Raw genomic sequence first — 72,089 nt, 5'->3', positions numbered from 1 at the left:
TCGGAATATCTGAATGTCAGCTATTTCTTTTTCAAGTTGTGACGCTAATTTAGTAGGTAATTTTTTCTCATAGTCGCATATATAGGCTTGCATTCGCAAGGAATTCTCTGTTAACAGATCCTCCCACCCTTTAATGAATTCTGTATCTTCTTGATGCGCATTTGGAGTGATGCGGATGCGCATCCCCCTATATACAATTTTCTGTTGACTATACGTCTCTAGGCTGGTAATCTCCCAGAGAGATCTCACATATCTTCTATAAGATTTATTTATTTCCTTAAACGCCTGGGATATATCCAGGCTATTTAGAGGGAGGTTTTCACTAGAGAATACAATATTGGCTTCAGATTCCAGAAATCCTTTTAAGTTCTGGCACAGGCGCAATACCAAGGTGCAACGATCCAGAATACCGGACCAAATATTGAAAAAAATATATTTCTAAGTCCCGACGCAGGTGTGGAAGAAAGTTGTGATGACGGTAAGAGTCCGACGTCATCAAAGAGCGCCTGATAGGGAAGAGCGAGACATCATAGGACATCGTCATCGGCAATGGACGAGTGACGCGGATGGTGAGCGCCGGAACTAAATGGAGATTGGCTAAAAGAATTGTCACACATATAGGCATCTAACTTAGGGACCGCCCCCTCGAGCCACAACCTGCACGCTATCCCCTGAAGACGACGGCAGTACAGTGAAACATGTAGGGTGTTCTGCTTCGCGCTATTGACTGTTGTATAACGCTAGTCAGACAGCTTAACAATAATTCAGAAGTCAAGAAACGTGAGACATCAGATCTGTTTGTATTCTCTTTTCTGAATAACTTTGTAAAACTACAATATAAACATAAACAAAACATATGTATCAGTACATTACACATAATACAGTAGCCTCACTTCATCAGTGAGAGTACTCACAGACAATTCCACCATTAGTCCAGGAATAAATCAAGAGCTCCTCTGCATGCAGCCTGCAAGATCCAGGAGCAGTGATGAAATGGAGGAAATACAGTTCCAGGTTAAAGGTTACTGCCTCTGGCTCAGAGAACAATACACTTCCTGTAAAGTTCTGGCGAAGAAGAAACTAACTTTGACCACTAGATGGCAGCAACGTCAACATAATATTTCAGTACAATCTTTACAGCACATTATAATGCAAAATGGGCGGAACACTCCCTGTCTGGCATAATTATTATTATGTCACTACCTAAATAACTACTGCTATGCAGAAAAAACATATAAACAGGAAATGGAATCCTAGCTAATCTGAAACTAAAACTATGACATCAGTTATAGGTCTAAGATACATTTTGGAAGTCCCATTCTTTGCAATCTTGACCTCCACCTTCCTAACATTGCCATCCCTGCTTGGTAGAGCATTGACAATAAGTCCTACAGGCCACTCGTTCCTGCTCTCTTGGCTGTCCTTCAACAGAACAACATCACCCACTTTTACATTTGGGCGATCCTCAGTCCATTTCCTACGGCGTTGCAGATTTGACAGATACTCCCTCTTCCATCTTTTCCAAAAGGTGTCTGCCAAGCATTGTACTTGCTTCCATTGTTTAGCATGAACTTGTGTTGTACTTATGGTTCCGGATGGAGCAGACAAAGAGTTCACCTTTTGAGTCAACAACATTGCTGGGGTAAGGAACATAGGTGTATCAGGGTCTGAGGACACAGGAACTATAGGCCTGGCATTCATAATAGCTGTAACCTCTGCCATAAAGGTGCTTAAAGTCTCATGGGTCAAGTGAGCAGTTTTAGTTTGTAGCAACATAGCAACCAAGATTCGCCTGGCAATACCTATAAGTCTCTCCCAGACACCACCCATGTGTGAAGAGTGTGGAGGATTAAAGACCCATGTACATCCTCTGTCTTGGAGAAAGTCTTGCAATTGTGATTCGCTGGCACAAATGTTAAGTTCCTTGCAGGCTCCTACAAAGTTTGTTCCTCTGTCAGAACGGAGCAGTTTTGCTGGGCCACGAATTGAGAAGAATCTCCTCAAAGCATTAATAAAGCTTGATGTTGACATGGTTTCAAGTAGCTCTATGTGTACAGCTCGGGTGGACAAACAAGTGAAAAGGACTGCCCATCGTTTACTGTCTGCGCTGCCTCCTCTAGTGCGGCGGGTTAAGACAGACCACGGACCAAATACATCTAAGCCCACATTGGTGAAAGGTGGTTGAGCAATTACTCTGTCCTCTGGTAGCTCTGCCATCTTTTGACTTTGTAATCTTCCTCGCAGCTTGCGGCAGATGACACATTTGTGTATAACATCTGATACCAAGCGTTTGCCACCAAGAATCCAGAAACCTGCGGATCTAATTGCACCCTCTGTGATGTGTCGCCCTTGGTGAACTACTTGTTCATGATAGTACCTAACAAACAGTGTTGCAATGTGGTGATTATAAGGTATAATGACAGGCTGTTTCTCTTCCTCTGAAAGTTCTGCAAGAGACAAACGTCCACCTACTCTCAACAACCCATTTTTGTCTAAAAAGGGGCTAAGCTTCCTAAGACGGCTTTGTTTTGGGAATGTCTTTTGTTTTTTGATGCAGTCAATTTCCTTCTGGAAATGTTTGCTTTGAACAGAAGAGATTATAACAGACTTTGCCTGAGCAAGTTCTTCTAGATTGACTTGTTCATGGAAACTTTCCCACCTTCTGACCTGATTGCTGCTGGTTTCCCTCTGGAAGGTTTTAGCGACATGGATGAGTCTGTCTAGGGTCTTAACTAATATCTTCCAGCAAGAAAATCTATCAAAGCAATGTGAGTGAAGTGTGGCTTCAGAAGCTCTGGTGCTGGAGCTTGTAATCTCAAATCTGATTTCAGGGTCAGCTTCAGGCTCTATGAGTGGAAAAGCAGTGTCTATATCCTCACAGTGTGGTTGGTACAGAAAGGTTGGGCCTGAGAACCAAATAGAGTTCTGAAGGCATGCTGCTTGAGTAGGCCTAGTGGCATAATCTGCAGGGTTTTGATCTTCTATAGAGAGGGCCTGTTTATCATCATCTTTAGTTTTCTGAAATACTGTTATCCCTAGATTGTCTGTCTCAATGTTGGAATTGACTTCTTCTTTACCATATAGTGTAGAAAAGTCACAGTGTTGTGTTGACCTGCCAAAGCTTTCCTTGACAATGAAGTTGTTGTGACAGGGACTGAGAAGGGATGTGCGTCCATTTGTTAACACAGACGTCTTCAAAGTGCTAACGTTGTCAGGCTGGTGCACTGTCCCCAGGCAAACTTCTCCTACAATGACCCACCCCAGGTCCAGTCTCTGTGCATAAGGGGCATTATAAGGTCCATTGATTTGCTGGCGTACCTTGTGTACCTGAAGGATATCTCTTCCAAGAAGTAGAAGGATAGGAACATCTGGCTCAACAGCTGGGATTAGGTGAGCAATTGAGCGGAGGTGGGGGTGGTGATGAGCTACTTCTGGAGAGGGAATCTCAGTTTTGTCATCGGGTATCATGCCACACTCTATTAGGGTAGGAAGTGGGAACTGCACTTTCTTATTGAAGGATTCAATGGTAAAGTCAGTAGCTCTTCTCCCTGTGGTTTCAATTGTCCCTGCACATGTCCTTAGAGTGTATGGAACTGCACTTGCCTTAAGGTTAAAGATATCAAAGAAATCTGACTTTGCAAGGGATCTGTTACTCTGTTCATCTAGCACTGCATACATTTTCACCGCCCTTTCTCTCTTGCCAGTGGGATACACAGTCACTAGACAGATTTTAGAGCATGATCGTGCACTCTTGCCTTGTCCACATACTTCGGTGCAATTGGACATTACAGAGGAGAGTGAGGTCTCTTGTTGCTCCCTGCCCTGATCTTTCCTGGGTTCTACAGCCTCTAGTGGGGCAGGAGCAGGGCCGGGGTGCAAAGCTGCAATATGTCTCTCACTGCCACATTCTGTACATTCTACTGGTATTTTGCAGTCTTTGGCAATGTGATAAGTAGATCCGCAGCACTTGAAACAGATGCCGTTTTGTTTAAGGAAGGACATCCGCTCTGCGATGGGTTTGCTTCTAAAGCCTTTGCATTTCTTTAGTGGATGTGGTTTTTTGTGTATTGGACAATGTCTATCAGGGTTTTCTATGGTGTGTACCTTGTGGGTGCTTTGGTAGTCTGTGACTTCTGAAGGTACAGCTGTTTTGTGTGTGGATACATAGGTCCTACCGTGAGGTCTGTGAGGTCTCTCTGGTCTGTGTGATTGATTGCCGCTGGTGGTGAAGGCGAAACTGGGATCACTTCGGATTTTCGCTTGCTGTCGGACAAACCTAGAAAACACAGAGAAAGGGGGAAAAGAGACTCCATAATCTTCTTTGAATTTACCTCCCACAGACATCCACTTGTCTTGCAGATTTGAAGGTAGCTTCTCTACTATGGGATTAGTGCCTCTAGCTGTATCTAGATACGAAAGTCCTTGCAAGTAGCCATCCTCTTTGGCATATTCTATCTCTAGTAGAAGATCACTTAGTTCTTGTAGCCGCACGTTGTCTCTGTAGCCCACCTTGGGAAAGACTTCAAGTTTGTTCAACAGTGCTCCTTCTATTACCTCTGGGGATCCATACGTTTCTTCTAGTCTTTTCCAGGTCATGTTGAGTCCTGCTGCAGGGTTGAACAGGTTTGCTCTTCTCATTCTCTTAGCATGCTCTGCTGACTCGGTGCCAAGCCATTTTATCATTAAATTAATCATTTCTGCTGGTGATAAGTTCAGACCTTCAGTGGCATTCAGAAAGGAAGATTTCCATGCCCAATAGTTTTCAGGACAGTCATCAAATTGGAGAAAGCCTGAGCTAACCATTTCTTTGCGGATGAGATATTTGGTGACATCCACTGCACATTGTTGTTCGCGCATGTAATCTGTAGGTTGAGGTGATGGGAACACTTGTTTTTTGTTCTTAGGGGTTTCTGGTGCTTCCTTCTTGGTTTGCTGGCAGTCGCTGACCTCATGAGGTTGATTGGGCCTACTCAGGGGGTATGTTGATCTCGGCCTGAATTCCTTTGCTTCAGGTTTAAGAGACTGTTCCTTTGTATGCGCATCAGTAAGGTTCTGGAGGTACTCATTTGTACGATCTGCAGAGAATAGAGGTTTTTCTGGAACCTCTGAGTCTTTATATGATCTTTCACTTCCTGACCGACTTGTTCCCATGTAGGCAGCGGCCTCTGCTTCAGCAGCAGCAGCTGCAGTCTGTCGCTGCAGGATGAGCAATTTTGATTCTAAAACCGCTTCTTCTTGTGCTATGGCAGCTTCCCTAGCTGCTCTTTCTTGTGCTATGGCAGCTTCCCTAGCTGCTTCCATGGCTGCCTCTTTAGCTCTCTCTTGTGCTATGGCAGCTTTCTTTGCTGCTAACTCCTGCATCATCATGGCTTCTTTTTCTGCGTACTGTAGCTGGACGCGGGCAGCTTCTGCCTTGGCACGAGCTCTAACTGCTGAGGAACTTGCTGAGGACATCTTGCTAGCCCGTGAAGTTCTGGACACATAAGACTTTGCATCGTCTTGCTGGGCACTGGGAATGGTCTCCCTGCCTTGCTGTGTCGGCGGTAACGTGGCATCAGCCTGGTACTTTGTTCCTGATCTTAGACTCATGCTGCAGTAATGGCGTCTCAGTTTATTCCAGACCGCCACGTGGGTTGTCTTTTTACTGTTCTGCTTCGCGCTATTGACTGTTGTATAACGCTAGTCAGACAGCTTAACAATAATTCAGAAGTCAAGAAACGTGAGACATCAGATCTGTTTGTATTCTCTTTTCTGAATAACTTTGTAAAACTACAATATAAACATAAACAAAACATATGTATCAGTACATTACACATAATACAGTAGCCTCACTTCATCAGTGAGAGTACTCACAGACAATTCCACCATTAGTCCAGGAATAAATCAAGAGCTCCTCTGCATGCAGCCTGCAAGATCCAGGAGCAGTGATGAAATGGAGGAAATACAGTTCCAGGTTAAAGGTTACTGCCTCTGGCTCAGAGAACAATACACTTCCTGTAAAGTTCTGGCGAAGAAGAAACTAACTTTGACCACTAGATGGCAGCAACATCAACATAATATTTCAGTACAATCTTTACAGCACATTATAATGCAAAATGGGCGGAACATAGGGATGCAGGCACATTTTTAGTTCGGATTTAGAGAGGCAGGGCCCCCACAGTGGGGAACCACACACAGCTAAATATACAGCTTGTGTTGAGATAATTTTAATCCTTTTGAGTTAGAGTTACAGTGATTTTAAGTGAAAAAAAAAAAAAGCATATGTTTTTTGGAATAAAAGTAAAAAGACAGTCAGAGAGGTGTATCAAGCCACGCTTAGGTCCTAGTGACCCCTGAAATTCACACATTTAATATAAATAGCGTGACCACCTCCTGTAGGACCTATAAGTTTGTCGTTTGTACGATTATGATTATGAGACACAGTTGCCAATAAGTCAACGGCAATTAGTGTTTCAAGAGGTTGATGGTGAGGATGAGACACAGTTGTCAATAAGTGAGGTTTTTGTTAGGTCAACAAGTCAGGAAGATGACCAGAGTGTAGAAAGTGGAAGAGGAGGTGGTGGATGATGAAATCACTGACCCAATCTGGGAAGGTGGCAAGCCGAGCAAGGACAGCAGTACAGAGGGGGAGGGATCCGCAGCACCGCAACAGGCTGGAAGAGGCAGTGGGGTGGCAAAAGGGAGAATGCTGGCCACACCAAACATGCCCGCAATCTCCCTTGCCAAGGGGTAGGTGTTCCGCAGTCTGGAGCTTTTTTGAGGAAAGTGCGGACGATAAAAAAAATTTGCAACCTGTGCCGTACCAAAATGAGCAGGGGCGTGAACACTAGCATAACATGGCATCAAAGCACCCTAATAGGTGGGCCGAACGCCTGTGTCCACAATCAGTGTCTGCAGGTCACACCACTGCCTCCTCCCCCCCGTGTTACGTGTTGGCCAATCCCCTGTCCAAGACGCAGGCCTGGATGCCTGCCGCCCTGCCCCTTCGCAAGCATCCACTTCTGTGTCCCAGTGCAGCGTACAGATGTCTATACCCAACCAACAGACCATAGCACTAAATGCACACTTTTACTAATTGCTGGCCCTGGAAATGTTGCCATTTAGGCTTGTGGACGCTGAGGCTTTCAGCAGCCTGATGGCGGCGGTCCCTCGTTACCCAGTCCCCAGCCGCCACTATTTTTCCCGGTGTGCCTTCCCCACCTTACTCCAGCATGTGTCCCGTAACATTCACCCGTGCCCTGACCAACGCAGTTATTGGAAAGGTCCACTTAACGACTGACACATGGAGAAGTGCTTGTGGTCAGGGATGCTACATTTCCCTGATGGCACACTGGGTGAACATTGTGGAGGCCGGGAGAGAATCGAACCCTGAGTTGGCACAGGTGCTATCGACGCCAAGGATTGCGGGCCCTACTTCCATCAGGATTTCTGCCGCCACCTACATTAGTGGCTGCAACCCCCCCCCCCCTTTTCCTCCTCCACCTCCATTTCCACCTCTGAATTCTCATCTTGCAGCACCAGTCAGCCATCAGTCAGTAGCTGGAAGCAGTGTAGCACTGCAGTGGGGGAAGCGGCAACAGGCCGTGCTGAAACTAATATGTTTAGGTGACAAACCACACACCGCCGCAGAGCTGTGGCAGGGTATAAGGGACCAGACTGAGCTGTGGCTCTCGCCACTCAACCTAGAACCAGGCATGGTTGCGTCTGATAATGGCCTTAACTTGGTAGCGGCTTTGGAGCTCGGCAAGCTCACACACATACCATGTGTAGCCCACGTGTTTCTCAAAACCTACCCCAATTTACCTGAGCTACTGGTGAAGGTGCGTCACGTGTGTGCCCATTTCCGAAAGTCATCTACAGCTGCTGTCGGTCTGGCAACGCTGCTGCAGCAGCGCTTGAAATTGCCAGCACACCGACTGTTGTGCGACGTGAGCACGCGCTGGAACTCCACGTTCCACAAGTTGGCCAGGCTTTGTGAGCAGCAGAGGGCAGTAGTGGAATACCAACTGCAACATGGTCGTCGTCTTTACAGTCAGCTTCCGCTCTTCACAAGCGACGAGTGGGCATGGATGTCTGACCTCTGTGAGGTTTTACGCAACTTTAAGGAATCAACACAGATGGTGAGCGGTGATGAAGCTATTATCAGGTTAACCATCCCACTTCTGTGTATACTGAAACACTCGCTGCTCACAATGAAGGCAGACGTGGAAATGGGGGAATACAGTACACAAGGTGATAGCCAGACCACACTCCGTTCGTCTTCTCAGCGCAAATTGGATGATGAGGAGGAGGAGGAGCAGGAGACGGTTTCCTCCGCTACAGAGGGTAGTATCCACAGCAGGTTTATTCTATCTGTTCAGCGTGGATGGGCCAAAGAGGAGGAAGATGATGAGGAGATTGAGAGTCATCCTCCTGATGAGGACAGCGTCTTGTCTGTTGGGACTCTGTCACACACTGCTGACTTTATGTTATGCTGCCTTTCCCGTGACCCTCGTGTTATATGCATTTTGGCCAACACCGATTTATTGGTTGTTCACCCTTCTCGACCCCTGCTACAAAGAGAACTTTTCATCTCTCATTCCTGTGGTGGAGAGGACTAGCAAAATGGTGCAATACCAGAAGGTCCTTGTGGAAAAATTGCTCCAAAAATTTCCAGCTGGCAGCAGAGTATGTAGTTCCTTGGGCAACTGAGGAGGAGAGACAAGGGGAACACACAGCAGTTCCAACAGAGGCAGGGCAACACTCTCCAAGGCCTGGGACAGTTTCATGAAACCCGCCAGCAACCTCACCCTGATGAGCGGCCTAGTGTCACGAGGAGAGAAAAGTTTTGGAAGATGGTGAAGGAGTACATAGCAGACTGTGTCAGAGTCCTCAATGATCCCTGTGCATTACAACTATTGGGTATCCAAGCTGGACACGTGGCACGAACTGGTGCTTTACGCCTTGAAGGTGCTGGCCTGCCAAGCTGCCGGCGTTTTGTCGGAGAGGGTATTTAGTGCAACATGCTTTTTAGGCTACCCTCGCTCCTAAAGTTTTAGAGTTTCAGGTCAGCAGCAGGCCCACAACCATAATTTATTTCGATGGTCAGCTCAGCAGCAGGCCCTCAATCAGAATTTTTTCGATGGTCAGCTCAGCAGCAGGCCCTCAACCACAACTTTTTCCATGGTCAGATCAGCAGCAGGCCCACAACCATAATTTTTTTCCATAGTCAGATCAGCAGCAGGCACTCGTCCCTAATGTTTTAGAGTCAGCAGACCCTCAACCATAATGTTTTCGATTGTGAGCTAAGCAGCAGGCCCTCAACCATAATTTTTTCCATGGTCAGATCAGCAGCAGGCCCTCAACCATAATTTTTTCCATGGTCAGATCAGCAGCAGGCCCTCAACCATAATTTTTTCCATGGTCAGATCAGCAGCAGGCCCTCGCCCCTAATGTTTCAGAGAGTCAGCTCACCAGCAGACCCTGAACCATAATGTTTTTGATGGTCAGCTTAGCAGCAGACCCTCAACCATAATTTTTTCGATGGCCAGCTCAGCAGCAGGCACTCGCCCCTAATGTTTTAGATGGTCAGATCAGCAGCAGGCCCTCATCCATAATGTTTTTGAGGGTCACCAGCAGGCCACCAATCATAATGTTTCAAGGGTGTGTATGATGTCCTCCTATATGTGTAATAAAGGGTGTATTGGAGTGCCGGTTCCTTGCAATTTTTGGCAGCCCTTTCACTTAGTGCATAGGCTTTATGAGTGTAGGAGTCCCACTACCTGAACAATTGTACCACAATGTGAATGAGGCCCTCCTTTATGTGATATACAGGTTGTATCGGAGTGTCTCTTCCTTGTAATTTTTGGCAGCACTTGCACTTTATATACAAGTAAATATACAGGAAAGAATGTTTCCTAACAATTTTTCCTCTAAAATCGATTTTATCTTCGGTTTGGTGCGTATTATTGTCAGTCTGTAAAAGTGGCGTACTACTCGGACAACATCGTTCCCAGCAGCGACCTGGGAGTCCAAGATGCATCCAGACATCCAACCCATGCTGTTCCCGAACCATTTGAGTGGTGTTTCCTTCAATTTCTGACCTTTTCATGTGAACCAGACACCCTCCCCCCTTCAGAGCAGGGGGATTAAGGCTCAGGCTCTTCCATTGACTTCCATTGTGCTCAATCAACACTAGTGAGTATCATCACCACCACGGGTCAGCCACGTCTGAAGGTCTGATTTAGTTTTGGATAGCCCCTTTAAACACTAAAGCTGACGCAGTACTTGCACAAGAGCAGCTACCCCTTCAGCTGATCGTCGAGGGTGATGGGACTCAGAACTACGCCAATCTGATATTGATGACCTATCATGAAGATAGATCATCAATATCATTACAGGACACAACCCCTGTTATCAATCTCTGGCTAGAGCTTTAGGGTTGTGAAGTGGACAGGGGACATAGTAGCAATTCTGTGGGAGGAGTAGAGGGACCGGAAGAAAGGGTGCAGAGAGAGATGATGAATGCAGGAGAAGTATAGGGAGTAAAGGGAAGAAAGTAGCAGAAACTCAGCAGTGAGGAGCAGGAAAGTATCCTTTTCTCCACTGGTAAGGAGGGTGGAGGAGGTTATTGAAATTTGTTTTAAAGCTGGACAACCACTTTAAATTCATTTGCATAGGATTACAAAAACTTGGCTGCTTTCTTTCAGGAATAGCGCCACCAGCTGTGCATGGGTTTTGTCTGGTCTTGCAGATCAGTTTAATTTAAGTGAATAGTGCTGAGGTACAATACCAAACACAACCTGTGAACAGATGTGCTGCTCCTTTTAGAGGCATTTATATTATTTTTAATCTTGTAAAATCCCTTCAACCCCTTCATGAGTGGGTGTTTTTCCGCTTTTGTTTTTTACTCACAGCTTTCCCAAAGCCATTACTTTTATTTTTCCATTCACATAGCTGTATGTGCTTGTGCCTTGTTTTTTGCGGGACAAGTTGCACTTTCTAATGGCACAATTCATACAATGTACTGAGAAGCGGGGGAAAAAATCCATATGGTGTGGAAAAAACACAGCTCTGTTACAGTTTTATGGCTTTTGTTTTACAGTGTTTCCTATGCGGTAAATATGACCTGTTACTTTCATATTCTGGGTCAGTACGCTTTATAACAATACCACATGTGTATAGTTTTTCTTGCTTTTAATACTGGAAAAAATACTTTGGAATTTTTTTTTCTTTGCATCACTATATTCTGACCCCCATAACTTTTTTTATTTTTAGGTGTACTGAGCTGTGGGGGGGGGGCTAATTTTTTTGTGGGACGATCTGTACTTTTTATGGATACCATTTGGGGTGTGTATGACTTTTCAATCACTTTTTGTTAAATTTTTTGTGGGAGGTGAAGTGTAGAGATGAGCAAATTTTTCCAAAATTCTATTCAGCCGGTTCGCCGAATTTTCAGAAGAAATTTGGTCCAATCCGAATTTCTTGACGTTAAAAAACAGCTATTTCCTGGCTGCTGAGAGCCTTTATAGTGGTGAAGAACACTGTGCCTTGCAGTAACACACATAGGGAGTCAGCTGTGGTAGTGAAACAATACTGTCAGTCAGTATGACATGCAGGTGACAGGCATCGCTATTAGAATCACTGCACACTTCACTTATTTGGGTCAGTCACGGGGCCTAAAATGACCAAATAACTCAAGTATGAACTCAGCCTTACAGGTCGATGTTAGCACCAAGAAGAAGCGCACTCCTTTTACACCGTCGTCAGCAGATTCCACATAGATGTCTACAGAACCTGTTCTATTAAACGCTTATAGGTAAGTATAAGTAGAGCAATAGCCCCCAAAAACAGATCCTGTCTGGGGAACATCTGTATTCACTCGGTCAGCATTTGGTCAGTAATCCATCAGTATTGCTAAAAACTATTTTATGTATTGTGGTATCAAGTTGTAATTCCTATTACCAGACTGTAAGAGTATCATTACATCTATTTGCCCCTAGCTGGTGCTGGCATCACTGATACATACACTCACCTAAAGAATTATTAGGAACACCATACTAATATGGTGTTGCACCCCCTTTTGCCTTCAGAACTGCCTTAATTCTACGTGGCATTGATTCAACAAGGTGCTGATAGCATTCTTTAGAAATGTTGGCCCATATTGATAGGATAGCATCTTGCAGTTGATGGAGATTTGAGGGATGCACATCCAGGGCACGAAGCTCCCGTTCCACCACATCCCAAACATGCTCTCTTGGGTTGAGCTCTGGTTTGTGTGGGGTTCATTTTAGTACAGTGAACTCATTGTCATGTTCAAGAAACCAATTTGAAATGATTCGAGCTTTGTGACATGGTGCATTATCCTGCTGGAAGTAGCCATCAGAGGATGGGTACATGGTGGTCATGAAGGGATGGACATGGTCAGAAACAATGCTCAGGTAGCCCGTGGCATTTAAATGATGGCCAGTTGGCACTAAGGGGCCTAAAGTGTGCCCAGAAAAGATCCCCCACACCATTACACCACCACCACCAGCCTGCAAAGTGGTAACAAGGCATGACGGATACATGTTCTCATTCTGTTTACGCCAAATTCGGACTCTACCATTTGAATGTCTCAACAGAAATCGAGACTCATCAGACCAGGCAACATTTTTCCAGTCTTCAACAGTCCAATTTTGGTGAGCTCGTGCAAATTGTGGCCTCTTTTTCCTATTTGTAGTGGAGATGAGTGGTACCCGGTGGGGTCTTCTGCTGTTGTAGCCCACCTTTCTTTCCCATTCTGACATTCAGTTTGGAGTTCAGGAGATTGTCTTGACCAGGACCACAACCCTACATGCATTGAAGCAACTGCCATGTGATTGGTTGACTAGATAATCGCATTAATGAGAAATAGAAATAGAACAGGTGTTCCTAATAATTCTTTAGGTGAGTGTATATCTGGGGTTTGCTAAGAAGTGGGAGTTAAATGTGTGGAGAAAGTGAGTGTTAGAGGAGCTTAATAGCGGAGCAGAACAGGCCTAGTCGAACAATGTAGCTGCCATTTCAGGCTCTTGGCCCTGATTAAGCTAGGGGGGGCATAGAAAACAGTATTACAGCAGCGCAGCGCAGCACAGCACAGTGAGTCTACGTCTGGATATAGAGAAAGTCTAGTGGAGGTTGGACCTAAGTTAGCCAATGGACTTCACGAGCACCAGTGACCAGGAGGAACCTGAAAGTACCTGGACACCGCCGGATGATTAGTGCACAGAATTTTCCTTTACCACATGCCTCTATGGACATAGTGGACCGTAATTCTTCAGTGAGCATCTTTTGAGAATGCCTGTCGTTAGGGAGCCGCCCTGTGGATTGCTACTGACCAGTAAGAGTTATTATATTAAGCATCTGAGTGCTAGAAAGTGGATCTAGTATAGACAGATATAGAAAGAAGGAAAACTCCTCAAAGTACAATTGCTGAGCCTATTATAAGGAATACAGCTGAGCCAATATTTGGATTATTGCTTTACTATATAAATTAACTGTATTGACTACCTGGAGACAAGTGATTTTAAGTAAAGGTTCTGTTGTTTACTACAAGTGACTCCTCATCTTTTCCACCACCAACCTTTGCACCTAATGGTGCTGGTGTTTCAAACATCCGGGGTCCCAGCTTTAAAAGCACCCTAAACACCTACAGTCATGGCCGTAAATGTTGGCACCCCTGAAATTTTTCAAGAAAATTAAGTATTTCTCACAGAAAAGTATTGCAGTAGCACATGTTTTGCTATACACATGTTTATTACCGTTGTGTGTATTGGAACAAAACCAAAAAAGAGAGGAAAAAAAGCAAATTGGACATGTCACACCAAACTCCAAAAATGGTCTAGACAAAATTATTGGCACCCTTAACTTAATATTTGGTTGCACACCCTTTGGAAAAAATAACTGAAATCAGTTACTTCCTATAACCATCAATAAGCTTCTGACATCTCTCAATAGGAATTTTGGACCACTATTCCTTAGCAAACTGCTCCAGGTCTCTCTTATTCGAAGGGTGCCTTTTCCCAACAGCAATTTTAAGATCTCTTCACAGGTGTTCAATAGGATTTTGATCTGGACTCATTGCTGGCCACTTCAGTACTCTCCAGCGCTTTGTTGCCATCCATTTCTGGGTGCTTTTTGAAGTTTGTTTGGGGTCATTATCCTGCTGGAAGACCCAAGATCTCGGACACAAATCCAGCTTTCTGACACTGGGCTCTACAGTGCAACCCAAAATCCATTGGTAATCCTCAGATTTCATGATGCCTTGCACACATTCAAAGCACCCAGTGCCAGAGGCAAAACAACCCCAAAACATCAACCTCTACCATATTTCACTGTAGGTACTGTGTTCTCTTCTTTGTAGGCCTCATTCCGTTTTCAGTAAACAGTAGAATGATGTGCTTTACTATAAAAAAAAAAAAAGCTCTATCTTGGTCTTATCTGTCCACAAGACGTTTTCCCAGAAGGATTTTGACTTACTCAATTCATTTTTGCAAAATGTAGTCTTGCTTTTTTAGGTCTCTGTGTCAGCAGTGGGGTCCTCCTGGGTCTCCTACCATAGTGTTTCATTTAATTTAAATGTCAATGGATAGTTCGCGCTGACACTGATGCTCCCTGAGCCTGCAGGACAGCTTGAATATCTTTGGAACTTGTTTGGGGCTGCATATCCGCCATCCGGACTATCCTGCATTGACACCTTTCATCAATGTTTCTCTTCCGTCCACGCCCAGGGAGATTAGCTACAGTGCCATGGGTTGCAAACTTCTTGATAATGTTGCACACTGTGGACAAAGGCAAATGTAGATCTCTGGAGATGGATTAGTAACCTTGAGATTGTTGATATTTTTCTACAATATTGGTTCTCAAGTCCTCAGACAGTTCTCTTCTCATCCCATGTTTAGTGTGGCACAAACAGACACACAATGCAAAGACTAAGTGAACTTCTCTCCTTTTTATCTGCTTTCATGCGTGATTTTTATACTTCCCACGCCTGTTACTTGCCCAGGTGAGTTTAAAGGAGCATCACATGCTTGAAACAATCTTATTTATCTACAATTTTGAAAGGGTGTCAATTTTGTCCAGCCCATTTTTGGAGTTTGGTGTGACATTTATGTCCAATTAGCTTTTTTTCCTCCCTTTTTTGGTTTTGTTCCAATACACACAAAGGAAATAAACATGTGTATAGCAAAACATGTGTTACTGCAATACTTTTCTGTGAGAAATACTTCATTTTCTTGAAAAATTTCAGGGGTGCCAACATTTACGGCCATGACTGTATACCATCAAGGGCACCTCGACTACCATCTGGCTGGTGATCCCTGCACTAGAGAATGCCCTGGAGGATTTAGTGCTGTCTTCCCCATCACTGCACGCCGGCCCATGGAGGCTCTGCTAACTGATTAAAAACAACTACTACCCCCATCGGCCCACCAGGCCTTACGTGTTGCCCCTGCGGACCCGGTTGCTTCAGATCTGAAACAGAGATGAAACATGAATGAAATATTTGCATGTCTTTTGTGTTTTGTACCCACTCCTGCTTTTGGCTACCAAATCACAAGCTAATTGTGATGGGACCATACAGGCCTTACAGCTGCTACACAGACAGGATCCATTGTGCATCTAATTTTTCCTTACTTCTGACAGATCAAAAGAAGGGTCAAATAAATGATGATGTCAGCCAGGCCAAAAGGCAAAATAGTGGCCCAGTCATGAAGTGGGGAGGGTGGGAACAGCATGAGAAGTCCACAGAGTGGGCCTATGACATAGTGGTGATGTGGAAGCAGTATGATGAGACCACAAAGTGGCCCAATGACAGAGTGTGGAGGTGGCGGCAGCATCAGGAGGCCACAAAGCAGCACAATGACAGTGTGGAGGTGGCGGCAGCATCAGGAGGCCACAGAGTGGCCCGGTGAGAGTGTGTGGAGATGAGAACAGCATCAGGAATCCACAGAGTGGCAAGGTGACATAGTGTGGAGGTGGTAGCAGCATGAGGAGACCACAGAGTGACCCAGTGACAGAATGTGGAGGTGGCAGCAGCATCAGGAGGCCACAGAGTGGCAAGGTGACAGTGTGGAGGTGGCAGAAGCATCAGGAGACCACAGAGTGTCCCAGTGACATAGTGGGTAGGTGGGTGGCAATAATAGTAACTGCTGACGATGGTGGGGGTAAGAAGGAGCACTTGGCATCAGATGTGTGGCATCATGCGGGTGGCAGCATCAGAATAGTAGCTGAGGCAGGTAGCCAGAAGAAACCGGTCTCTTTTGTCAAAGTGTTGGTGTGACACCATGAATGATCTAGTCTGATGCATCAGGCATTGGAGGGCAGAAATCTGGCTGATCCACGCCTGATTCATCTTGACAAAGGTCAGTCTTTCCACATTTTGGGTGGACAGGTGAGTTCTTCTATGGGTAACTATGGCCCCTGCCGCACTAAACACCCGATTTGATGCCACACTACTGTCCGGACAGTCCAGGGCAAACTCTGCTAGTTGCGGCCACAAATCCAGTTTGGATTCAATGTGGGGTGGCAAGGTACAGTCGTGGCCAAAAGTTTTGAGAATTACATAAATATTGGAAATTGAAAAAGTTGCTGCTTAAGTTTTTATAATAGCAATTTGCATATACTCCAGAATGTTAAGAAGAGTGATCAGATAATTTGCATAGTCCTTCTTTGCCATAAAAATTAACTTAATCCCAAAATAACCTTTCCACTGCATTTCATTGCTGTCATTAAAGGACCTGCTAAGATCATTTCAGTAATCAACTTGTTAACTCAGATGAGAATGTTGACGAGCACAAGGATGGAGATCATTATGTCAGGCTGATTGGGTTAAAATGGCAGACTTGACCTGTTAAAAGGAGGGTGATGCTTGAAATCATTGTTCTTCCATTGTTAACCATGGTGACCTGCAAAGAAACACGTGCAGCTATCATTGCGTTGCATAAAAATGGCTTCACAGGCAAGGATATTGTGGCTACTAAGATTGCATCTCAATCAACAATTTATAGGATCATCAAGAACTTCAAGGAAAGAGGTTCAATTCTTGTTAAGAAGGCTTCAGGGCATCCAAGAAAGTCCAGCAAGCGCCAGGATCGTCTCCTAAAGAGGATTCAGCTGCAGGATCGGAGTGCCACCAGTGCAGAGCTTGCTCAGGAATGGCAGCAGGCAGGTGTGAGCGCATCTGCACGCACAGTGAGGCGAAGACTTTTGGAAGATGGCCTGGTGTCAAGAAGGGCAGCAAAGAAGCCACTTCTCTCCCAAAAAAACATCAGGGACAGATTGATCTTCTGCAGAAAATATGGTTAATGGACTGCTGAGGCCTGGGGCAAAGTCATATTCTCCGATGAAGCCTCTTTCTGATTGTTTGAGGCATCAGGAAAAAGGCTTGTCCGGAGAAGAAAAGGTGAGCGCTACCATCAGTCCTGTGTCATGCCAACAGTAAAGCATCCTGAGACCATTCATGTGTGGAGTTGCTTCTACCAAAACACCCTCCAACAACAACTTCTTCCAACAATCCAACAACAGTTTGGTGAGGAACATTGTATTTTCCAGCACGATGGAGCACCATGCCATAATGCAAAAGAACTAAGTGGCTCGGGGACCAAAACTGACATTTTGTGTCCATGGCCTGGAAACTCCCCAGATCTTAATCCCATTGAGAACTTGTGGTCGATCCTCAAGAGGCGGGTGGACAAACAAAAACCCACTAATTCTGACAAACTTCAAGAAGTGATTATCAAAAAGAATTGGTTTCTATCAGTCAGGAATTGGCCCAGAAGTTGATTGAGAGCATGCCCAGTCGAATTGCAGAGGTCCTGAAGAAGGGCCAACACTGCAAATACTGACTCTTTGCATAAATGTCAGCCTTTGAAACGTTTGAAGTGCATGTAATTATATTTCACTACATCACAGAAACAACTGAAACAAATATCTAAAAGCAGTTTAGCAGCAAACTTTGTGAAAACTAATATTTGTGTCATTCTCAAAACGTTTGGCCACGACTGTACTATCCAAGAATGCCACGACCTGCTGGTTTAGGTCCTGCTCCAGGTCTAGCTGCTCCTGCTGGTCAGTATTTTCTTCACTAGGCGGGTGAAGAAAGCTGCTCATCAGTGACTCTAGACTCAAGTTGCTGCTGATGGAGCTGAAACTGCTACTACCCCCCCACCCTGCCACAGCAGCCATGGCAGAGGAACGTGAGCGAGAGAATGGGTCATGGCGCAGATAGGCAGTGACCAATTCACTACATAGGATGTCTCTATAGTAGTTCACTTTATCCTCCCTCTCAGCGGGTGTAAAAAAAAAACCCATTTTGGACCGGTAGTGAGGGTCTAACAAGGTAGAGAGCCAGAAGTCATTCCTGTGCTGAATGGTGACAATTCGGCTGTCACTACACAAGCAAGTGAGCATGCGTCGGGCCATTTGTGCAAGTGACTTGGAGGGACTCCCTGCCTCCATCTCCACAGCATACTGCCACGGTGTGTCTGGGTCCTCTGCTTCGTCTTCCTCATCGCCCTGTAGCTCCTCTGGCTGCTTCTGCTCCTCCTCTCCTGTAGCCCTTATAGAAAAAACACCCATTTCGCTACACATTGCTTGTGCTCCAATGTCTTCCTCCTCCTCCAGTTCAGCCCCCACAGAGCTCATGTGGCCATGAGATCTAGGTGCCACATCTCCAGTCCCCTGACCAGCCAGATTTACCAGCATCTGTTCCAGGACATGAAGTAGTGGTATAACGTTGTTCCTCCCGTAGTCCTGGCGAATGACAAATAACGTGGCCTCCTCAAAGGGCCTGAGCAAACGGCAGGTGTCATGCTGAGCTGCCACTGGCTGACATCAAAGTTACACAGAGGAGTACTCCTGTCCGCTTGGATCATCAAGAAATCGTTTATGGCGTTTCTCTGTTCGTATAGTCAGTCTAACATAAGGAAGGTGGAATTCGAACAGGTGGAAACATTACATATTAGCTTATGTTGGGGGATGCCGTTCTGCCGCTACAGCTCAAGGAGGGTGTGCTTTGCGTTGAACGAGTGGCTGAAGTGCATGCAAAGTTTCCTGGCTAGTTTTAGGATGTCTTGACCATCCAACACCATGTTCTTTCCGTTGTCGGTCACCATGGTTCAAATTTTGAGTTGTTGCGGAGAAAGACAGGATTCGATTTCTTGATGAAGGACATGGAGCAGTTCCTCCCATGCGACTCTGTTCACCCAGGAAAACGAGGGGCACTGTGAATTGTCCCTACAGTGGAGGCTGAGGAGGCAGAGGCGGACATTGTCGCAGGACCAACGGCGTGAGAACATGGAGGCAGAAGCAGCATCACCTGGCCAAGTTGCTGGTGTGGCTGTGCAGGAACCACATTCACCCAGTGGGCAGTAAAGGACATGTATTGTCCCTGATGGTAGTTACAGCTCCACACGTCTGTGCTGCTGCTCACTTTGGCAGACACCGACAGGCTCAAGGACTGGCCCACCTTCTGTATTACATGTGTGTGCAGGGTTGGTACTGCCTTTTTGGCAAAGAAATGATGGCTTGGGACTCTCCACCTCGGCTCAGCACAAGCCATCAGTTCTCTGAAAGGTGCAGAGTCCACCACTTGGAAAGGGAGGGACTGCAGCATCAGCAACTTGGACAAGAGCACGTTCAGCCTCTGTGCCGTTGGATGAGTGCACTCATACTTTTGTCTCTTGGCAATTGCTTCGGTGATTGATTGCTGATGGAATGACTGACAAGGAGTAGAAGGGCGAGGAGCAGGAGCATCTGGAAAAGCATGTGATGGGAAGGACAGACAGCTCCCTTCTGCTGAGGTGGTAGAGCCTTGACTGCCTAAAATCTGCTGCTCGCCACTGGGTGATGCAGCGGTTGCTGCGGCAGGCTGGACCACCACATCAGAGCCACGGTTCTCCCAGGCCACTTTATGGTGACGCTGCATATGTTGTTGCAGGGCCGTGGTGCCAACATTGACACCCTGGCCACGCTTCACCTTCTGCCCACAGATTCTACATATAGCCATGTTCACCTTCCCCGGAGGCTTAACATAAAACTGCCACACCGCAGAGCAGGTGATTTTACCCACCAACACTATGCACTGACTGACTGCTACCGTCGCTGCCCCTGTGAACCCGTACACCGCCACTTCCCGGGCAGGTAGGCTCCTGCGAACCAGGTGTTCTACACCGGGCACGTTTGGCTCCTGACCTCCCACTGCTGCCACCCTGCTGACTCCTGGCCATGCTAGTGACTTGCTAGTTCTGCTGCTGCCTCAAGGGCAGGCTGACACAGTCTTCTCCTGATGATGATGAAGCCCCTTCGTCACCCGGCTCCCAAGTGCGATCAGCTACATCATCATCATTGAGTACTGTCTGCACATCACTGATGTCCTCCTCAATAGTCTCTGGGTCAGGAACCTGACTGCTCACAACACCAGCTCCCATGCCACTCTCCTCCTCACTACTTGCCCGCCTATTGGAGGAAGCAGCGGATGTCTCCCCCACATCTTGGCTTGCCAGTAGCTGCTGACCGTCTTCTAGTAGCTTGTCCTCACTGTATAGTGGAGCTGAGCCCACAGCATACAATGCAGGTTGAAGACAGGTGAGGGCACAGGGCCTGCTCCCGGGCCATGCCAACTAAGGGTTGTGTTGACGAACCCACTGACTCTTGGCTGGGGGTGTCTGATGTCACTTGCGACGAAGTCGAAGATAGAGAACCACTGGGTTGCTGGTCAAGACACGACCACTAGCTGACACTGGGAGCTCAGGCCTCTCGAAGTGACCCCTGCTGCCACGGCCCATTACTCTGCTGCGACCGAAACATTCAGGCCTCTGCCATTCCCCTGTGCAGGGCCTGGCACTTCTCTGTCTGACATACTGTTAGATCAAATAAATAAATAAAAAAGGAAATTAAAACACCCCAAAAAAGTCTGCAATTTTCTCACTTCACCACACAAAGGCTGATAAGCCCTTTTTTTCACATTAATACACACACAAGGCTTTAGAACATATAACTGCACCGCTGAATGGCAAATATATTTTTATTTTTCAACTTATGCACGCTACAAAAGGCTTTAGAACATATAAATGCACCGCTGAATGGCAAATATATTTTTCTTTTGCCACTAATACACGCCACAAAAGGCAAATGGCAGAATCCAAGATGGCTGAGGCTATTTATAGGGCTGTGACATCACAGGGCTGGCTGCTGATTGGCTGCATGCATGGCATTATGGGTAATCCCGCCTTCCAAGAGTTCATGCTCCATGTCCTCACATGTGCAAGCAGCCATTTTAGGAAAAAATTTGATTTGTTACCAAGAAGCGTGAGGAAATTCGGATTTGGTGCGAATCAAATTTTTCCTGAAATTTTGATCAAATTCCACTTCGTCAGCTTTGATTCGCTCATCTCTAGTGAAGTGACCAAAAAATGGCAAATAGGTCATTTTGACATTTTTCTGTTTCACTGTTTGAATATTTTTATATTTTAATAGTACGGGTGTTTTCGTATGTGTGGATGCCCATGATTTTTTTTATATATAAATATGTGTAATAAAAGAACTGGGCACTCTCAAGGTATTGGAACCATACAGAAATTGATTTCTCTATAAGACAATTGGTAAAACAACAGAAAGGAGGGATTAGGCCCTCCTGTTGGCACTCTATACACTAATCAAATTTACATAAACTATAATCAATAGCACTCAAATATACATAAATACTAAAACCCACATGGCATATTCATCAAATAAAAGGCAGTTATAAATAATTAGATCGATAAATAATTCACATGAAGTTCGCAAAAATAATCGATAGAAATATTCCCAAAAATATTGATTACAAATATGATGCACTGGATATTTGCTGGGAATGCAACAGCTCTGATTGTTCGTCTATTTCACTATTTTGAATCACTCCCAAAATAGAAAGAGTGTCGATAAAGTTCTGCAGCTTCAAAGTGACACTGTTATAGGCACCGTTGGTTGATAGTCCCACAACGACCAAGTTTAGCGGCGTTCCACTGGGCTAATTATGAAAACATCTGGATTATCAGATGCCAGATAAAAAGAATGTCACTGTACATGGGCTGTCTATATTACTTACAGTACAGACCAAAAGTTTGGACACACCTTCTCATTCAAAGAGTTTTCTTTATTTTCATGACTATGAAAATGGTAGATTCACACTGAAGGCATCAAAACTATGAATTAACACATGTGGAATTATATACATAACAAAAAAGTGTGAAACAACTGAAAATATGTCATATTCTAGGTTCTTCAAAGTAGCCACCTTTTGCTTTGATTACTGCTTTGCACACTCTTGGCATTCTCTTGATGAGCTTCAAGAGGTAGTCACCTGAAATGGTTTTCACTTCACAGGTGTGCCCTGTCAGGTTTAATAAGTGGGATTTCTTGCCTTATAAATGGGGTTGGGACCATCAGTTGCGTTGTGGAGAAGTCAGGTGGATACACAGCTGATAGTCCTACTGAATAGACTATTAGAATTTGTATTATGGCAAGAAAAAAGCAGCTAAGTAAAGAAAAACGAGTGGCCATCTTTACTTTAAGAAATGAAGGTCGGTCAGTCAGTCCGAAAAATTGGGAAAACTTTAAAAGTATCCCCAAGTGCAGTCACAAGAACCATCAAGCGCTACAAAGAAACTGGCTCACATGCGGATTGCCCCAGGAAAGGAAGACCAAGAGTCACCTCTGCTGCGGAGGATAAGTTCATCCGAGTCACCAGCCTCAGAAATCGCAGGTTAACAGCAGCTCAGATTAGAGACCAGGTCAATGCTACACAGAGTTCTAGCAGCAGACACATCTCTAGAACAACTGTTAAGAGGAGACTGTGTGAATCAGGCCTTCATGGTAGAATATCTGCTAGGAAACCACTGCTAAGGACAGGCAACAAGCAGAAGAGACTTGTTTGGGCTAAAGAACACAAGGAATGGACATTAGACCAGTGGAAATCTGTTCTTTGGTCTGATGAGTCCAAATTTGAGATCTTTGGTTCCAACCACCGTGTCTTTGTGCGATGCAGAAAAGGTGAACGGATGGACTCTACATGCCTGGTTCCCACCGTGAAGCATGGAGGAGGAGGTGTGATGGTGTGGGGGTGCTTTGCTGGTGACACTGTTGGGGATTTATTCAAAATTGAAGGCATACTGAACCAGCATGGCTACCACAGCATCTTGCAGCAGCATGCTATTCCATCCGGTTTGCGTTTAGTTGGACCATCATTTATTTTTCAACAGGACAATGACCCCAAACACACCTCCAGGCTGTGTAAGGGCTATTTGACCATGAAGGAGAGTGATGGGGTGCTGCGCCAGATGACCTGAACCCAATCGAGATGGTTTGGGGTGAGCTGGACCACAGAGTGAAGGCAAAAGGGCCAACAAGTGCTAAGCATCTCTGGGAACTCCTTCAAGACTGTTGGAAGACCATTTCAGGTGACTACCTCTTGAAGCTCATCAAGAGAATGCCAAGAGTGTGCAAATCAGCAATCAAAGCAAAAGGTGGCTATTTTGAAGAACCTAGAATATGACATATTTTCAGTTGTTTCACACTTTTTTGTTATGTATATAATTTCACATGTGTTAATTCATAGTTGTGATGCCTTCAGTGTGAATCTACCATTTTCATAGTTATGAAAGTAAAGAAAACTCTTTGAATGAGAAGCTGTGTCCAAACTTTTGGTCTGTACTGTATATATGAATATATTTGAAACAGTGTTAGAAAATATTTTATTATATTAATGCTGGAAAATTCGGTTTATTATTGATTACAATATTAATTTTATATATTCTTTAAATGTAATACCAGACTGCCAATGTAAATTTACATTGGCAGTCTTGTATTACATTTAAAGAATATATAAAATTAACATTGTAACCAATAATAAACCGAATTTTCCAGCATTAATATAATAAAAAAAATATTTTCTAACACTGTTTCAAATATATTCATATATACGCAATATAGACAGCACATGTACAGTGACATTCTTTTTATCTGGCATCTGATAATCCAGACGTTTTCATAACCCAAAACTGAACTGCAAAGTATTTTTCCTGTCAAAGGGCTAGATGCAGAAATAACCAATTAGGATATATTGCTATACTTTTCCACAAACACTAAAATTTTAATTATAGGGCACCTACTAGATGCCATTCATGCTGACAAAGTATATGTAAATAATATTCTTATTTTTTACTTAGGCCTCTTTCGCACTACCGTGTTTTTTTTCCGTTTTTCAGGCCGTTTTTTGCGTTCTGTATACGGTCTGTATACGGAACCATTCATTTCAATGGGTCCGCAAAAAAAAATGAATGCATCCGGAAATGCATCCGTATGTCTTCCGTATCCGTTCCTTTTTTTGCGGAACCATCTATTGAAAATGTTATGCCCAGCCCAATTTGTTCTATGTAATTACTGTATACTGTATATGCCATACGGAAAAACGGAACCGAAACGGAAACAAAAAACGGAACAACGGATCCAGGAAAAACGGACCGCTAAACACTGAAATCGCCATACGGTAGTGTGAAAGAGGCCTTATTTTGTGCTTGTGCACTTCGAATGTGCTTACTAATCCCATAATGCACAGGGGTAGGTTCTCTGCAATCTGTCAGGCTGGAATGTTCTTACTCCCAGCGTCTCAGATAAGAGCAGGAATGTGGGAATGGAGGAAACGAAGAACAAAAGGTAAAGCTAATTTTCTACTTTCATGCATTTCTCTCCTGCAGTGTTGTTACCTGTAGATGTTTGACTATATATGCACTGAGATCGGCACATCATGCTCTATGTTATATTAGATATAAGACTTTTTGGTGGCACTTTATTGTGTTTTATTTGCCTGGAACAGGGGGGAAGGGCAATGATATAGCTCTACAAGACAGTTTTTTCTTCTTGAACTTCATACGTCTGAATGGAAATGTGAGGTACTGATCTCATTTCTACAAATCTTGCACTGAATTCGTATTTTATTTTTTTCTGCTTATGTCAACATCAGAATTAATCAAAAAAATTTTTTTTTCTAGTTTTCAATGTTTTTCAGAATTCCATCAAATGTATTTGCATAACTTTTAGAACATATATTGCAGGAAGAGATACCATCTATAGTACTGTATAAATTGGATATGGGCTCTTTAAAACCTCAGTGGCTAATCCAGCTTGTGTAAAACAGCAGGAATTTTAATCCTATTATTGAAGTTTTTTATATTTTTGTTTTCGATTCATTTTCTGTGGATCCTCCTGCAGTACCTCTTTTTAAAGAGAGGAGATCTTGTTCACCATTGATTGATTTGAACCAGTCTCTTCCTTTACAAAGAGAAGATCGGCTGCAGATGAGTTATGTATTATGATGTTATGCAGCAGCAGAGGTATGTACTACCAGGTTCTGCAGTGGCTGAGGTATGTCTTATGATGTGTTACATCATAATGTATTATGAGGTTGAGGTTTGGCGGCATCTTAGGGCATATATCAGGCGGTTTTGCAGCAGATGAGATGTGTATTGTGAGGTTCTGCAGCAGCCGAGATGTGTACTATGAGGTTCTGCAGCAGCTGAGATGTGTATTAGGTTCTGAAGCTGAGGTGTGTATTATGAGGTTCTTCAGCATCTGAAGTAAATATTATAATTAGGGATGAGCGAATCAACTTCGGATGAAACATCCGAAGTCGATTCGCATAAAACTTCGTTCCAATACTGTACGGAGCAGGAGCTCCGTACAGTATTAAAATGTATTGGCTCAGATGAGCCGAAGTTATTGCTTCGCGAAGTCCCGCGAAACTTCGGAAAATAACTTCATAATTCGTCATTTGTACTGTAGAAAACCATTTCCCGAACTCGGGTTCGGGAAAAGTTTTTTAGACTTCGCGAACTAATAACTTTGGCTCATCGGAGCCAACACATTCTAATACTGTATGGAGCGCTCGCTCCGTACAGTATTCAAACTACGGTAAGTATTATGCGAATAGATGTTCTGCAGCAGCTGAGATGTGTATATGAGGTTCTGCAGCAGCTGAGCTTTGTATTATAAGGTTTTGCAGCAGCTGAGATGTGTATTATGATGTTCTGCAGCAGCTGAGGTGTGTTTTCTAAATCTGCAGAATGTGAGCTATGTATTGTGAGGTTCTGCAGTACCTAAGACCCCTTTCACACGAGCGAGTATTCCGCGCAGGTGCAATGCGTGACGTGAACGCATTGCGCCCGCACTGAATCCTGACCCATTCATTTCAATGGGTCTGTGTACATGAGCGTTGTTTTTCACGCATCAGTTCTGCGTTGCTTGAAAAATGCAGCATGTTCTATATTCTGCGTTTTTCATGCCGCCCCATAAAAGTCAGTAGGGCTTTAGTGAATAACGCATTGCATCCGCGAGCAAGTGCAGATGCAATGCGTTTTTCACTGATGCTTGTGAAGAGATGTTGCCTGTAAACCTTCAGTATGAAAAACGCATCAAAAAAAGTTTCAGCTCCGTCTCTGACAGCGTACTCTACTATGCACTGCAACTGAAACTTGTGATTTTTGGCAGACTACTACTGCAGATAGAGATGAGCAGCTCTCCTCTCAGTATGGCTCATGCACACCGCCGCTGCCTGGCCGTGGCCGTATTGCGGCCTGCCATACACGGGCACCTGCCGTGTGCACCCTGCAACATGGATGTGGACCCAATAACATGAATGGGTCCACAATCCGGGAGATGTGGTGTGGAATGGAGGCACGGATCAGAAGCCCATAGAAATACTACGGTTTCCGGACTGTCAGATGCGGACCCCATTCAAGTGAACAGGTCTGCAATCTGCATGCGGTGGCCCCATGGTCAGTGCCCGTGCATTGTGGACCGCAATTTGTGGTCCGCAGCACGGGCCTGGACGGTACACGGACACATGCATGATCCCTAACTACTCATCAGGATTCTCAACATCCACCAGCTTATTCCCATTTCTCCATGATTACTAACCACTAATTGTGTTATAAATTAAATTACCTGACAACGTATATACCTTAAAATTCCAACAGACTTTAAAACTGTATTTAAAAAAAATCAAATAAGAAATAAAAAAATATTTTCTAAGCAAAAAAAATCCATAAATTATCATGTATTGTCCCGTACGGTATTTTTCCAGCTCTGCAAGTCATCATTTTCTAGAACACTGAACCCTCCAGTTATTGCACTGAAATTAGAGCGATTGATAACTGGAATGGATTGCATGAATAGTAAATGGTCACTCCCCGAGTCTGTTAATGATTTAGGAAAAGACAAACGTAAGCAAGAAAGGTTTACTCACTTATGTATCAGTGAGAGGCCTACACGGAAGTATCCGTATGTACAACGCAGCTTTGATGTCTGAATCTAGGTAAGTAAATCTAAATGAAAAGAAATTATAAGAACTTAATTGGCAGAAGTTCAGTATCAGGGTCAGTATAGTGAATGATAACTGGAATATAGTAGAGCGCGAATAGATGAGGGACATGTGGCCGACTGAGGATGCTGCTCAGATCAACAATCTCATGGGTTCATATCAACATCTACTGGGCTTCACTGTCAGGTAGATTGCAATCCACTATTTAGTGATCTGTTCTACAGCCTTATGGACAAGGCAGAGTTGTATATGGAGGTGCAGAGGCTGCATGGGGACAGTGTGGCAGAATAATAACAATACTCCTCTAGAAGCTGCACAGCTGGAGAGCCTCAGGTTGGAGACCACTGCATTATGACCAAAGTGATTACAGTATAGCTGAAAGGTCACATGCAGCTGACATGTGGGCTCTGGCTACCTTAACCTATCCCAAACAAGTGTCCAGTATCAAAAGCATAAAGTACATACCATGCAGACAATCAAGGTGGCTGATATAGGAACTATGAAGGAAGAGTGCCCAAATCAAGTGCCCCATTATTTTTCTCTATGGGATAGTGTGGACCTGCACAAGAACCCCTCTCCAAAGGGGCAGGAGATTGATTATGCATAGATCACTGTTACCAGGACAAAAGACCACAACAGGGTCTGACAGGCCCACCAGAGAATCATTCTCAGGGCCCAAATTCTGAAAAAATAAGAGATTCAAAGGTTCAGCACAATATAAGCCCATTTTCAACTAGCTCTGGAGGCAATTATTTGTCTCAATGTCTATTTCTTGATGATCCACAAAGAACCTATTAATGATGACTTGATGATGTCTTGTAAAGTGATAAAAGCAAAGATACGATGTAAGGTGAGCCCTCAGAATCATCCTCTCTGATAGACCAAAGGAACTATTGTCCTACACTAAGCTCCACATTCAGTATTTTCCTAATTATAGTTTTAACACCAAGCCTGCTATCCTTTCTCTGCTCTCTGGTCAGTTGTAACTTGCGTAACATGACCATTTCTCATATTACAGATGACTGAGCTTCATTTCACATGACTAGCCTGCTCAAACAGTATAGAGATGGAGACTGTTGTAATTGTAGCTATTGGTGTCCTGGCTACTATCTTTCTGGCTTCCTTTGTGGCCTTGGTTGTGGTCTGCAGGCAGCGCTACTGCCGAACGAAAAATCTTCTCACACACTACAACAACAAGTAAGTCGAAAGGAGTTGAAGACCAATAGACAACCACTGCTGAGACAGATTGGGATCTGTGGCCACAGCCATAAATTTTGTTTTTGGGTTTGGTTGTCTGGTGGCAGCTAGATGAATAGGTGTTTCTGTTAGTCCACTCCAGGCTGGATATAGTGAGTAGTATCTATACTGGGATAAGGGACTTTTGCTTATAATAGGAAGCTGCATGCAGAAAAAAATCCATAATAAATATATAATTTTCTATGAAAGGAGATTTAATTTGATCATTCTATTGTGTTTGGACATGACTAGCATTATTCTCCTTAGGGATGACCATTTTGATGACTGAGGTGTACATAAGCCTGTAGCAAGCTTAAAGGGATTGTCTCAACTTGCAATCACTAAGGTGAGATGAGACACAGTTATTACCACCAAACCGGCGCTGTTTCACTAGCTCCAATTGTGGTGCATGGGAGCTACGGAAATGCCGTAGCACAGCAAGCTATACTGTTTTCCAAACTTGGACACATAATAAATTTGCTGTGCTATGCTTTTTCCATAGCTCCCACGCACCGCAATGGGAGCTACTGAAACAGTGAGCGCTGACGCACTCCTATGTTTCCCGGCCGGCTGGTGGTTGGGACTGTATCTCATCTTGGTTTTGTAATGGCAAAATGAGACAACCACTTTAAGTTTAGTGTGGTCACAAAATATATATTACATTTTTGTGTAATATATAAACTATTACATTCCAATATGGTGTCCACTGGCATCATCCTAGCCGAAGAAGTCAGGGACAGTCTATTACTAGTCTTGTGGACATACAGTAACCTAAAGGAGGTTTTCACAGCCCCTTCATTCAGTAATAGATGGGGGTGCCAGGACTCTGGGTCCCCACCAATAACATATTAGTAGGTTATTCTAAATCTAAGTAATCAATACAGTCCCAGAAAGCCCTCTATATTTATGTATGTATTTTTGTATTCTTAAAAGGCCAACTGTGGATTTGATTGGAGCAATGGAAACCCAGTCTGAGCCATCAGACCTGGAACTGGATGATGTTGTGATTACAAACCCACAAATCGAGGCAATTTTGGAAGATGAAGACTGGATTGAAGATGCATCGTACGTTTACAATTTAATCTATCTTAATTGATTTCATTACAGTGAAACATATCTGAAAAGACCTCCTCTTTTAGATAACCGTTATGCCTCTAGATTAGTGTATGTTCACCTCTTCTTTGACAGCACCAACCCCTAGGAACCCATTTTTCAATTTTGATTTTGGGAGGTTGTCTTAAAGAGGCTTTAATGTACTTTACAAAACGGCATCTTGGCCAGAACAAGGACTGCTTCTAAAACTGGAGATCCTCCCAAGACACCTGCTTGTGCTTCCAAATAATCAGATCTTATAATAGAAATTGGATGCCGCCAATTACATGCATACTCTGTAACAACAAAATTATAGCAAAGGTATGACTACTAAGACCATTAACACTCCTCTTTAACTGCACCATCCCCACATATGGACATCTTTACACTATCTATATTGTGGAGGACTGGTGTGGCTGTAATTAGTGGCGGTGGTAGTATTATTTAGGTGCTTTTATGTATAGATTGCATGATACTACCTTGAAGGCATTAGGTACTACTGGAGGCCGGTATTATGTAGACACTACAGGTATTAGGTAGCATGGAAATATTTCTTTCTACTGTCCACCTTCAAGAGATGATGAAAATAACTCTCTAATACATCTTACATATACCATACACATACTGTATATAATGCAATGTTTTATTTCTGTGTTTGCTAAAGAATCACACAAGTGATGTTGATTTTCTTGTTTCCTAGTGGACTTGTGTCTCACTGCATTTCAATTCTAAAGGTATGTATGCAAGGGACATATTACAGTTACCATAATAGATAGTCTATAGTAATTTGCTCCCCAAGAACAGATTTTGGAATTTGTTTTAGGTTTACACAGCTGGTCCCATGATTGTGGTGGCAGAAGCCATGGTCCAGGTCTTAATTACTACAGAAGTATTAAGTTCATATATCTATGTATGCCAACACAGAGAACCCCTTTAATGAGACTTCTTCCTTTATAGATATGCCACACACTCACTGAAAAGCTGGTAGCTATGACTATGGGGTCAGGTGCTAAAATGAAAACTCCATCAAGCTTGAGCGACATCATTGTTGTTGCGAAAAGAATCAGTCCAAGGTAAGAGTAGTATATTGAGTCCACGTGCTATGGCTCCAATATGGTTTTGGCAATATATGGTCCCATCATAAAGCTGTGGTGAAATTCATGTGGTTAGATTATCAGAGACTTTAAATTGTTACTGATGGGCTGTTTATAGATTTGTATGTTTCTTGTTTGACCAATGAAGAGTCTCAAAGTCAATATATTGCCATCACATACTCACAAATACAATCAAATACAGCACCTAGATATAAATGTCAGATTGCTGCACAACTCAGCATGCAGTTGTGTCTCAGGCAGATATGTAAATGATTACATGTGTGGTCTGATTAGACACTCGTTTTTTTTCCGTGAGAGGGCATAAAATTGCCTCCCTCACAGCCCACCCTATAAAAAAGCTCTCAGAGGCTACTTTCGGGTAGTGTACCTCTTAGTGAGAGATCATTGGCTGCTAGACATGCCTCAACAATGCACTTTAAGACTTTTGTCCAGTTAACAGACTTTTATAGGTGGCACATCATTGAACTGAGACAAGCAGGATGTTCATTTCGATGAACTGCTTGCCATCTAGACTGTTCTGATTTAGCTGTTAGGAGTTGTTGGTGGCAGTTGCGTAAGGATATGCACACACAGCAAATAGGGAAGAAAGAACAAATATTAACCAGTGACAGGTTCTTGGGTGCCCAGGGCTCATTGATGCTTGTGGGCAGTGAAGACTAGCCAGTCTAGTCTGATCCAACAGAAGAGGTACTGTAGTACGGTATATACACTAGCTGCTGAAATAATTACTACTGGCTTAGAATTAAAAAAAAGTGTCAGAAACCATAATGCCATGCATCTTACAACGTATTGGGCTGTGTATTAGCAGACTCTGTTAAGGCATAATTTTGGGACGCTTGGTCCCAACAAGCCATTGTTTTTTTGCCAATACAATCTTCTTTGAATTATAAAAAAGCATAATACACGTGACGGTGCATTTGGGGGTGTTGTAAACTCGCTGTTTGTTAGCAACGTAATAATGTGTTTACTAATAGTTACGACTATGTAATTATAAAAAATCAGAGTCCTCGGAGACCTAAGGGTACTTTCACACTAGCGTTTTTCTTTTCCGGCATAGAGTTCCATCCTAGGGGTTCTATACAGGAAAAAAACTGATCAGTTTTATCCCCATGCATTCTGAATAGAGAGCAATCCATTCAGGATGTCTTCAGTTCAGTCTTTTTGACTGTGCAGGACGGAGATAATACAGCGGCATGCTGCAGTTTTATCTCCGGCCAAAAATCTGGAACACTTGCCAGAATGCCGGATCTGGCTTTTTTTTCCATAGGAATGCATTAGTGCCGGATCCGGCATTCAAATACAGCAATGCCAGATCCGTCCTTCTGGTCTGCGCATGCAAAGACCGAAAAAAATGTGAAAAAAATAAATGCCGGATCCGTTTTTCCAGATGACACCGGAAAGACGGATCCGTCATTTCAATGCATTTGTACAAATGCCATCACTTGGCATACTGCATGCCGGATTCCTCTGCCGCAAGTGTGAAAGTACCCTTAGAGTGTCATATACTCAATTTTCAGGCTAACTGGAGCATATTTGAGTCATGTTCGGAAACAAACTGAATTTTAGAAAAATTAGACAAAGCAGACATGAAATGAATTTCAAGAAATTCGCACATTTCTCTGTGGACTATATATTACAATTTAGCCCCATTTACTTTGGCCCACTATAGGGAAATGTTGTGTCACATGGACTACTAAAATCTGGCTTATAAAGGGTCCCACTAAAAGGTCATATAGGCAGAGGTTGTCCTTCAAGACCTTTCAGATGGATTAACATAGATAAGGATGTCTCACACTGTTTGGAATTGTAGTTTTAGCTGGGGGCAATTGCTCAATATGCATGTTACTAGTGCACCTGGCAAAGACTCACAGTGAAGTTGACTATTTGTTGGGCTGTATTAGTGTGCGCGAAAATTTACAATGAAACCACACAATGACTCACAGCAGTGACTTGTAAATGAATAGACTCTATTCTAATGTACAGTGACTGCGCCCACACAATGTCTGCTTCCTATGAAGTCTATTAGGATTTCTAGATAAAAGGCAATCCAACCTACAAGTGTAACACTATACAGCTATTAGGATTTTTATAATGAAGAAGGTAGCAATATGTTGCTCTCCTGCCATGAGGGTACTGGAAGTCTCAGCATGGCTACCTAGCATACTGTGTAGTCACCACTGTTTTAAGGTCACATTCTTTTTTTCCTATTGTTTCAAAAGCAGTGATGTATTGGATTTACAAAGCGTAAATGAGCATATCTTGATGCTGTGAGAAAAAGTGAAAGATGTCAGCGATGGGGCAATGTTGCAGAGCAGTGGCAAATGGTAGATGTAATCTACCAATAGGTCTCACATCGGTGACCAACAGATTTTGACACTGGGGCACCAGGATGTTTTCCTCCAGAATAGGAAACACTGCCTTCTCTTATAGGCTTGAGAGTCTCAACCTGTGTTATTTAAAGGGAGTCTGTCACCAGATTGTGACCTTATAGACCGCTTACATAGCGCTCTAGCATAGCAGTCTATGATTCTAATGGTACCTTTGATGTGTGCTTCTGAAGTTCCCCCAAGGCAAAAACGGACTTTTATTCAAGGGATCGCAAGTGCCCAGGGCGGGGTTCACCTTGTTGGAGCCCAGGCTGTTCTGCCTCTTTTCGCCATATCCCCGCCCCAGCCTCTTCCTTTGCCCTCCCCGCTTTTCCATTGCATCCTCTTTCTCTGCAGCCGGATCCCGTGCCTGCGCTATCCATTGCTTGACCGGGGCATGCGCACTGCGATGCCCATTGTGGGCACGGCATCGCAGTAGCTACTACGCATGCGCCGGCCAACGGCGAGAAACAGCGGCGAGGAGGCGGACCAGATACACCCACAATGGGCATCGCAGTGCGCATGCCCCGGCCAAGCAATGGATAGCGCAGGCGCGGGATTCGGCTGCAGAGAAGGAGGACGCAAAGGAAGAGCGGGGCGGGCAGAGGAAGAGGCTGGGGCGGGGATATGGCGAAAAGAGGCAGAACAGCCTGGGCTCCAACAAGGTGAACCCCGCCCTGGGCACTTGCGATCCCTTGAATAAAAGTCAGTTTTTGCCTTAGGGGAACTTCAGAAGCACACATCAAAGGTACCATTAGAATCATAGACTGCTATGCTAGAGCGCTATGTAAGCGGTCTATAAGGTCACAATCTGGTGACAGACTCCCTTTAAGGGTTAGGCACAATATTATGTAGCACAATTATCTATAAAGAAAGCACAGCTGTGGAGCAAGAGCAATTTTGTCTACAAGCTATCACAATTATAACGGCAAAGAGGTATCTGCAAAAGGAGTGTCTAAATAATTTGTACCACAGTCCTCCAAGTGCCTTATGTGTCTGTCTCTTGTCCTCTGGCAGCAGTGGCCGCCTTTGTTGTAGAAGATAAAAACTGCAACAAGACCACTGTGATTGGGAGTGCGCAGGCTATACTAAAAATATAGAGTAAATAGAGAAGCCATGAAGTTTGATGATCATTCATGTACAGTACTGTGCAAAAAATGCTTACTGCAAATGCTGCAAAGTAAAAATGCTTTCAAAAATAGAAGTGTTTGGGGGGTACTCTCTCTTGTTATGGAGAGCACCTTAATCAGTGTGAGGAGGCTTATAGGCCATACATGTTCCTCTGGGATTCTGGGAAGAAAGGGATGCAAATCACCTCTTAGCAAGCTCTGCTTCTAATGTCATCAGATGTTCAGTAGCTTTCCTATAAATCAATATTTGACCCTTTAAACAGGCCTTGAGATATGACTTGGATAACAAGTAAGCCAAAACCATATTTGCAGACAGCTGTTTCAGAATGATTGTCTCTCATCAGTACAGAGCAGAGAGTACTGGCTTAACTGGGTGAGAGGCCTAGGTCAGAATTTGGGGGTACCACCTTGTGACAGACTGAACAGTCATGGAGCTGCTGGAGAGGCCTGAGGGCTAGCCTCCTTCCTATGGACTGTGGAGCCAGAACTATGGAGACCCCTTCCCCCCGGCTCCTTATTCTACAAAGGGAAAAATGGGTAGTTTCTGCCTGTGAGTGATTTTGTTATCCCATACCTTCTTCCCAAAAATAGAAGTGTTAATAGTTTATTTTTATCAAAGGGTTTTTATGAGACATTTTTAACTGATGACCTATCTTCTGGATCAATAGATCTAATCAGTGCAGGTCCGACACCCGGGACCCCTGCCAATCAGCAATTTGAGAAGGCTCCAGCGCTCCTGTGAGCACCAAGGCCTTCTTATAGCTTACCTTAGTCCAGAGATGTCACGTTCATCGGTCACGTGGCCTAGGTGCAGCTCAGTCCCATTCAGGTGAATGGCGCTGAGTTGTGATACCAAGCTGTGAGAAGCGCTAAGGCCTTCTCAAACAGCTGATTGGTAGAGGTTCCGGGTGTTGGACCCTGATTGATTAGATATTGATGACCTAGGATAGGTCATTAGTCAAAAAGTCTCAGAAAACCACCTTTAACAAAATGTAAAGTAAATGGACAAAATAGAAATCTAAATCAGACCTCCCTTTGCCTTCAAAACAATATAAATTTTCAAGGTACACGAACACATTTTCTGAAAGAACTCGGCAAGAAGGTTACATGAAGAGACAGAAGGAGCCGAGCAGGCCTATGTTCACTGAACACTGCTGTGAAACACAGGCAGATACTTATCCATCATGCAATACATCTGATTGGCTCCAAATCTATTCTGCAGCAGGACAGCAATCCCAAACATACAGCCAATGTCATTAAGAACTGTCTTCAGTGTTAAGAAGAACAAGGAGTCCTTGAAGTGAAGATTTGGTGCCCACAGAACCAAGATCTCAACTTTGAGTCTCTTTGGGATTACACAAAGAGATTGAAGGATTTGAGCAAGCCTACATCCACAGAAAATCTGCAGTTAGTTCTTCAAGATGTTTGGAACAACCTCCCTGCCAAGTTCCTTCAAAAACTGCGTGCGAATGTACTTAGAAGAATTGATGCTGTGGACACCCCAAATATTGTTCGGATTTAGATTTATCTTTTGTTCATTCACTTTGCATTTTGTTAATTGATAAAAATTACCCTTCTAATTTTTAAAACATTTTTTACCTTCCAGCATTTTTCCACACCTGCCTAAATTGCACAGTACATTATATATGATGCACAGTTTGATATCACAGCTTCTCTGGACTTTCACCTCAGTGAATTCATTGAAGGAGATGGTGTAAAACTGGAAAAAAAATCTTTTGCACAGAAACAGCACCATTCTTGTCTCTGGCTTGTGTCAGGTATTACAGCTCAGCACTATTTACTTGAATGAAGCTGACCTGCAATACCAGGCACAGCCCATGTAATGGGAAAGGTTTTCCCAATCCTCTATGTTATCCCATCTGCACTAAATATTATAGCTCATGCACGGAACTGTAATACGGCCATGTGCACAAAGCATCACAGTTCAGGTTGTACACATCTGACAATACTGATGACTGTAATACATCTAACACATATGCTGCTTTACATCTAATGTTGCTTTATTCTGCATTTAGAGTTGATGATGTGGTTCGTTCTATGTATCCTCCCCTGGACCCAAAACTACTTGATGCAAGGTATGTATTTTCTATACAAAAAAACATAGCTGTGCATGTCTATGTATAGGACAATCCAGTCATGTCATAGTAGACCTAGATGATCTGCAGTGGAGAATATGCAAGGTCACATATGGTAGTTGGTAGATAAATTAGATGTGGGTGGCTTCAGACTGTTTAGGTGGTGCATATGGTCTGCATGAGTGTTGTGTATTTCGGTTCTTGTTTAGACCTTGTGCTGAGCTGTGAAATTACAGTGAGTATGAGCGACCGATGGATCTTTTGGCATGCCTTCAACATCAAGAAACTTTCATGCATCCAAAATTTTAAAAGGGCCTTAGCAAGCGTTAATTAAAAATATCATACTATTTGGTATACATAGCTTCTATACAGAGCTATGAGTCTCTATGGTAACAGACTACAAACAAAGCCTATCTAGTCTGATCCTACAGAGTCATCCATGTAAATTTACTCCTATTCTATAGAATGTATGTTAACATGAAGTAGCGGCCAATGGAAATATGTATGACTACAGGATCAGACTACGCAGAACATGTTTGTCTGTTACCATGGAGACACATGGGGCTGCATAGGAGCTGGAGACACAAAACACTAATCCAGACTATTTGCAAAGTTTTCATATTTTATTTCAGATGCACTTAAACAATAAAAAATTGTTGCAAAAGTATACATGCTCTTTAACATCTTAAGGACACAGGGCGTACAGGTAAATTTTTTGCCCTTTTTTATTTAGTTTTTTTTTTCTGTTAGGTTTAGGGTAAGTACGTGAACACCCGTGCCCACACACACACGCACACCAAATTATGATTTCCACACACACGCGCACACTCCCCTATGGCCCGCAGGATGTTCTCTTGCCTCCAACTCAGAGTCCCAGTGGGAACAAGGATGACCCCACTTTACTTTTGTCATCCGCGTTTTCCTCATCATCTAGCGATGATGATGATGAGCTCCCAAGGAGGCAGAGACGCCGCCAGGCGGAGCAAGGGGACCGCCATGCTAGGGACCCTGCGGCCCACACTAGTACGAGAAGCTCTGGGGCTCGTACTAGTTTCCGGCCCACCAGATAAGTCCACCAGAGCCCCCTTCCAGTGTACCCCAGAACATTTTGAGCCTGCAATTCCCGATTTTGTTGGCCAACCAGGAATCCAGATTCGCACAGTGGGCTTCACTGAATATGACTATTTTAGTCTTTTTTTCAGTGACCACTTTGTGAACCTGATGGTGGAGCAAACAAACCTGTTCGCCCAACAGTTCTTTGCTCAACACCCGGGCTCCTTTTTGGCGAGGGCCGCTGGTTGGACTCCAGTCAGTGCAGCCGAGATTAGGACGTTTTGGGGCCTCGTGCTGCATATGGGCCTAGTCAAAAAACCTAGTGTCAGGCATTACTGGAGTGGGGACGTCCTCTACCAGACCCCACTTTACAGTACGGCCATGACACGTACCCGGTTTGAGGCCATCCGGAAATGCCGGCATTATGCAGATAATGCAGCATGTCCCTCCCAAGGTGATCCTGCCTATGACCGCCTGTACAAAATCAGGCCGGTCATCGATCACTTTGGGGCCAAATTTATGGAGGCCTATGTACCTGGAAGGGAGGTCGCGGTTGATGAGTCTCTCATTGCTTTAAAGGGGAGACTCATTTTCCGCCAGTATGTTCCCTCTAAGCGGGCGAGGTATGGTGTTAAGCTGTGCAAACTTTGTGAGAGTACCTCAGGGTACACTTACAAGTTTTGTGTGTACGAGGGGCGAGATTCCCGTATTGAACCCCCAGAATTTCCTCCAACTCTGGGTGTTAGCGGGAAACTTGTGTGGGACCTAATGCACCCACTGCTAGATAAGTTACCACCTGTACGTGAATAACTTTTATACTAGTATCCCCTTGTTCCAGTCCCTCGCCGCCAGATCCACGTCCGCTTGTGGGACAGTGTGGAAAAATCAACGCGGCCTCCCTACCCAGCCCCTCCAGGTACCTATCCCCAGGGGTGCGACCCATGCACTTACCAGTGGAAACCTGTTGCTGGTCAGATATAAGAACAAGAGGGATGTCCTTGTACTGTCCATAATTCACGGTAACGGCATCACCCCTGTCCCTGTGCGAAGTACCGCGGCAACGGTCCTCAAGCCCGATTGTATCGTCGACTACAATTGGTATATGGGAGGAGTTGATCTCTCTGATCAAATCCTCAAGCCATATAATGCCATGCGCAGAACCCGAGCATGGTACAATAAAGTTGCAATCTACTTGGTACAGGTTGCCTTGGACAACTCTTTTGTGCGGTCCCAGAGCGCTGGCAACACAGGGAAATTCCTTTAGTTCTATGAGGCAGTCCTTAAGGCCCTGATCTTTTCTGAACGGGAAAAAGCAGGCCGGAGTAACTCGGGAACTGGAGGCGCCCGGATCGTCCCAGGCAAACACTTTCCAGGTGTGGTCCCCCATACTAGAAAGAAGGGATGGACCCCAAAAAAAGTGCAGAGTGTGTCACAGGAGGGGGATACGGAAGGACACCACCACTCAGTGTGACACGTGCCCCGATCATCCGGGCCTCTGCATTGACAGTTGCTTCAGGGAGTACCACACTTCCATGGAGTACTAAATTTATAATCCCCTTCCCCAATTTTTATTCCATTTAGCCACTGACAATCGGAAAAAAACTATGGTTCTCAGACTTGAGACACAAACTAAAAAAATATGGGAGATTCAGCCCGCACAACCCCTAGCAGGTGCAGATTGCTATGGCGAAATACAGATACAAACGCAAAAACACAAATGCAATCGCACTCTGCAAACCAGCACTCTGCCCTGCCTTTATGCTGGATGTTGAATAAGGCATTGGTGTACATTTTGGCCAAAGCGTAATAAGCCACTTACCACGTCAAGGTCGCCTTCATATTAGGAAACCTAATATTAGGTATCGCCGCATCCGTAAAAATCTGCTCTATAAAATTACCCCTTGACCTAACCCCTCAGATGAACACTGTCAAAAAAATTAAATAAAAACGGTGCAAAAAAAAAGGTATTTTTTTGTCACCTTACATCACAAAAAGTCATATGCCCCCCCAAAATAGTGCCAACAAAACAGTCCTCTCATCCCGCCAAAAATGAGCCCCTACCTAAGATAAATCGGCTAAAAACAAAAAATAAACTGACTCAGACTTTGGAGATACTGTATTTTTCGCTGTATAAGACGCACTTTTCCCCCCCAAAAGTGGGGGGAAAATAGCAGTGCGTCTTATACGGCGAATGCTGCTGATTTTGCTGAGTTTCCAATGATACACCCGCCGCGATGCTGCGCGGCGGGTGTATCAGCTGTGAGGGAGGAGGGGCTGGGGGCCGGCATCTTCTTTTATAATGACAGCGGGGCCCGTGCAGTGACTGTATTCTACTACACAGGCCCCGCTCACTGTATAATCGTATCTCTAATAGTAAATTGTTATGCATATAATCGCATAATGAGCGCTGTGTATTACTTACAACTACAAGGGCTCGCCGCTCGGTAGGTAGCAGAGAGGAGGGAGGAGGCAGCCTGCGCCGCCCACTTTATGAATGAAGCAGGCGGCGTGGGCGCATGACGTATGACTCACGCCGCCAGCGCCTGTCCTCCCGGCCTTCCTCCTCCCTCCTCTCTGCTACCTACCGAGCGGCGAGCGCTTGTAGTTGTAAGTAATACACAGTGCTCATTATGCGATTATATACATAACAATTTACTATTAGAGATACGATTATACAGTGAGCGGGGCCCGTGTAGTAGAATACAGTCACTGCACGGGCCCCGCTGTCATTATAAAAGCAGATGCCGGGCCCCCAGCCAGTGTATTGAGGGTCATTCACTACAGGGACACTTATGGAGGGGATCTGTGGATGACACATAGCATAAGATGCTATATATGTGTCATACACAGATCCTCATAACAGTGCCATCCAGAGAGCCCAATAAGAGCCACCCACAGATCCCCCATAACTGTCACCCACAGATCCCCCATAACTGTCACCCACAGATCCCCCATAACTGTCACCCACAGATCCCCCATAACTGTCACCCACAGATCCCCCATAACAGTGCGTCACCCACAGATCCCCCATAACAGTGCGCCATCCACAGATCCTCCATAACAGTGCCATCCACAGACCACAATCAGTTCAAAACCCACCAAAAGCACACCTTTTGGTTCAAAATATTTTTTTTCTTATTTTCCTCCTCAAAAACCTAGGTGCGTCTTATGGGCCTAGGTTAGGGCGTCTTAGGGCGAAAAATACGGTACTAAAATGTTTTGTTTTTTTGTTTATTAAAAAGATAATATAGTGTAAAACATAAATGCATTTTAAAAAAGTAGACATATTAGGTATCGCAGCGTCCGTAAGAATCTGCTCTATAAAAAAAAAACATGACCTAACCCCTCAGATGAAGACTGTCAAAAAAGAATAATAAAAACGGTGCCAAAACAGCTATTTTCTGGCAAATTTTCCATTTTAAACAGTTTTTTTTCAGTGACAAAGCAAGGGTTAACAGCAAACAAAACTTAATATTTATTACCCTGATTCTGAAGTTTACAGAAACACCCCATATGTGGTCGTAAACTGCTGTATGACCAAATGGCAGGGCGCAGAAGGAAAGGAACGCTGTATGGTTTCTGGAAGGCAGATTTTGATGGCCTTTTTTTGGGGCACCATGTCCCATTTGAAGAACCCCTGATGCACCCCTAGAGTAGAAACTCCATAAAAGTGACACCATCTAAGAAACTACACCCCTCAAGGTATTCAAAACTGATTTTACAAACTTTATTAACCCTCTAGGTGTTCCTCAACAGTTTATGGCAAATGGAGATGAAATTTCAGAATTTCTATTTTTGGTAACCTTGCCTTACAAAAATGTAATATAGATAAACCAAAAATCATATGTACCCTAAAAATAGTCCCAACAAAACTGCCACCTTATCCTGTAGTTTCCAGAATGGGGTTATTTTTGGGTGGTTTCCATTATGTAAGCCTCACAAAGTGAATTCAGACATGAACTGGTCCTTAAAAAGTGGGTTTTAGAAAATTTCTAAAAGATTTTAAGATTTGCTTCTAAACTTCTAAGCCTTGTAACATCCCCAAAAAATAAAATGTAATTCCCCAAATGATCCAAACATGAAGTAGACATATGGGGAATGTAAAGTAATAACTATTTTTGTAGGTAATACTATGTATTATAGAAGTAGAGAAATTGAAACTTGGAAATTTGCTAATTTTTCTAAATTTTTGGCAAATTTGGTATTTTTTTTTATAAATAAAAATGAATTATTTTTACTCCATTTTATCAGTGTCATGAAGTACAATATGTGATGAAAAAACAATCTCAGAATGGCCTGGATAAGTCAAAGCATTTTAAAGCTATCACCAAATAAAGTGACACTGGTCAGATTTGCAAAAAATGGCCTGGTCTTTAAGGTGAAAAATGGCTGTGTCCTTAAGGGGTTAAAGGGCACCTGTCAGCAGATTTGTACCTATGAAGCTGGCTGACCTGTTGCATGTGCACTTGGCAGCTGAAGGCATCTGTGTTGGTCCCATGTTCATATTTGCCCGCATTGCTGACAAAAATGATGTTTAATATAAGCAAAGGAGCCAATACTCCTTGAGGCTCTGCTCTCTCTGCGACTGCCGTGTTCTCTCCACTTTGATTGAAAGGACCAGGCAATGTAAACGCAATCATGCCTGGCCCTGTCGATCAAAGATCAGAGGGTGCAGCAGTTGCAGAGAGCACTGAGCCTCTAGGTGTAAAGGCAGCACTCCTGTCGCTCCTAGAGGCTCATTTGCATATATTAAAACGTCATTTTCGGAAATGCGGGTACATATGTACATGGGAACCAACACAGATGCCTTTAGCTGCCAAGCGCACATGTAACACATCAGCCAGGTTCATAGGTACAAATCTGCTGACCTTCAATGATAAGAAACTTAATATATGCAGATGAAAGTAAGTGCTCTGTTAGGCTACTTTCACACTCGCGTTTTGGGCGCATCCATCATGGATCTGCAAAAGAGGATCCGTTACAATTATAAAACCGCATGCATCCATCATGAACGGATCCGTTTGTATTATCTGTAACATAGCCAAGACGGATCAGTCATGAACTCTATTGAAAGTCAATGGAGGACGGATCCGTTTTCTATTGTGTCAGAGAAAACGGATCCGTCCCCATTGACTTACATTGTGTGCCAGGATGTATAAGTTTGGCTCATTTTAGTCAAGCGAACAGCGAAATCATGCAGACACCGTTTTGGTGTCTGCCTTGTAAGAAGGTACCTGGAATCATCGTAGATAGAAGGTATGTCACCGAGGTTCCTGGCCTCGGTAAAGTAAGAGCCGGTATTTTGTGTGTCAGCAGCAGCTATTGCTAATTGACACCTAAAGATTTAGCATAGCTGTTATAGCTGATCCGGGACGGCTCTTACTGGGAGTAGTCAAAGTGCTGGGTGAGTGACTACTCCCTATGTTCTAGGCTGGATTTTGCCAGGCATGAAAACCAGCCAGCACTGCCAGATGTGTGAATTTACCTCCCTCTGACAGTGGAGCTCAGGAGTCTGTGTGCTGTGAACTAAGGGCTGTGCTGGGATTCGAGGTTTGCGCTGGGCTGGTGGACTCAGGCCCCTCTAAAGGCGAACAGGCCACCTATGGACTTGATGAGGTTGAACGGCTAACGGTGTGAATTAACATCCAGGAGAAAAGGTGACTTTTATTGTTTATGGACTTTCCTTGTGTGTTAACAAACACCAAGCCACCTGCGTTTTGTGATGCACCTCATCTGCATTTTGTTATACACCAATGTGTGAATAAACAACGCTGTTTGATTCAAGAACTGTGTACTTTGCCTCTATGCTGCATCTACTAGTCCTAACTAGTGCAGTGGGCAAGTGCAGTGAGGCTGGCATGAACGCTGATATATTTTGGGGTTTTCATTTTTGGGCACAGTTGTATGTCGTACATCAAACCAGCTGCATTTCAACCCGTGCCCCACGACAAAATCAAGGCTGTTGTGAAGGCCCTCATGGAGGCTAATTTGCAGCAGCGAGAGACCAACCTGCACCAATGGGAGGCTAATAGGCAGCAGCAAGAGACCAACCAGTTGCTGCTACAACACGTAATGGCTTTACATACAGCAGGAGCAACCCCATGCGTCCACGATGCCTGAAAAGCAGTCCGTGCAGTGATCCCTAAGATGACACCCGTAGACGACATTGAAACCTACCTGGCGATGTACGAGAACGTGGCCACCGAGACCAGTGGGCTGAGGTCGTCGCTCCTTTCCTGGCATCAGAGTCCCAGCAGGTGTATTTCGACTTGCCGGACGATCAAGCGGCCGACTACCCAAAGGTAAAGGGTGAGATTTTGGCAAGACTGGGGGTGAATGTGTTGGTCCGGGCCCAGAGGCTACATCAGTGGGGTTTAAGCCGGCTGAGCCCGAAAGACCCCAGTATTATGACTTATTCCACCTTTTGCAAAAGTGGCTACAGCCTGATGTGCTGAGTCCCACGGCTATGCTGGATAGACTATTGGCTGACATATTTTGGAAGGCGCTGCCACCCCCTCTCCAGCACTGGATCAGACAGGTATCTCCTGGAAATGCCCTGGAAATGGTGAACCTGGTGGAACGCTATAAGGCCAAGAATCTCAAGAGGGGCAAGGCAAACTCCAGAACTCCCCACCCCAGGCCCACCGGTATGAGCCAATGAAACCCCCTCCCCGGGAGGTTCCCCGTATGGGCCGGAACCAGTTAATCCGCTAGCTGTGTCAGGAACCTAGACACACCAGGGCTGAGTATCCTCATCGGGTTGAGCCCATGGACACTAATTGTGGTTACCGACAATTGCTATATGCTAGGTAACTGTGTGCCACAGGCACCCCGGAGGCTCTAGACCACTTGTGCCAGGTGGAAGTGGGAGACACTGAAGTGGAGGCGCTGCTGGACTCAGGGAGCTTGGTGACCCTGGTAAAGGCTACCCTGGTGCGGTCCGCTGAGTATACTGGCTGGAAAGTTGGGGTGATGTGCATTCATGGAGACTTGAAAGACCCCATCGCGCTGGTGTCTCTAACCACAGTGGCCGGCAGGTGGACCCACGAAGTGGCAGTCGCCACAAATCTCCACTATGAACTCATAATAGGGAGAGACTTTCCAGGTTTCCCTGCCCTATGGCCGGTTGTGAGAGTTAAGGATACCCCTGAGACAGGAATAAGCCCAGGACATTGGCCTTGTTCAGGGGGACGGCCAGAACCCTGGGAACCAGAGTCCGAAGGGCCAGCAGTAGGGGTGACTACTACTTCGGTGGAAGAGGGGGAGACAACCCTGCATAGGGTAATGGTGGTAGACGTGGACAAGTCGCCCACGGGTCCTGGGTTGGCAGAACGGGAAGAATTTCGGTACACCCCAACGCCAAAAATCAACCCTATCCCGTGCCTGGGAGAATGTGGTAATACTTGATGGTGTACCCCAACAACCTGGGGCCGAGTCAATGTTTACCCATTTTGTGGTCCACTAGAATATGCTATATCAGGTAAACCAACTGCGGGGTGAACCTGTTAAACAGTTGGTGGTGCCCGGGGCCTATCGAAAAACTCATGTTAGAGTTAGCCCACCAGCATGTTCTCGGGGGGTCATCTGGGACTGCAGAAGACACAGGACCGGATACAACGGTTTTACTGGCCCAGTGTCTTTAGAGAGGTGGATGACTTTTGTAAGTCTTGCCCGACCTGCCAAACCACTAGCCCCCAACATCTGTTCCGCAGTCCATTAGTGCCCCTCCCGATTATCGAGGTACAATTTGAGAGAATCACTCGTAGGCCCAGTGCTGAAGTCCGCTAGGGGGCACCAACACATCTTGCTCGTCCTGGACTACGCCACTGTGACATACATCAGCCAAACTCCTAGCAAAAGAGTTAATGGAGATGTTTTCTCGAGTGGTGATACCCAAAGAGGTTCTGACTGACAAGGGGACTCCTTTTATGTCCAAGGTCATGCGGGAGCTAAGTTGCTGAATATCAAACAGATACGGACATCTGTCTATCAACCGCAGACTGACGGCCTAGTAGAAAGCTTTAATCAAATGTTAAAAATTATGTTAAAACTAGTAGTAGCTAAGGATGGAAAGGACTGGGACCTTATGTTCGCAGTGCGAGAAGTTCCCCAGGCCTCTACTGGGTTCTCGCCCTTCGAACCACTATATGGCAGACATCCACGTGGTCTGTTGGATATAGCCAAAGAGACGTGGGAGCAACAACCCACACCATATAAAAGTGTTGTTGAATACGTAACCCAGATGCAGGAACGTATGGAAACCATGTTACCGCTGGTAAAGGAACATATGGAGGCAGCTTAGCTAGCTCAAAGTAGGGTGTATATAGTACCCAAACCGGACAGGACGTTGCAGTTTTGTAACGATTTTTGAAAATTAAACGAGGTATCTAAGTTTGATGCGTATCCCATGCCCCGGGTAGACGAGCTGATTGAGAGGTTAGGACAAGCCCGGTATTTTTCTGTTTTGGACCTCACCAAAGGGTACTGGCAGGTACCCTTAACGGAGGCTGCCAAAGAGAAAATAGCCTTCATCACACCGGAGAGGCTGTACCAGTATAAGGTGTTACCCTTTGGTCTGCACGGCGCCCCGCCACTTTCCAAAGGCTTATGAACATTGTGCTGCGACCACATCGTCGGTAAGCTTCGGCTTAGGCTACTTTTACACTGGCGTTTTGGCTTTCCATTCGCAAGATCTGTTCAGGGCTCTCACAAGCAATCCAAAATGGATCAGTTTTGCTCTAATGCATTCTGAATGGAAAAGGATCCGCTCAGAATGCATCATTTTGCCTCCGTTCCGTCTCCATTCCACTTTGGAGGCAGACACCAAAACGCTGTTTGCAGCGTTTTGGTGTCCGTCTGTCGAAACTGAGCCAAACGGATCCGTTCTGACACACAATGTAAGTTAATGGGGACGGATCAGTTTTCTATGACACAATAGAAAACGGATCCGTCCTCCATTGACTTTTAATGGTGTTCAAGACTGATCCGTCTTGGCTATGTTACAGATAATACAAACGGATCCGTTCTGATGGATTCATCTGTGTAGATCCATAACGGATCCGCACCAAACGCGAGTGTAAAAGTAGCCTTGCCTGGACGATATTTTGATACACAGTACCGACTGGGAAAGTCACCTGCCCAAAGTGCAGGCTGTAGTAGACTCCCTTCGAAAAGCTGGACTAACCGCTAACCCAAAAAAATGCGCAATAGGGTTAGAGGAGACAAATACCTGGGGTATGTCATTGGGCGCGGAGTGATCAAACCCCAAGTAAACAAAAATAGATGCGATAAGAAATTGGCCCCGACCTGTCACCACTAAACAAGTAAAGTCGTTCCTAGGAATACATGAGATTTGTTCCCCACATTGCCACTATAACTGCACCCTTGACAGAGCTCTTGAAGGGATGAAAATCAGTGATGGTTCGCTGAAATGAGCAAAGTGGAAAAAGCCTCTTTCGCCCGAAGTTGGCCCTGTGCGGGTCACCGGTTTTGGTGACGCCCAACTTTAATAGGGAGTTCGTGGCCTCGGTGCTGTACTCTCTCAGGAAGTCAACGGGGAGGAGCATTGTCTTTTGCCGAGATATTTCTCTCACCCAGCATGGGTATATGTAAAATGACACCCCAAAACACATTTCCCAACTTCTCCTGAGTACGGCGATACCAGATGTGTGACACCTTTTTGCAGCCAAGGTGGGCAAAGGGGCACATATTCCAAAGTGCACCTTTCGGATTTCGCAGGCCATTTTTTACACATTTTGATTGCAAAGTACTTCTTACACATTTGGGCCCCTAAATTGCCAGGGCAGTATAACTACGCCACAAGTGACCCCATTTTGGAAAGAAGACACCCCAAGGTATTCCGTGAGGGGCACGGCGAGTTCCTAGAATTTTTTATTTTTTGTCGCAAGTTAGTGGAATATGAGACTTTGTAAGGAAAAAAAATAATAAAAAAATAAAATCATCATTTTCCGCTAACTTGTGACAAAAAATAAAAAATTCTAGGAACTCGCCGTGCCCCTCACGGAATACCTTGGGGTGTCTTCTTTCCAAAATGGGGTCACTTGTGGCGTAGTTATACTGCCCTGGCAATTTAGGGGCCCAAATGTGTAAGAAGTACCTTGCAATCATAATCTGTAAAAAATGGCCTGCGAAATCCGAAAGGTGCACTTTGGAATGTGTGCCCCTTTGCCCACCTTGGCATCAAAAAAGTGTGACACATCTGGTATCGCCGTACTCAGGAGAAGTTGGGGAATGTGTTTTGGGGTGTCATTTCACATATAACCATGCTGGGTGAGAGAAATATCTCGGCAAAAGACAACTTTTCCCACTTTTTTATACAAAGTTGGCATTTGACCAAGATATTTTTCTCACCCAGCATGGGTATATGTAAAATGACACCCCAAAACACATTCCCCAACTTCTCCTGAGTACGGCGATACCAGATGTGTCACACTTTTTTGCAGCCTAGATGCGCAAAGGTGCCCAAATTCCTTTTAGGAGGGCATTTTTAGACATTTGGATCCCAGACTTCTTCTCACACTTTCGGGCCCCTAAAAAGCCAGGGCAGTATAAATACCCCACATGTGACCCCATTTTGGAAAGAAGACACCCCAAGGTATTCCGTGAGGGGCATGGGAGTTCATAGAAATTTTTTTTTTTTTGCATAAGTTAGCGGATATTGATTTTTTTAGTTTTTTTCTCACAAAGTCTCACTTTCCGCTAACTTAGGACAAAAATTTCAATCTTTCATGGACTCAATATGCCCCTCACGGAATACCTTGGGGTGTCTTCTTTCCGAAATGGGGTCACATGTGGGGTATTTATACTGCCCTGGCTTTTTAGGGGCCCTAAAGCGTGAGAAGAAGTCTGGAATATAAATGTCTAAAAATGTTTACGCATTTGGATTCCGTGAGGGGTATGGTGAGACTTGGTAAGAAAAAACAAAAACAAAAACAAACTAAAAATTTCCGCTAACTTGGGCCAAAAAAATGTCTGAATGGAGCCTTACAGGGGGGGGGGGGGTGATCAATGACAGGGAGGTGATCACCCATATAGACTCCCTGATCACCCCGCCTGTCATTGATCACCCCCCTGTAAGGCTCCATTCAGACGTCCGTATGATTTTTATGGATCCATGGATCGGATCCGCAAAACACATGCGGACGTCTGAATGGAGCCTTACAGGGGGGTTATCAATGACAGGGGGTGATCAGGATGATCACCCCCCTGTCACTGATCACCCCCCCTGTAAGGCTATATTCAGACGTCCGTATGATTTTTACGGATCCATGGATACATGGATCGGATCCGCAAAACACATGCGGACGTCTGAATGGAGCCTTACAGGGGGGTTATCAATGACAGGGGGTGATCAGGATGATCACCCCCCTGTCACTGATCACCCCCCCTGTAAGGCTCCATTCAGACGTCCGTATGATTTTTACGGATCCATGGATCGGATCCGCAAAACACATGCGGACATCTGAATGGAGCCTTACAGGGGGGTGATCAATGACAGGGGGGTGATCAATGACAGGGGGGTGATCAGGGAGTGTATATGGGTGATCACCCGCCTGTCATTGATCACCCCCCTGTAAGGCTCCATTCAGACATCCGCATGTGTTTTGCGGATCCGATCCATGTATCCATGGATCCGTAAAAATCATGCGGACGTCTGAATGGAGCCTTACAGGGGGGTGATCAATGACAGGGGGTGATCAGGGAGTGTATATGGGTGATCACCCGCCTGTCATTGATCACCCCCCTGTAAGGCTCCATTCAGACGTCCGCATGTGTTTTGCGGATCCGATCCATGTATCCGTGGATCCGTAAAAATCATACGGACGTCTGAACGGAGCCTGACAGGGGGGTGATTAATGACAGGGGGGTGATCAATGACAGGGGGGTGATCAGGGAGTTTATATGGGGTGATCATGGGTTCATAAAGGGTTAATAAGTGACGGGGGGGGGTGTAGTGTAGTGTTTGGTGCGACTTTACTGAGCTACCCGAGTCCTCTGGTGGTCGATCCTAACAAAAGGGACCACCAGAGGACCAGGTAGCAGGTATATTAGACGCTGTTATCAAAACAGCGTCTAATATACCTGTTAGGGGTTAAAAAAAATCAGATCTCCAGCCTGCCAGCGAACGATCGCCGCTGGCAGGCTGGAGATCCACTCGCTTACCTTCCGTTCCTGTGAGCGCGCGCCTGTGTGCGCGCGTTCACAGGAAATCCCGGCCCTCGCGAGATGACGCGTATATGCGTCGTCGTGCGCAGGGCTGCCGCCTCCGGACCGCACATCTGCGTTAGGCGGTCCGGAGGCGGTTAAAAACAAACTCACACCGGGGCGTATGGATCGGAGCGCCAAAAAATCTGCGTCCCTACCGCCAGACTGCGCAAGCTCAGAGCACCCGCCACGTCACCAAAGAAACGCCCCAACCCCCGGAGCCAAGCGTCATCACCATGGAGATGTGGGAACACATGACCAGAGCGATAGACCCATGACTCCACAGGAGGACGCGCCGGGTAGAACCACGCCCACAAGGCAGGGAAAAAAGGGAAAAAGGGAAAAATTACAGACGAGGGGAGAGAAACAAGACTGGCATCGCAACAAGGAACTATGTGGGTAAAGAGACCAAAAAAGTCACCATCAGATCACTGTATATATATGTAGAGAACGGAGTGCACGTGGCTTTAATAAAGTATATCAGCACTGTGCTGATATACTTTATTAAAGCCACGTGCACTCCGTTCTCTACATATATATATATATACAGAGATCTGATGGTGACTTTTTTGGTCTCTTTACCCACATAGTTCCTTGTTGCGATGCCAGTCTTATTTCTCTCCCCTCGTCTGTTATTGATGATTCGGATATTGATCAATCAACTTATTTTGATGTTGTCACAATGATTAATGTGTCTGTACACTGTATTGAATCATGATGAACACTATGTCATATAGATCACCTAGTAGGGGTGCTTTTTTGTATTATATAATATATTATCTATGTTATTGTATCTTAAATTGAATAATTGTCACGGTTGTTATTTGCAATGTATTGTGGGTATATATACCCCCATATGACACCATTTTGATATGCTTGAGAAAGACCGCATTGAGACGGTTGAAACGTTGCACAGAGGGGAATAAAGGATCCATTTTTTACTTTCATTGGAGTGCTGCCTCATCTTTGGAAACTATATATATATATATGTATATACATATATATATATATATATGAGTTAAGGCTGCTTGCAGCCTGTAATTGTGGGCGGAGCGCCCTCCCGCATTTAAACCCCCGGCTACAAGCAGGAGGGCGCCCGTTCGTTGCAGTTCTGCTCGTCCGTGACGCCACTTCCGGTTTCGCTACCTTCCGTGACATCACTTCCGGTTGTGCGTCCTCGTGGAATCCAGACCGCGGCGCCTCTGGTAAGTTGGTGCCGGCTGGGTAGCCGAGCCCTATTGGTAGTGCGGGCGCACCCCCGCTTCTCTCCCTGCAGCCTAGAGCAGGTCCGGTCGTGGGACCCGCACGGCGTCTCCTGCGTTCCCCCCCCGTCGGGTGCTAGGCTCCACTGACACGGGGGTGGGGGGGTCGCTACGGCAGCACTGGGGCACTAGCCGTCGCCGCGGTCCTCAGGTGAGGGACAGGTTCCCTGTGGATATGGCCTCCTTACTATCCAGTCAGGCGGCGGGGTCCCGGTCACCCCCTGTCTGCCTGGGCTTGCGCCGCTCCTGCTGGCCATTCCTGGTCCTCCTACGAGCACCCCAGCTGTCCCTGTCACCAAGGGTCAGCATGGGGGGGGGCAGGCTGTTCCCGGGGAGCTTGGGGTGGCTAACAGGCTGCACGGCTAGTCACAGTCCTCTGCCAGCCGGCCGTTGCGGGCGCCACTCCTCTGTCCCCCACAGATCAGGGGGTGGGTTCTGCCGGCCTGCTGCAGCCTCAACCAAAAAAAAAAAAGAAGAGAAAAAGTGCCCAGTGTCCCCAAGGCACTGGGGTCGCCAAATCTCGCAAGGGTACGTTTTATGTTTTATTCCAGGGTTCTTTTAGTATGTGAATTCCTGGAATCAGTCAGGGGCCATACGTTCCCTGAACCGCTCAGGCGCTTGTGTTTTTTGTGGCATTTCTTGAAGCACGCCTGTGCTCTGGCTTCCCTGAATCGCTCAGGTTTTGTCCCCTGTTTCGCTCAGGTGTCATGTTTCCCCGAATCACAGGTTTCACGTTCCCAAAATCGCATGTGTCATGTCTTCCCTGAATCGCTCAGGTTATGGTTTCTCCAAATCGCAGGTATCAGGTCCCCAAGAATCGCAGATGTCATGTATTCCCTGAATCACTCAGGGTTATGTTTCTCCAATTCACAGGTGTCATGTTCCCAAATCGCATGTGTCATGTCTCCCCTGAATCGCTCAGGGTTATGTTTTTTTCCAAACCGCAGGTGTCATGTCCTAAAGAATCACAGGTGTCATGTCTCCCCTGAATCGCTCAGGATTATGTTTTCTCCAAATCTCAGGTGTCATGTCCCAAAGAATCGCAGGTGTCATGTCTTTCCTGAATCGCTCAGGCTTATGTTTTCTCCAATTCACAGGTGTCATGTTCCCAAAAATCGCATGATTCATGTCTTCCCTAAGTGGCTCAGGGTTCAGGTTCCCTGAATCACTCTGGCGTCTGCCTCCCCTTAGCCACTTAGGGGTAACGTTCCAGGTCTGGTGTGTTCCCTGAATCGCTCAGGTCTTGTGTGTTCCCTGAATCGCTCAGGTGGTGTGTTCCTGTTTCGCTCAGGTGTGGTGTTCCTGTTTCACTCGGGTATCAGGTGCTCCCAGTTTCGCAAAAAAAAAATAATTTTCAACAGGTTTTCTCCCCCGAGATAGTTAGTCTGAGTCTTGCGGTTCCCTTCGCGCCATAGGGGCCGGTCATTTACACTCATCGCCGGGTCTCGTTTCAACACAACTTATTTCTCCACGTAAACAGAGCTTCAGGCCTCCAGAGCTTCAAGCAAGCTTCTATCGTGTCGCCAGGCTCCTCCTTGTGCAGGTAGGTTCAGCCAGAGGCTGCTGTTGCACCCTGTCCCGGCGTCAAGCATGCCTTCTCACGAGCTTCCGTTCATAGGTTTCTGCTCACCTCTGAAATAGTAGCATAAGTCATTCGAGTTTTTATTCATCTGTCGTTGTCAGGACTTTCGTGTCAGGGCGCGTCAGCAACCCCTCTCTGCGAAGCTGGACCATCCCGAAGCTCATCGCAGAGCTCAACAAGAGGGGAATCCGTCATCCCGCTTCCGCGAGGAAGGCGGAGCTGTACCGCCTCCTGATGACAGAACCGGAGGGCTTTAACGACCAGCCCTCTCCATCATCTATACAGCTGTCCATTCTGCAGTTGCAGGCTACCATTGGCAGCCTGGCAGGTTCGGTAGCAGACATACAGACCAGGACGGGGGAATTGGAGTCCCGGCCTCCGGCGGCACCACCTTCCCCAGCCCCTCCTGCCTTGCCTTCCACGTCCCAGGACGCGGTTCCAGGTACGGTCCGTGCCAGCCCCCAGATTGCCCCCTCGCACTTCATCCCCGAAAATCTGAAAAGGGACAGGAAGGGAGGGACGTCAACCTGGCGTCCATTCTCATTGCGTCCCAGGACGTGTCAGAAAAAGTGATCAGTTGCGGGGAGGTCTCGGTAGTTCTTAGGGCCAAGGACGCCCGATTGAACCGAAAACTATTGATTCCGGAGTTCGTCCTGGCTTTTAGCCTCTATAGGGACACCATATGCGGCGTCCAGCCACATAGGCGTGAAGAGATGGACTCGTACTTGTACCAGGTCACCGACTTGGGGTACAAGTACGGCGGGACCAACTTCTACGATTACCACCGGTCTTTCTCAGCCAAGGCAGCCACAGCCCTCGCCCAATTTTAGTTCCGCACAGACTGGGCCAATCTAGATATGGAGCTGTTTTGTCGCCATTTCGCAGGGTTACAGGCTCCAACTTGCGCGGCGTGCCAATCAATTCAGCACACCGCCGACTGGTGTCCCAACCTCCCCACCCCGGCCCGGGAGGGTTCTTTGCCAGGCCCCTCTGGCACCCAGCGGTTCCAGGGCTCCACTGATAAACTGGGTAGGCCCATCACATACCTGGGGCAGAGTCAGGTGTGCAATAATTTCAACGCGGGGGGTTGCAGTTTCAATAGCTGTCGCGCATTGCACACCTGCTCCCTCTGTTTCAGGGCCCATCCCCGCCCCAGCTGCCCGAAGAGACAGCGGAAGAACTTATGACTGACCAACGTTAACATCGAGCTCCTGGGCGTCCTATTGCAAAACCACCCCGACCACCAAGCCGTCCAGTTCCTTTTCACCGGTTTCGAAAGGGGCTTCCATACGGGCCTCATTGCCCTCCCCCAAGTTTCCTGGGAGGGAAGGAACCTGCAGTCGGCTTGTCAAGATCCGGCGGCAGTGGCCACCCTCTTGCAGGACGAGGTCCGGAAGGGTTTTTTGCTGGGCCCGTTCAAGGCCATCCCCTTCACCACTTGGAGGATAAACCCTATTGGATTGGTATCCAAACAATCATCCAATAAAAGGCGTTTGATCTACGACTTGTCGGCTCCACACATGTCGCCCGTTCCCAGCCTCAACTCCCTGATCCCGTCAGAGGAGTTCTCCATGTCATACGCGTCCATCGATGAGGCCATCCAGTACGTCCTGCTGGCCGAGGAAGGGGCTTGGCTGGCCAAGGCCGACATTGCGGACGCCTTTAAACTACTCCCCATCCTTCCCCAGTTGTGGCAATATTACGGGTTGCGTTGGGCGGACGGGTACTATTTTGCCAACCGGCTCACCTTTGGGTCCAAAAGCAGCCCTTGGCTGTTTGACAGGTTCGCCTGTACGCTGCACTGGATCCTGGTCCACCACGGGGGTCTGGACATGGTCATCCATTATTTGGATGACTTCCTGATCGTCGAGAAGAGGCCCCAGGGTTCCCCCTTGGGGTTGGCAAGCCTGCTTCAGCTATTCGCCAGTCTCGAGGTCCCTGTGGCGTCGGCTAAAACAGAGGGTCCGGGCACCAGGGTCACCTTCTTCGGCATCACCCTGGATTCGGTCCGCATAGAGGCCAGCCTCCCCGCAGCCAAGCTGGCCAAGATCCAGTCCGCCGTCTCCTCCGCGGCCTCTTCCAGGGTCCTGTCCAAGCGGGAGCTCCAGTCCCTGCTTGGATCCCTCAACTGTGCATTCAAGATCATGCCCCAGGGCAGGCCCTTCACTTCCCGGCTCCTCAGTCTCCTCCCGACAGCCCCGGATCAGGACTCCACCATCCAACTAGACGGACACGCCATGGCGGATCTCCAGATGTGGCAGGCTTTCTTGGCCGGGTGGAATGGTATCTCTTTGTTTGTACCATCCCCGGATTCAGCGTCCCCCACGGTCTTCACCGATGCCGCGGCCTCCCGCGGGTTCGCTGCCATCTTCCATCCACAGTGGTTGGTCGGCGGTTGGCCGGTGGAGCTCATATCCGAGGCCATGAAATCCTCCCCGCTGTTAGAATTATACCCAATTGTGGCGGCGGCCCAGGTGTGGGGTTCTCTCTGGGCAAATAAGTCGGTTATCTTCAGGACAGACAGCTAGGTCCTAGTAGAGATCATATCCAAAGGGAGGGCAAAGTCTTGCAGGATCATGTCCCTTTTGCGTAGACTTGTGTGGCTGTCCTTGTCATTTAATTTCCATATCGTCACGGTCCATATTCAGGGGGCACAGAACATAGCAGCGGACGCCCTGTCTCGTTTTAATTATATCTTCTTTCAGGAGCTCCCAGAGGCAGACCCCGTCGGTGTTCCAGCTCCGCCGTTCTGCTCCCTCCTGTTGGACTAGAGCCCCTGATAGCGTCTGCACGGTCATTGGTCCAGCGCTCGCTAGCCGCCAACACCGCCAGGAACTATGACGCCGGGTTCAGAGTTTTCAGGGAGTTCAGTGACACCCATCCCCGGGGGGAGGTGGACGAGGTCACGTTCATCATGGCTTTCATAGCCTATTGCCACACGCACCGCCACCTGTCAGTCAACACCATCAGGCTGTATTTGGCCGGCATTCAGCACCACCGAATGCTCGGCTACCCCTCTGCCAAATCCATTTTTTCCAATCAGGCCATCAAAGCCACCCTCAGGGGCATTCAGAAAGCTAGCACGGCGGTCCAGGTGCGCAGGCAACCGGTGTCAGGTGAGCTTTTCCGCAGATTGTCCGTAGCCCTAGACGGTCTCCCTTTTGGGCAATTGGCGAGCATCATCACCAAGGCAGCCATGTACCTAAGGTTCTATGGGTTCCTTAGGCCCGGGGAGTTCACCTGCGGCACGGTCAATCGAGCGACCCTGCTCAGGCGACATCTCACCTGGCACGCAGACCACTTCATACTGTCCATCCCATCCACCAAGACCAACCAGGCAGGTCCTCCCACCGAGGTAGAGTTTTTCCCTACGGCCAACTGTTGGTGTCCCGTTAAGGTGCTACAGGAGCTTCTGGCCTCCCTCCAGTCTTCCGCTTTAGACGAACCATTGCTCCCAATTAATGGTAGACCCCTATCTTCGGCCCAGTTTGTCTCCAATATCCGCACCCTGGTGGCAGGACTGGGGTATAACCCCAGCACGATATCCGGACACTCTTTTCGCATAGGGGCCGCGTCCGCAGCGTCCAGTCATCAGGTTCCAGCACACGTCATCCGCAGGATGGGTCGATGGCGGTCATCCTGCTACGCAAGGTACATTCCCAACCCGCGAGTTGAGATCTCCAGAGCCTTTCGTTCACTGGCTTTATAGGCATCACGATGTTCCAATAAATACTTGTACCCTACACCGGGTCAGTTCTCTTTTTGCCCACTTCTCTAGGCCTTACCTCGTCACTGGCGCCGGGCACACTCCAGCCAGTCAGGTCAGGGCAGCACATAGGCATGCCTATTCTGTTCCTCGGTTAGCTCCTACCACAAAAAAAAAAAAAAAATATATATATAAATATATATATATCCATAGAAAAGGCTAGGCAGCACTCCTTCACATGCAGAAATGGTTGTACGGTGCCCGCGGTGGTCCCTCGATACAGGACGGATAAATAATAAAGAAAGTCCGCAGCACTCCTTGAAGTAAAAAATGTGCAGTTTATTCACACATGTCAGAAAATAGACAGTCTATTTTCTGACATGTGTGAATAAACTGCATATTTTTTACTTCAAGGAGTGCTGCGGACTTTCTTTATTTTATATATATGACGGTTCATATCTTTAGAGATATATGAATAACGCCAACTTTTCACTATTGTCCACTTTAGCATCGAGATACAAGTTGTCTTATTATTAGGAAATGGACTGCTGTTTAATGACAGTAGTATACTGCAGTTAATATGGTATCAAAGTCCTGAAATGTCCATTGTATTATAAGTAGTTGTTATTAGTTAGTTATAAAGTGTATTGTAATCAGACTTTTTTTTGGGTGAGTTATAAACAAAGTTCCGATTGCTGTTTGCGGAGCAAGTACTGCTTGTATGTATTTCAATTCAACTACAGTTCATAGTGCCATATATTATATGTTATCATCCATAGTCTGTACTCACTGTTAGATGAGGCAAGGTTCCCTTTGTGGCGTCCCACATGGTGGTTAATATAGTGCACTTACCTCAATTAGTACGGTGTTTGGCATAAAAGATAGAAACTGATACACATACTGTAACTCTGTAGTGTAAGGATTGAGTGGTGTATGCTCAGAGTCCCGCGTGTCCCAGGGAGCTTCTAACAGAGCTCTGTAGTGCAGGATCTGGGCAGCATGAGCTCGGTGTCTCACGTGCTCCAGGGGAACTTTACCAACGCAGCAGTAGTGGGGATCGGGCAGTTAATTCCCCTTCCTCAACCCAGTGGATATTTCTCAAAACCACATATCTTGTCTGTGGTACGTTTCTGTGAAGCGCTTCACCAATCTTTAGGTAGAGAATTGTATATCAGATCCATAATTAGTCTTAATAATGTCCATAATTCATAAGTGGACCTTGCAAGTGTATTCTAAACGCAAAGACGCGTTTCGGAGTATGTCCTTACTCCATCAGTGGTTACACTCGCTTAGAATATGTGGCAGATTTATATCCTTAGTTTAGTTGGAAAAAGTGGAATGGATTTAAGGATACAAATTACTTTGTCTTATAGCAATGCAGTTCTTATGCAGTTTTCATGCATTTTTTGTTCATGTATTCATGTATTTTATAGAGAAATGCCCAAATCACCAGGTGGTTCCTGTCCTTATAGAACTTTAAGTTCTCCGTGGAACATAGGGCAGGCCGGCTTCAGGGAAAGGCAGATGTGCCGTGTCCCAGGTATACTGTATGGCAGGTGTTCACCCCCCTCAGGGTTGAACAAAGGGGGAGGTATGTAAGAAGGTACCTAGAATCATAGTGGATAGAAGGTATGTGTCACCGAGGTTCCTGGCCTCGGTCAAGTAAGAGCTGGTATTTTATGTGTCAGCAGCAGCTATTGCTAATTGACACCTTACGGCTCTTATGGGGAGTAGTCAAAGTGCTTGGTGGGTGACTACTCCCCATGTTCCAGGCCGGGTTTTGCCAGGCATAAAAACCAGCCAGCACTGCCAGGTGTGTGCATTTACCTCCCTCTGACAGTGGAGCTCAGGAGTCTGTGTGCTGTGAACTGAGGGCTGTGCTGGGATTTGAGGTTTGAGCCGGGCCGGAGGACTCAGGCCCCTCTACAGGCGAACAGGCCGCCTAAGGACTTGATGAGGTTGAAAAGCTAGCAGGGAGTGAAGTAACACCCAAGAGAAAAGGGGACTTTTATTGTTTATGGACTTTCCTTGTGTGTAAACAAACACCAAGCCACCAGTGTTTTGTGATACACCTTAGGCTACTTTTACACTTGCGCTAGGTGCGGATCCGTCTGGTATCTGCACAGACGGTTCCGCACCTATAAATGCAAATGATGGTATCCGTTCATTGCGGATCCGTCTGCATAACAGCTTTTTCAGATCTGAGTTTTCACTATCGTGAAAACTCAGATCCTACAGTATATTCTAACACAGAGGCGTTCCCATAGTGATGGGGACGCTTCAAGTTAGAATATACTAAGAACTGTGTACATAACTGCCCCCTGCTGCCTGGCACCACCCGATCTCTTACAGGGGGCTGATATCAGCACAATTAACCCCTCAGGTGCCGCACCTGAGGGGTTAATTGTGCGGATCTCAGCCCCCTGATCGGGTGCTGCCAGGCAGCAGGGGCCAGACCCCCCTCCCTCCCCAGTATTAAAAGCATTGGTGGCCAGTGCAGCCCACCCCTCCCCTCCCTAGTATTGAAAGCATTAGTGGCAGTGGCCACAGGCTAACAACCCCCCCCCTCAGCATTTCCGATCTGAGTCCCAGTTTAATCGCTGGGGCTCCGATCGGTTACCATGGCAGCCAGGACGCTACTGCAGTCCTGGCTGCAATGGTTATTTAGCTTATACTTACCTGCGCTGTCTGTGGCCTGTGTGCTTTTAATACTGGGGAGGGAAGGGGGTGGGCACACTGGCCACCAATGCTTTTAATACTGGGGAGGGAGGGGGGGGTCTGGCCCCTGCTGCCTGGCAGCACCCGATCAGGGGCCTGAGATCCGCACAATAACCCCTCAGGTGCTGCACCTGAGGGGTTAATTGTGCAGATCACAGCCCCCTGTAAGAGATCGGATGGTGCCAGCAGGGGGCAGTTATGTACACAGTTCTTAGTATATTCTAACTTGAAGCGTCCCCATCACTATGGGAACGCCTCTGTGTTAGAATATACTGTTGGATCTGAGTTTTCACAATCTAACTCAAATCCGATGGTATATTCTAACATACAGGGGTTCCCATGGTGATGGGGACGCTTCAAATTAAAATATACCATCGAATTGGAGAAAACTACGATCCGATGGTATATTATTAGGGACTCCTGACTTTACATTGAAAGTCAATGGGGGACGGATCCGTTTGCAATTGCACCATATTGTGTCAACGTCAAACGGATCCGTCCCCATTGACTTGCATTGTAAGTCAGGACGGATTCGTTTGACTCCGCACGGCCAGGCAGACACCAAAATGCTGCTTGCATTGCAGAATGGAGGCGGAACGGAGCCAAACTGATGCATTCTGAACGGATCCTTATCCATTCAGAATGCATTGGGGATGAATGGATCCGTTCTGGGCCGCTTGTGAAAGCCCCCAAACGCAAGTGTGAAAGTAGCCTTATCTGCATTTTGTTATACACCAATGTGTGAATAAACACCGCTGTTTGACTCAAGAACTGTGTACTTTGCCTCTATACTGCATCCGCTAGTCCTAACTACCAGAGCGAATCCCCACAGCCTCCAGAGCAGAATGGAGACTGAACGGAGGCAAACTGATGCATTCTGAGCGGATCCTTTTCTATTCAGAATGCATTAGGGCAAAACTGATCCGTTTTGAGCCCATGATGGATCTCACAAATGGAAAGCCAAAACAGGAGTGTGAAAGTAGCCTTACCTGTCTGCCATAAGTAATAACCACAGTGTGAGAGCAACAGACGATGTTACCAGTCTTTACACAACCCCCTCAGATATAGGAATGACATTGATGGCTCTATAAATTATGGCTGTTTAAAGAAAGAAATCTCTCCAAAAGTGGAGCTTTCTTTTAAAGGGAATCTGTCATCAGCGACTGTTTGTATAGACACACAACTGTGGTTCACTTGATTAAAACGCAGTTTTTTTATTCAAGGCCCCTTTTTAGAGTTAGAGACTTTTCTTAATCTGCAAATTAAGCCTTTGCTGCAATGAGAGTGTCCCCGTTGCTCTTGTTGCACTGGGGCTCCACTCCTATGGTCAGCCCCTTTCTCACTGCTTTGCATCTGCCTGACCCTGTCAACCAAAGCAGCCAGGGAGGGGCTGACCAAAGAAATGGGTGGCGCCCCGGAGCAACAAGAGCAATGGTGACGCCCTCTTTGCACCAAATGCCAAAATTTGCATATTAGGATAAAGTATCATAACTCGGGCACGGAGCCTTGGATCAACAAAAGAAAAACTGTGTTTATTAGGTGAAACACAGCTATGGGTCTGTGCAAATAGTTGGACTAGGAGGTCACTGGACAGATTCCCTTTAAAGGCTATGGCCACCTTGATTTGGTCATAAAGCAGCTTGAAAGAAATTCAGCAAAGAGGTGCCTGAGAACAAGCAGCTGAGCCTAAATTCATCAGACACAAAATTTTTAATAAAAAATATTTATCCTGAAAAATACTTAAGCCAGTAATAAAAGGAAATGTCTAAAGCCTTAACATTTTGTGTAGATGTTTTTCAGAAAGGGAACCTGTCACCATGAAAATAATCTGCAAATAGCATGTTATAGAGCAGGAGGAGCTGAGCAGATTGATAAATAGTTTTATGGGAAAAGATTCATTATAACTTGTATTTTAGTCATTTAAATTCCTGCTCATTCTGAGCTTTGAAGTCCAGGAGTGTACACAGTCATGGAGGGCAGACTGTCAATCACTGATAGGACCACCTCCTTGACTTCAAAGCCCAGAATGAGCAGGAATAAAAATGAATAAATTATGTTATTCTAAATATTTTCCCATTTAACTATATATCATTCTCATCAGCCTAGACACAATGTTCAACCTGACGGGATGCCTTTAAGATGCTGGAACTTCATATCCTGTATTTCTATTTTCAGAACCACGGCTCTTCTGTTGTCAGTAAGCCATCTTGTTTTGGTGACCAAAAATGCCTGTCACTTGACGGTTGGCATGGATTGGATCGATCAGTCTCTTTCGGCAGCGGAGGAACATATGCAGGTTCTCAGAGAAGCTGCCATGGCCACCGAATCGGAAAGAGTGATCACAGGGGCAGATAACTTTCTGCAGGAACAGTCTACGATCTAGCAGCCTGGATGGTGGATGGCGGCCAAGCAAACCCCACAGTTGTTTCTCTTCATTAGTCTTAACTTTTCAGATTTCTCTTCATAGACTCTATGGGACAGTTTATCATTAGTGACAACTAAAACATGTCTTTTTTTCAAAAATATACCCAGAATAGCTCTGGTCTAGATGAGAAAGTGGAGATTAATTTAAACAGGTTATTCACATTATTTATAACCACATTTATATATTCTCGATGCAGGTAGCCATTATTACACAGGCACCTGGCCCAGGATATATCATAAGGGACCAGTCAATTTACCCATGGCTTGGAGGGTTGATACAGCAGATACTATCTTTGAACCCCTGTCATATATTACTCACAGGTTCTGCCCAAGAAAACTAGAAAGGGTTAAAAGCAATTGCCTCAACTTTGCATAAAAATTCTGATCATACAAAAAAATAAAAAATAAGATCAGCTCACCTCCATTCAAAAATGATGCACCAGCACTGGGCCGGCTCCCTGGGTATATAGAGGAAATGTAGAAATGGTCAGCACTCTATAAAATCCTAAAGTCTTTTTTAAATGTTACAAACTAAATAAGACATAATAAAAATTAAAATCATCTTTGCTTATGCATTTCAAAATGGTAAAACACTCTTATGCCTGTTGCACACTACCGTTATGAGTTCCAGCAGGCTATTCTGGAAGAGAACAGCCTGCCGGAGCCCTATTAGACCAGCATTGCTGGTTGTTACCGCAATGCTCACTGGCCCCATTGACTATAATGGTACCTGGCAGAGATCCGGCCACTACCTTGAAAATATTCGGCCAGACAAAAATTGCTGCACTGCCAAAACTCATAACAACTGTCGGACTGGAGTTCCCTGGGCCCACCAGAAGTAATTATTCTTGGGGCCACACCCGTATATTATCAATAAAGTCTAATAGGTTGTAATTCAAAGAAATAGACTCCAAGTGGGCTTACTTTTATTGGGCCTTTGGGGCCCACTGTGGTATCAGAGCCTGGGCCTACCAGAGGATCCTCTTGTATTCTGGTGGACCAGTCAGACACTGCTCATAACTGGAGTGGGAAACAGGCCTTAGTCATAGCATAGTATACAATAATGAAAACTGGTTACACAAGCACGACGAAAAACATAAAAAAGAAAAACCTGGCTTGCATCAATTGGAATATATGTATAAATGCATACAAAGAACTGCATCAAATGAACAGTATATAATGTGGAAGTACAAATTGTTTATATATACACACACACACACACACAAGTTTTAAGCTTCTCCCAAACTAACTCGCAAAAGTTATTACACTCCAAAATTCTATTGAGTTGGTCACCTAAGGGCCTGAATCTCCGAACTGATTTAACTTACTTCTATTGACTGTTAGTTAATACAGGTGAAACTCCAAAAATGTGAATATTGGGCAAAAGTCCATTTTTTTTTCAGTAATGCAAATTAAAAGAAATTCCATTAATGTAACTTAAAATTAGAATTTTGTGAAAAGGTTCAATATTCTAGGCTCAAAGTGTCACACTCTAGTCAGATAATTAATCCATACCCCCTGAGCAAAGGGGACCTCAACATTGTGACTTTGGGGTTTCATAAGCTGTAAGCCATAATCATACAAATTATACTAAATAAAGGCTTGAAATATCTCACTTTGCATGTAATGAGTCTATCTCATGTTAGTTTCACCTTTTAAGTTGCATTACTGAAATAAATGAACTTTGCACGATATTAAATTTTTTCGAGTTTCACGTGTGTGTGTGTGTGTGAGAGATATATATATATATATATATATATATATATACACACACACACACACACACACCGTTTATTATATGCAGTTCTTTGTATGCTTTTTTTTTTATGAGGATACATGTCTTCCTTCTAATTGATGCAAGCCAAGATTTCCAAATGCCCCTTTCCTTGTTTTTCGTCATGCTTGTGTATTTAAACAAATTTACATTATTGTATACTATGCTATGACTAAGAGTGTTTTACCACTTGAAATGCATAAGCAAAGAATATATTTTCTGTGTCCCAAGATTTAATAAAGACTGTTGGATTTTACAGTGCTGAACAATTCTCCAAAATTCCATTTCAAGTCAGAATCAGTCAAAGCAGAGACCCCTCAGAGACCTTTGTATAGTACCCCCACAATGTATTTTATAGTAGTCATTTTATATTCTCTAGTGAAGAAAATCTATTCTCTTGTGCTCTGATCAACTTGAACTGATGTTTCACTGTAAATTTTAGCTTTTTCTTTGCTCACTCCTAGAAGTGGATACAGACTTTAATTTTAGGACGGTTTCACACGAACATGATCGGCCTGGGAAAAACGGACCGTGTGTCTGCCGGATCTCCAGGGCCGACCGGACTCCCTTGGCCTGAACCGACTGTATCTTAGTGTTTTATGATGCAGTCAGTTCATATCCGATCATGGATCTCATCATGTGAGTTCAGTACAAAAGATCCCCATATCAGATATGAACTGACTGCATAATAGAACACTATGATACAGTCCGTTCAGTTCAAGGGAGGCAGGTCAGCCTGGGAGATCCAGCAGACACGCGGCCGGTTTACGTTCGTGTGAAACGGTCCTTAAGGTAGGTCTACATGAATAACATTTTCAGTGTAAACTGACCAATACATATGGTTGGTTGTCCTGTCAATCTGCCAGATTTTCAAGTTGCAGAATACATCCACCATGGTTTCAGTATACTGTAGGCTAACATTAAAGGAATTGTCCATGAGTAGAATTTAAAAAAAGAATTCCCAATTCATTTGAATGAGCTGCAATACCAGTCACAGCCCATGGATAAAAGTGGTGCTGTTTCTGGGAAATCCTAGAAAACCCCTTGAAGACAAATTACCACTGCTGGTGCCATGTAGTTACTCTCTTTACAAATATAGGCTTGTAAATACGCTGCTTAAACATCCACAGAATCTGCTTTTGTATCTACTATCTGTATATATCAGCATCTGCACAGTTCCGCTCTCTGGCATAGCATCTTCTCTTTGGTTTACATTTGTTAGACACAGATATTGTCTCTATTGTACATTATACATAATTGTAAGTTACGGTATATATGTCTGTTATAAACTGTTGAGCTTCTAGTGCTGGGTCTGCCGTCTTATTGCCTTTGGGCCATGGTGGGTGACAATCAGATATGGACCTATAGCTTCTCAGTTAAAGTAGTCTCCAAGTACAGAAGTTTCTGCAATAGATATTACCAAGGCTTCCCGTTTCTTACACAACAATTAGAACGTATACAAATATTTGGTATCGGACCTGACCCAACATGAACAGACATCTCAAGGACTATCCACTAATCCTGAATGAAGTGCCTGTTGCAGGAACTGCAGCTCCTGGTTCTCTCAGGCTGAGCTTCTTTCACCTCTGAGATAATCTTCCTTCTGAAATCTGTGTACAATCTGTGAGGACCATCTCCTGTTGATACATCACAGCTTGCACAGTAGGCCTCATGCACACCGTAATTCTTGCCCATGTCCACTCTGCATTTTTAGAGGATCACACGCAGGCCCATTCTTTTCTACCGATCTGCAATAAATGTGGTCAGCACGCATCCATGTGGCCGTTGTACAAATTATAGAACATGTCCTATTCTTGTCTGTTTTGTGGACATGGGCATTTCTATTCATGGGAGTGAAAAATTCTTGAATGCACACAGCCAATATCCGTATTTTTGCAGACCGCAAAATGGATACAGTCGTGAGCATGAGGCCCTAGATACAAACAGGCAACCAAGCTGACCCTCCAACAGGCTGAGAAAAGCAGCTGCAGTCTCCAACCTGAAAATACACCAAAAGGCTTAAAACAAAAGATCTGAACATAACTAAAGGGTAAAAATGATACAATATTGGTGAGGACATGCCTGAGCATAGTGTGGACCAAATTAATCAGGGTGCCTAGAAAACTTTCTTAAATATATTGTTGACAGTGTGGAACCTTTCAGTATTACTCTCCTTTTACAACATATTCAATTCATATGCCATAACTATTCGTATACAGTCCATGTGGTAACTGCACTTTTTGCAAATACCTACCCAGAGTGAAAAAGTTTAACAACCCAGTAGACAGACGCGAATACACAATCAGGGAACATTTCAACTGTCGTAGCAGCGGTATTATCTAGATCGCCTCTTGTAATTGCCCAAAATTGGATGTGGGGAAAACTACACAAAAATTAAGACGGAGAATATCAGGTCATATTAGTGCCATTAATACCGGAAAGGATACTTCACTATATAGGCACATTACCTACGTACATGATGGGAATTTAGAGGTGTTGAAATTCTGGGGCCTTGTCAAAATGACCTTCGGACCAAGAAGTGGCAATTTAGATCAAAAACTCTTGCAAGAAGAAGCAAAGTGGATACATAGGTTACAAACCTTAAGTCCAAGAGGCCTCAATGAAGGGTTTTCGTTTACAGCCTTCATCCAACATCGCCAAATATCAATGATACATATTACTGTCAAAAAGAGACAGCCAACACACAATACCACAGGACTCACAAATTGGTAGCCAACATCCCAGCGTTGATAACATCAGGAAGGAGATATTGATTCAATCTCTGAGTCAGGGAAAATTGTAAGAGATTCAGGAACATTTATATATTTCCTCCTGAGTTTAGATTGTCAAATATCTAAAATAATGAATAAGGCTAACTAGCAATGTTTGACATAAAATAACGTCTGCCAATAGCAACGATTAGTAACGTCTGCTACCAGCAATGACCAGTAATTATATCCGACACATAGGAAGGAGCCCCATATAAGAGATAACGCATATGGACATAGGATTTAAAAATTGGGACAATGTAAATATCCCTATGAACTGCCGGTCCACAAGAATGCGGCGGTATATATCTAGGTGAAGAAAAACAGAAGGGGAACCCTCAATAGGATAACTGGCCTATAACCCCTTCCAGTGATTACAGGAAGGGGTTAAGATTGATGCGGCGGTACAAGTTACCATTCGCAACAGGAAGGGGTTAAGATCAATGTAGTTATGTGAGGCATCAGCCACGTCACATTGCTAGGACGGCTTACCCAATATCGCACCTATCAGATGTCCCCAGGAGCGGCGGTCACCTATGACGTGGAAGAGAAGGAGGGCACGCTTGCTGTGGCTGGTGTCACGTGGAGACCGTGCATACACAGGGGGGCAGAGCATGGGTGTGGAGGAAGCATGTCAGAGGGCAGACACTACGCTGAATGGCCACTGCCTCTGTCAATAGGAGAGGAAGACACAATGTTGATAGGAGCGCAGGGATGGGCAGCACCTTTATACTTTTAAAAGGAGATACCTGCGCGCGCACACGTCTATACCCACTTCCCCTGACGAAGCCACATAGTGGCGAAACATGTCGGGAGGGGTGTAACAGTGTAGCGTTTTCACGTTTTAAACAGGGACAGTGAGAGATTGAGGGAGCTACAATGAAGGCAGTGTTATCAATCTTATGTTACAAAGCACAAGGGAGTTTGACCGTGTCCATCTAGCTACTGCACAGGGCCAGTTTAGTAAATGTATAGTGACAACAGGGAGCAGTAACTTGTTTTGCAATTGAGCAGTCAGCAGATAGTGAGTGCACAGTGACGACACCCAGTAACCACACCGTACTACAGGGGGGCACCCATTAGCAAATTGAGTAAAAGACTCAGACGGCAAATACAGCTATCCCATAATAGGAGCATAGGAGGATGGTGCCATCTGGAACTTGCATGCACGGATAGACTGCAATACACAGTGTACTCGTCACCCCTGTATCCCATGCGCAGCGGATCAATAGTGGATCAACAACTTGAAAAACAAAGGTTGTTGATAAAGAAAGGACCGGTCTATCATTGAAAAAAACCCATAATAAATATATACAAAATATAAAAAAAATATATAAAAATTTATAAGGTTTTCTTAAGTGTACAATTGTATGTGCCTCACTAGCGCACCCTACAGGTAGAAGGGAATATCCCAATACAGCTCAGAGTTAATTAGCATACATAATAACCTTACATCATCTCACTGCACCTTGATAATTTTAAACAAGTCTGTGTTTGTAAGTCGTAGTTTGACAAAAATAAAGATAAGTTTATAAATTATTCAAATATTAGTTAGCGACCCCTACAGGGATTTGTTGGTCTAACAAGACCATAGGAAAAATTTATAGTAATATCCCGAGGGTCTCTAATAAGGGTCTTTGAATATTATTCGTATACAGAACACCCAGAGTTTTACATTTAAAGGGAGTCGGTCAGCAGTTTTGAGCCAAGGCTAGGGAGAGCAGGAGAAACATACTATTTTGGGGAGCTTTATTATCAGAAGTGTAACTATGAACTTTTATTCTGCCAAGTGCACTAGAGGTGGAGCTTCAGTGACAGCTGTAGCATTTAACCGGGAGACTAATGCAGCTGTGACTCAGCGCAGAGGGGCAGGACTGTGAATGAGAGAAGACTCAACAGTGAAGCTCCACCTCCAATGCACTTGAAGGAGCAGAAACCAGCAGAATAAAACTTCATATTCACACTACCCCAAAGATAAAAGCTCCACAACAGCTATGTTTGTACTGCTCTTCACAGTCCCCAGCTAGCTCGGTCAGCTTGGACAAAACTACAGTGTCGGTGACAGACTGCAACTTCACTAACTATTAAGGCTACATTCACACGACAGTGAAAAAAAATGGCCACAAAAAACAGCCAATAAAAATTGATGATATTCATTGGCTTGTTTTAGATTTAAAGGGAACCTGTTACGTTGAACATGGTGTCCGAGATTCAGGCAGATGTTATAGAGCAGGAGGAGCTCAGCAGATTGATATGTAGTTTTCTGGGAAAAGATGCAGTAAAACCCTGTATATCATTCCTCTAATTTCCTGCTCCTTCTGGGCTTTGAATTCCAGGAGGTGGTCCTATCAGTGATCGACAGCTCTCTGTATACAGTCATAGAGGGAAGGCTGTCAGATAGGACCGCCCCCTGGACTTCAAAGCCCAGAATGAGCAGGAATTTAGATGAATGAAATACAAGTTTTACTGAACCTTTTCCCAGAAAACTATATATCAATCTGCTCAGCTCCTCCTACTTTATAACATGCTGCCTGCAGATTACACTGCATTTTCATGGTGACAGGTTTCCTTTAAATCTCAACCCCTGCAGTACACGCAATGTTCCCCAGCGTGATGACGTCACCATGCACTCCCACAAATCATGCTGGGATGGAAAGTCCTTCAGCATAGAGAGGAATGACTGCTTTTGTAGCTGCGAGTGGATAAGGCAATTTTTTTTTTTAAACTGCTAAACTAGGACATTTTCTATTTTTTGACCACTGCTATTCACTGGCCTTTAAAAACAGCCATGTGAATAGCCCCAATTTGTTCTCCAAACGGCCGTCCACGTGTGTATGTAGCCTGACATTATCTTGCATTGTTTTAATTGGTATTCTGTAGAAAATACACTAGGATAAACTAGCTGCCACTCTAAATCTAGTCTTGATTAGTCTTCCATCACATGACAAACAAAAGCATGGGCTTAGGCATGCACAGGATCGTAGGACATCAGTGCCAGTATTGTGCAAGCGGCCACGAGCACTCAGTATCACAGATGCCGACCCAGTGACTTGAATGGGTTTGCAATCCGTAAGATACGGAACGGTGCGGAGGCACAGATCGGAAGCCAACAGAAGCACTACATGTCCTACTTTTTTGCAGTGCAGACCTATTGCGTTTCGTGGACCCATTCAAGTGGGTCGCAGCCACACACGGGGGGGGGTCACACAGCCAGTGCATTGCTATTAGCAGCTTCAATTGACTAACACTGCCTGTGCAACAGCGGCGGCTGAACATCAGACATCACATAGACAAGCATGTTTAATGCAAGAAATATGCTGCGTTGTAAGCGTGATTTCTCTTTCTGACCTCTGCTAGGATTGCACAGCATTATAATGATTTGATAATGATGTGGCGTGTCCCTGACAAACCTGATTTGAGGCCTGGCAGGGACACCCAGCATTAATCATTCTATTGCTGTGCAATCGTGTCAGGAACAGAGGTCAGATGGGAAACCACGCTTTCACACGCAGTGCGTTTCTTGCATTGAACTTGCACCTGTGTCTGGCCTAAGAGACCTTTACTAAGTGGCTTTATTTTCTGCTCTAAGCACATATGGAGAAGTAACGATACAACTCCTTTAAAAGGATTTAGCATGAAGATAAACAAATTTCTCCAGTGTAACTGAGCAGGGATTTCCACTATAAAGTCCTGTTCTAATATCCACTCTGTAATAATACCACTCACAGTGGACGATGAAATCTCTAGGAGGGAAGAAATTGACTTGTGGCAGCAGTGACATCCTATTACAGTACTATGCTGGGATTCAGGTGTATCTTTAGAACGAGTCATTCTTTCACCAATGCTTGTTAAAGCAGACTGAATGGCTAGGAGCTGGATTTTATACACCTGTGGTAATGGGACTGAATGAAACATCTGAATTCAATGATTAAAGCAGCACTCCCACAATTTTTTTTTTCTCTGACCCGTTAGAAAAGTATATGGTGTAAACTGCAGTGAATGCAATCTTACCTGTAAGTGTATTTGTGAGAGTTATAACCTCCCTTCTGATCCTCAGCTGTGTCATGTGACCAACTCTCTGATCTCCCACTGACACAGGACAGGAAGTCCAATGAGACAGACATTGAGGCTTCCATAGGAATACATACATGAACTGACTTGCTGTCCACACATAAGATGCTGTGTTATTTGGAAAGTCTGATTTCTGGTCACATTACACCGCCGAGAAACCGAAGGGAGGGGATAGCTCACAAATACAGCCACTCGTAAGAAAATTACATTCACAACAGATCATGTACATTTCTAAAAGGTCAGAATAAAAAAATAAATTTGCAGGAGTTCTTTAAGAAAAGTCCCAATACTTTTCTCCATATAGTGTAGCCATGCTTTTTCTCCTACCAGAGGTTTATGAATTAAATTTCCAGAAGTGAGCAATAACAGTCCTACTGGGTGTTACCAGTTGGGGTGTGTCCCTGCTGTAACACTATTCAATCGGCGCTGTCAGTTTCATATTGTGTAGGGACATACCCCTCAATCAGTAACACCTAGATAGAAGTTTATGAATGAATTGCCAGCAGTCTGTAATAAAGGTCTAACAGGAAAGCTAGAGGAAATGCACTATATAGAGTAATATAAAAAGATGCTCTAGCATGCCAGTCCAGCTACTGAACAAAGGGAAGACCATTATCCCTACCCCAAAAGTTAAGCAGGCCATAAACACAATGTGTATTTGCAGATTTGGCCAATGATCAAATGCACATTGGCCATATGACTACCCAACACCTCATGGCAGGGGTGATCACGTTGGGGCACGTTTGTTCTCTGCAGCTTTCACGCCTCTTTACAGGCACTACATATGCATGCTCAGCCAAGGAGGTACACATATGGGAGGATAGGGAGAGACAGCTGTCAGCTGAATAAGCATTGTGCAGATAACTAGTTCGTGTGCGGCCGGTTTTACTTACCTATAGTCCCCAAGATCTGATCACCTCCGCATAGAGGAGCTGTTCATATGCAGAACTCCATTCCTCTCAGGAACTGCATAACGCAGAGTATACCATTGTGGGGGAAGGGCTTACACTTCAAGTATTTTAAAAGGACATATTCAGTGTATTTTTGCAACAGATTTCATGTAAAAAAAACACAGCATCCAAGTCTCCTGTTGTTTTCAATGGGAGTCCACAACACCGCGGTCGAAGATTTAATTTTATTTGTTTTTACGTGGCTTTCAGAAATGCATCAAGGTGTCCATTCTTGGCCTGGTTAACGCACAGACAGCACGGGAAACTGTGTCCGGAGTCTGCTTGTGGTTTAGCTCCATTCAATGGACCTAAATCAAGAGCAGGACAGAAGTATTTCAAATAAGAAACCATGGCTGTTTCTGACATTGGATACATAGATTTAGATATTCCAGACTGAGGCATTCTGAGAGGATCCGCATCCACTGAGAATGGATTGGGGCCGTAAGGATGTGTTCAGGGCCGCTTGTGAGAGCCTTCAAACGGAACTCACAAGCAGAACCCCCAACGCAAGTGTGAAAGTAGCCTAAGATTTGAAGACATTTAGTAGGGGAGTCCAAATCTCTCCTTCCTGGACTCCCACCCCCGAGTAAAACTCAAGTTGGAAACTAAGAAACCTGGGACCTTAATGGAAGAAATCCACATTGAATATGCTGGAGAAACTCCACTCGCTTGCATTGCTGGTTCAGATTCAGTCCAAAACAGCTTTGTTCAATTGCTGGTGAGGGGAATGAAGCCAAACAGACAGACAACTTTGATGTCATTTTTTATTTTATTTTAACTTAGGATCCACATCCCCTCCCCTTTCAAAAATAATAAAATAAAAAAAGTTCAAGGATTTAAGCCCTAGGGAAAAAAAAAAAAAAAAAAATCTTTATGTAAACGTGGAATCCCATCAGCAGAAGATAAATCCATATTCTCTATTATTGTACAAATTAAAATATATAAAAAAAAAAAAATATTGCTTGTCCATGCTGCTTCTCTGGTCAAAGCTAAATCGATTCGAATATTTCTGGAATTTGGTGCATGTGGACAAAGTTTGGAGACCTTCAAACAATAGTAAATGTCATCTATATATATATATTTTTAGATCCATCTATATAAAACAGGAGCTGATGAGATATTGCAGACATCATGTACACTCAATTTTTGATATTTTAAAACACACATTG

The 72,089-nt window shown here is 45.1% G+C and overlaps 1 protein-coding gene across 2 annotated transcripts; it reads left to right on the top strand.

The window, feature by feature from the left end:
• Positions 1-24,603: 24,603 nt before the first annotated feature.
• On the top strand, positions 24,604-62,828 carry TMEM98 (transmembrane protein 98). Of its 2 annotated transcripts, none has more exons than XM_044296635.1 (7): positions 24,604-24,690; positions 28,371-28,549; positions 29,522-29,653; positions 30,381-30,414; positions 30,638-30,753; positions 36,328-36,387; positions 61,109-62,828. In XM_044296635.1, exons 2-7 carry the CDS (start codon positions 28,419-28,421, stop codon positions 61,314-61,316), a joined length of 681 nt encoding a protein of 226 aa, XP_044152570.1. In that variant the 5' UTR covers positions 24,604-24,690; positions 28,371-28,418; the 3' UTR covers positions 61,317-62,828. The 2 variants fall into 2 exon arrangements, with proteins under 2 accessions (XP_044152570.1, XP_044152571.1); XM_044296636.1 differs by lacking the exon at positions 24,604-24,690 and adding an exon at positions 27,264-27,346.
• Positions 62,829-72,089: the final 9,261 nt, after the last annotated feature.

The sequence above is a fragment of the Bufo gargarizans genome, chromosome 6, assembly GCF_014858855.1.
Source record: "Bufo gargarizans isolate SCDJY-AF-19 chromosome 6, ASM1485885v1, whole genome shotgun sequence".
Taxonomy (NCBI): Eukaryota; Metazoa; Chordata; class Amphibia; order Anura; family Bufonidae; genus Bufo; species Bufo gargarizans.
This window is presented reverse-complemented; position numbering and strand designations above follow the sequence as displayed.

Coding starts and splice junctions, on each gene's coding strand:
- TMEM98 (XM_044296635.1), top strand. CDS start 28,419: ATGGAGACTGTTGTAATTGTAGCTATTGGTGTCCTGGCTACTATCTTT. Junction 28,550..29,521: donor CTCACACACTACAACAACAA/GTAAGTCGAAAG, acceptor TATTCTTAAAAG/GCCAACTGTGGATTTGATTG. Junction 36,388..61,108: donor CCAAAACTACTTGATGCAAG/GTATGTATTTTC, acceptor TTCTATTTTCAG/AACCACGGCTCTTCTGTTGT.